The sequence below is a fragment of the Haematobia irritans genome, chromosome 1 (assembly GCF_050003625.1).
Source record: "Haematobia irritans isolate KBUSLIRL chromosome 1, ASM5000362v1, whole genome shotgun sequence".
Lineage (NCBI taxonomy): Eukaryota > Metazoa > Arthropoda > Insecta > Diptera > Muscidae > Haematobia > Haematobia irritans.
The window spans coordinates 241,143,727-241,215,815 of record NC_134397.1 but is presented as its reverse complement, the minus strand read 5'-3'; the positions used below and the strand labels follow the sequence as shown (position 1 = coordinate 241,215,815).

General features: G+C 33.8%; 1 protein-coding gene across 1 annotated transcript; it reads right to left on the bottom strand.

The window, feature by feature from the left end:
- Nucleotides 1-25,938: 25,938 nt before the first annotated feature.
- On the bottom strand, nt 25,939-31,173 carry LOC142235571 (uncharacterized). The gene has a single exon (XM_075306834.1). It carries the CDS (start codon nt 31,171-31,173, stop codon nt 25,939-25,941), a length of 5,235 nt encoding a protein of 1,744 aa, XP_075162949.1.
- Nucleotides 31,174-72,089: the final 40,916 nt, after the last annotated feature.

Below are 72,089 nucleotides of genomic sequence, written 5' to 3'. Positions count from 1 at the left end.
GTAGAAACTTCTACGAAAGACTGTCATCCACAATAGAATTACTTTGGTTGTGGTATCTTAAAACTTCTTAGCACGGTTTTCTAAATTGTGAGTTACTCCATACGTGGTATATATTACACAAAAAATTATGTATAGTTAAGTCTACAAATAATTACAAATCGATATGTACTTTTTGCACGGTACGTAGAGAGAGAGAATTGAAATATGGGGGTCACATATATGGGGGCTATATACAATTATGAACTTGATATGGACCAATTTTTGTGTGATTGGAAATCGATTTATCTGAGGGATATATATAACTATAGACCGATATGGAACTAGTTAGGCATGGTTGTTAACGACCTTATACTAGCACAATGTACCAAATTTCAACTCACTCGGATGAAATTTGCTCCTCCAAGAGGCTCCAAAACCAAATCTCGGGATCGGTTTATATGGGGCTATATATGATTATGGACTGATATGGACCACTTTTGGCATGGTTGTTAAATATCATATACGATCACCACGTACCAAATTTCAAGCAGATAGGATGAATTTTGCTTCTCCAAAAGGCACCGGAGGTCAAATATGGGGATCGGTTTATATGGGAGCTATATATAATTATGGGCTGATAGGAACCAATTCCTGCATGGCAATTGGATACCATATACTAACATCACGTACCAAATTTCAAACGAATGGGAAGAATTTTGCTCTTCCAAGGGGCTCCGGAGGTCAAATCTGGGGAATGGTTTATATGGGGCCTATATATAATTATGGACCGATTTCGACCAATTTTTGCATGGGAGTTTGAGGCCATATATTACCACCACGTACCAAATTTCAACAAGATCGGATGAATTTTGGTCTTCCAAGAGGCTCCGGAGGTCAAATCTGGTGATCGGTTTATATGGGGGCTATATATAATTATGGACCGATGTGGACCAATTTTTGCATGGTTGTTAGAGACCATATACTAACACCATGTACAAAATTTCAACCGGATCGGATGAAATTTGCTTCTCTTAGAAGCCTCGCAAGCCAAATCGGGGGATCGATTTATATGGTGGCTATATATAATTATGGACCGATGTGGACCAATTTTTGCATGGTTGTTAGAGACCATATACTAATACCATGTACCAAATTTCAGCCGGATCGGATGAAATTTGCTTCTATTAGACGCCTCGCAAACCAAATCAGGGGATCGGTTTATATGGGGGCTATATATAATTATGGACCGATGTGAACCAATTTTCGCATGGTTGTTAGAGACCATATACTAACACCATGTACCAAATTTCAGCCGGATCGGATGAAATTTGCTTCTCTTAGAGCAATCGCAAGCCAAATCGGGGGATCGGTTTATATGGGGGCTATATATAATTATGGATCGATATGGACCAACTTTTGAATGGTTGTTAGAGACCATATACTAACACCATGTACCAAATTTCAGCCAGATCGGATGAAATTTGCTTCTCTTAGAGCAATCGCAAGCCAAATTACGTAAAAGTGGACCGCTTGCTTCGTTCGGAAGTTAGCGTGATTTCAACAGACGGACGGACGGACATGCTCAGATCGACTCAGAATTTCACCACGACCCAGAATATATATATACTTTATGGGGTCTTCGAGCAATATTTCGATGTGTTACAAACGGAATGACAAAGTTAATATACCCCCCATCCTATGGTGGAGGGTATAAAAATATTTTTTTATACCCACCACCATAGAATGGTGACGTGGATATAATAAGTTTGTCATTCCGTTTGTAACACATCGAAATATCGATTTCCGATTATATAAAGTATATATATCATTGATCAGGGAGAAATTCTAAGACGATATAACGATGTCCGTCTGAACTTCGTATGTCACTAAAGACATTCTTGCAATTTTGAACTCCAAGTTTTTCCTTCAAACTATAAAATTTTCTTTAACAAGTGAAAAAACTTAGTTATGTCTAATAAATTTTCTTGAATTTGTCGCATAATATTTACTAATTTTTATGACATCAGCGTGATGCCAACGTTTGTAATACTTTTTAGTTAAAATTTTCTACAAATATTAAAAATTTTCTAAAATTAACCGAAAGTTTTCTTCCTGGTGGGTTCACTGTTTTTTCAGTGTACGATTTCACAAAAATAAATAAATATTTTTTTTACAGAATTCAAGGAAATTTATTAGACATAATTAATGTCTTAGACCTGTTAAAGAAAATTTCGTAGTGTGAATGAAAAAATTGGAGTTCAAAATTGTAAAAATGTCTTTAGTGTCATATGAAGTTCAAAATGGACAAATTATTGGTTAAAATTACATATTATAGGAAATTTTGAACTATTTTGTGGAAGACACGAATTTAGTCAAACTTTATGCTTCATTTGTGTTTTTGATCATTTAACTAACGTACACGAAATATTATAATTTTTTGTTTTTAAATTTTCGACTTTGGCCATTTGTTGGACAAATCGGAAAAACATACAGTAAGTCAAAAATGTCTTTTGATATTGTCAAATTGTCAAAACACTTTCTTGACGTACTGTATATAAGGAAGCTATATCGAAGTCTGAAGCGATTTCAACCAAATTTTACATGCATAGTTAAAATTTTAATTACTATGGGAGCTATATCTAAATCTGAACCGATCTCAACCAAAAATGACGTCCATATCAAGAATCCTAATTCTACTTCCGGTGCAAAGTTTCAACTAAATCGGGATAAAACTTTGACCTCTGTGGTCATATGACGGAAAATCGGGCGAAAGATATTTATGGGAGCTATATCTAAATCTGAAACGATTTCAATAAAATTTACCACACTTGACTTCTCTACTAATTGTGCAAATTTCAAACAAATTAGGATAAAACTCTGGCTTCTGGGGCCATATAAGTCCATATCGGGTGAAAGATATATATGGGTGCTATATCTAAATCCGAACCGATATCAATCAAATTTGGCACACATGACTATATTACCAATTGTACTCCTAGTGCAAAATTTCAAAGCTAATCGGGATAAAACTCTGGCTTCTGGGTCCATATAAGTCCATATCGGGCGAAAAATATATATGGAAGCTATATCTAAATCTGAACCGATTTCAATCAAATTTGGCACACATGACTATACTACCAATTGCACTCCTTGTGCAAAATTTCAAAGCTAATCGGGATAAAACTCTGGCTTCTGGGTCCATATAAGTGCATATCGGGCGAAAGATATATATGTTAGCTGTATCTAAATCTGAATCGATTTACAATGCTAAATCTACTCCCTGTGCAAAATTTCAACTACATTGGGCCAAAACTCTGGCTTTTAGGACCATATTAGTCCATATCGGTCGAAAGATATATATGGGAGCTGTATCGCATTCTTTACTACACGACCAAGTGTTATGTTTGTGCAAAATTTCAAGCAAATCAGAATAAAATTCTGGCTTCTGATCCCATATAAGTTCATATCGGGCGAAAGATGTATATGGAAGCTATATTTAAATCTGAATCGTTTTTTTCCAAAATCAATAGAGTTCTATTCTGACCCAAAACAGAAACTTGTGCCAAATTTGAAGTCGATTGAACTAAAACTGCGACCTAGACTTTGATCACAAAAATGTGTTCACAGACAGGCGAACGGACGGACACACGGACATGGCTAGATCGACTCAAGGGCCCACCCTGATTATTATTGCCAAAGACAACATGTGTCTATCTCGTCTGCTTCTGGGTACTGCAAGCATATGCACTAACTTATAATACCATGTTCCACAGTGTGGCACAACAAATAAATAATTTTTTTCCAATAAAAATAAGTTAAATTTAGCGTTAGTTTAACTAGGGATTTTTTTCGGTGTGAGTTAATGTTCAAATAAATTACAAGTCATATATGTCAGCTGCGGTTGAATATTTACATTCCATAAAACTCTTGAATTATTAGTATTTAATAATAGGGCTATGAAATCCGATTAAAAAAATATATTTTCTAAAACTTTTTTCTTTAAATAAACATCTGCCACCACCGGATTTATGGTATTTAAAAAAATCTAAAAAAAAAACTGGACAAAATTTCCCAAACTGTTGTCACTTAATTAGTTAAAATTTTATCACATTTTTATGCTAAATTGACCTATTAAAAAAATCCACTTGCCAACAATCCAAGAAAAAGACAAAAACCCAAAAAGACATTTTCAATTACATTGAACATAATCTGCAGATTTTATGGCAACGAATGGCCTTATCGTAAATCATCTACCAAAGAGAAACGAATACATGAGGCAACGACAACGGGGACGACCACGACAACGACGACGATGATAGCAACAATAAATTATGTTAGATAACATTCCTGTGAGTTATTCACTCTGCTGCTACAAGAAGCAACAGCCTGATTCTAGTCAACAGCATGTGTAGCATGTGACAAAGGGGCAGCTTGCTTAACTGTTGAATATTAAATGTGCAACTGGTGTTAGTGTTACGAAGACCATATTTCTTTTGGGTATGCCTATGAAAGTGGTTATGAATGTAAGGGATGTAGTGGTACCAACAACAACAACAATATGTGGGGGGTTTTGTGGTTATGTTCAAATGGTGAAGAGATGTTGAGGTGGTGGTGTGTTGCTTTGTTGTAAGTAATGATAAAACTTGTGGAGTTTGTTGCCGTATTTTACCCCTGTAAATGCTTAACTGTTATAATTGGATGCTATGTGGGGGAAAAAAAGCTTTTTCTATCCCCTTTTCGAACACATTCGTGTTAATGTTAAACATCAGAATTATGTTAAGGCCAATGTTTATGCTAACAGCATTCGATATTTATGTTGTAACATTTTCAGATAAATTCTACTAACATTTGCTAGCATAGATAAAGAATTCCATGAACTGTAATACACTGTAAACCAGTGCTGCCGCTACTACTTCAATCGAAGTATTTTGCTTAATTTTCACAAAATTTACTTCGTCACTCCTTCTTCCAAAAATCTGCTTCACTTTTTGTTCTGCTTCAAATTTTAAAATTTTTTCCCATATTACCTAATTGTTTTTCCTATTCCTTTAATTGCGATGAACATAGCGGTTTTAATCATTGAATTATTAACCGATGTGGACCTATTTTTGCATAGTTGTTAGAGACCATATACCCTGCCAACATTTTTTGAATTTGGGGCGCTTCTGAGAATCCCCACTACGTCGAAAACAGTCGTATACGATATCCAAAACTCCTCGGAGAAGCGCCGTCACTATTGAGAAGTTGTACCACGCCAAGCTACTACAAAAAAGTATCGCATGAGTGCAATTATTAGAAGCCCTTCTGGATACATTTAAAAGGACGCCAATAAGAGCCCCTTCAAACAATCAGAAAAAGTGCATTTTAAGATAGTTGTAAAAGAATCATTGTGGTCAAGTAAAACACGATTGTTTAGATGTTTATTAATTTTATGAAACATTTATAAATTCTCATAAATATAACATTTATACGACTATCACATCACATTTAACACATTTTTATGCATTAATAAGAGATTGATGTTGAGTTACAAGTTGTAAGTTAAATGTTGTAGCGTCTATCAGCCAGTACTTTTATTTCCAATGGAGGCAGGGTGTCTGGAAAAATATTTGAAAAATTATCACTTTATTCCATTTGGAAAGTCAAAAATTGTTCACCAATTTACTTTTCACAATTTTAACCGTAATAACTATGTTTTCAGCACTTTATTTTCGTTTTCATTGAAATAAATTATAATAAGCCAGTTGCGCTTGGTGTTTCACAAAATATAAAATGGCTCTTGTAACAATAGTGATAGCAAAATACTTTCCTGCGAATAGTGATGGCAAAATACTATCACAGTTGGCAATTGTTGCAGTGTCACTTACGAGTCTGTGGTAGCGATGAGGATGAAATGGAACATTGAAATGCTGGCAGGGTACTTACACCATGTACCGGATCGGATGAAACTTGGTTCTCTTATGCGCTTTACAGATTATCAGTTATTTTGGACGGAATGTCGGTGTTTGTAAATAATCTTACAATATGTCGGATCGATACGACTTGTCGGCGATGACTAAATAATCGGTAAATGTGTTATCGATCCCATAAACATGCAGCAGTATCGATTATACCTTCGGACTTAACTTATATTATGCACAATATATGGGATATGTTCGACACGAGCACTGTCGTCCGGAATAACTGATAGTCTGTAAAGCGCATTAGAGGCTCTGCAAGCCAAATCGGGGGATCAGTTTTTATGGGGGCTATATATAATTTTGGACCGATGCGGACCAATTTTTGCGTGGTTGTTAGAGATCATATGCTGAAACCATGCACCAAATTTCAGCTGGATCGGATGAAATTTGCTTCTCTTAGAGTCCCCACAAGCCAAATTTGGGGGTCCGTTTATATGGGGGCTATACGTAAAAGTGGACCGATATGGCCTATTTGCAATACCATCCGACCTACATCACTAACAACTACTTGTGCCAAGTTTCAAGCCGATAGCTTCTTTCGTTCGGAAGTTAGCGTGATTTCAACAGACGGACGGACGGACATGTTCAGATCGACTCAGAATTTCACCACGACCCAGAATATATATACTTTATGGGGTCTTAGAGTAATATTTCGATGTCTTACAAACGGAATGACAAAGTTAATATACCCCCATCCTACACGCACAGAAAAAACATGTTTGGACATGGTTGCCGCATCCATTTAATGCTTATTTAGAGTATGTAATTGTCGCGAAAACCATGTATTTTGTCTTTGTAAAAATAATTTTCGAGCGGAGAAAAATATATGTTGGCAATAAGCATTTGAATGGTTATCAAATACCGCAAACATGTTCTATCATTTAAATGATAGAATTGGAGACCATTATATGGTCAGGAAAATCATGTACCTGACCATTCAATTTTTTTTACTTTTTTGCAGAGAAAAAAGTATTTTTATAGTTTACGTATAGACATGTATACAACCATTACATGGCCATAAAGACCATGTACATTGTTTTCGTGACCATTTAATTTTTTAATTTTTTTGCAGCGACAAGAATTTTATAAAAACATTGAGCAGACACACACGATTTTCATTTTGCGCGTCAGTCGTGTGTTGATTGTTTCTTGGAATGGACGGAGAATACGGAATTATTGTGTTTTGTGTTAATTTATTTATTCACAAATGGCACGTGGTTTTATGTGAATACAAAAAAGGAAAGTGTAGCTGAAAAAAATGTACCTGGTTTTTGTTCTGCATTTTGATATATGGTATAATTTATTTTTATTTGCAGTTACATGATGTCTGCGTTTGTACATTTGATGGGCACGAAGTAAATATGGAATGATTACTTATTGTTGAAATTGAACCAAACTAGAGTGTGTAAAAATATGTGATGTTTGCTTGCACGACATTATAAATAGAAATAAGCAATGAATTAGTTTATAAATAAATAAAAACAAATAAATAAAGTTGATTTTGTGTTTTCTCAAGTGGCGTCCTTTTTTCGACGACGAAAATAGTTTTTTCATAAAAATCAAAACATTTTAGGTTGTGACCATGTTCTCTTAACTAGAAGAAAAACATTTTTGACGAATAACATAACATTTTAGATCGTGACCATTGTCTTTTAATGGAAACAAAATTCTTTTTATCAATATAATAACATTTTAGATGAGGACAATTGTATTTTTCTTAGAACCATGTTCACTGAGCCAACATGGTTGCAGGTTAAAATGTTACATGGTCGCCGCAAAAATAGTTCCTATCATATTATTTTGCTCTTCGAATATGATTGTGACAATCATGTTTCTTCTCTGCGTGTATGGGGAGGGTATAATAAAATGAATTCTATTGTTTTGTTTTCAAAAATGTATGCTACTTCAATTTTATTCAATCTATTCCACATCTTTCCAAAATCTACTTCACTCAATTTTTCACTAGCGGCAGCACTGCTGTAAACGATGAGTTGAAGTTGTTTCATTTTGTAAATTTAAGACATTATAAAAAAAAAACGAAACAGTACGTTAAAAACGTACTGAAAATACTGTTTTTGGATCCGGAAATGATGCAAAATTGGCCCAGAAGCGACAAATTAAACAGGGGCTTGTCCTAGGACGTATGTCATCCTTTTCAACAGCAGTTGCACTGACTTTACGTGATGTAAATTAAACGTTTTATGATATTTTGCCAAATAAATATTTTTTTAAATATTTTATGATATTGTTTGATATCAAATGAATGAAGATTTAAGATAAATAAACTAATAAATTAAAAAAAAACTTTCTGTGTAGTTAAAATAAAGAACATCATTGGGAAAATATTTTTGTAAGTGCTTTTATAGTTGTACCCTTAGAACAACTTCCAAATATTGTTTGCTGGGAAAAAAGTTGCATGCCTATAGTTGGCGCTAAGGCCATTAGTTTTGTGAATTTATTAAAATTATGAATAAAATATTCCTCGGTCTTCTTGGATCCGGAAGTTTTCTTTAATCCACCGCTGTTTTAATTTTTATGTATTGATAGTTACATATTTAAAGAGATTAGTATTACACCCAAAGAAAAAATACTTTTCTCCGAAATGAAATTTTAGACAAACGAAATTCTCCTTTCTTATACAGGATTTTAGAGCAAATAATTATTTGCTTTTAAACAAAATTTCTTTGTGGCAAAAGAAAACTTTGCTTGTCCAAAATTTCGTTTATCGGAAAAGATGGTTAGGTTAGGTTAAAGTGGCAGCCCGATTAAGATTCAGGCTCACTTAGACTATTCAGTCCATTGTGATACCACCTTAACTAAAGGTACCTATTACATATGGGCACTTCTAGTTTTAACCGCAGAACCTTCTTGATTATTTTTCTTTGTTGAACCAACCAGATTGTTCCAAAAACATTAGCAGACTGCTTAAGTTAACGTTTTTCAGATCCGCCAGTAATCTGAAGCTATATGCTCCTAAAAGTTGCTTGCGCTTTACACAAAATGCAGGACACTCACACAAGAGGTGTTTAATTGATTCTTTTTCCTCCGCATCATGACAGCTCATACAATAGTCATTATACTTCGCGCCAATAGTTTTTGCAAAATCGCCTATCAGGCAGCGACCCGTTATAGCAGATATCAGGAGTGATATCTGATGTCTCGAGAACATTAGCATATCTAGTGTGCGGTTTAAGTTGAAATGGGGCCATATTTGCTTGGTGTCGTTACAACCCTCGCAATTCTCCCATCGAACATTTTCCATCATAACAGCCTTCTCACGCAGCATGAGCTTGCAGGTAGCTAGGGGCATACCAACAAATTCTAGTTCCCCTGGAATATGTAAGGTAGTCCCTAGCCTTGCCAACTCATCCGTTTCGCAGTTCCCCGGTATGTTCCTATGGCCAGGCACCCATATTAGGTGAATATTGTACTGCTCAGCCATCTCATTGAGAGATTTGCGGCAGTCGATGGCCGTTTTCGAGTTGAGGAACACAGAGTCCAAGGATTTTATTGCATGTTGACTGTCTGAATATATATTAATGCCCACATTTTTTGGAACATTACACACAGGGAGTAGAATTAGCATTGTTGCTATGCGTGCCAAATTTGGTTGAAATCGGTTCAGATTTAGATATTGCTCTTATATATATGTTTTTCTGATTTCGACAAAAATGGTCAAAATACCAAAATTTTCCTTGTAAAATCGCCACTGCTTAGTCGAAAAGTTGTAAAAATGACTCTAATTTTCCTAAATTTCTAATACATATATATCGAGCAATAAATCATATATAAACTTTTGCGAAGTTTCCTTAAAATTGCTTCAGATTTAAATATTTCCCAGTTGTGTTCCAACTTAGTGCATTAGCCGACTTAAATTTTGAGACAGAATCTAGCAAATTCTGTCTAGATCGAGTGATATTTAAATGTATGTAGTTGGGACAAACCTTTTTATATGGCCCCCAATACATTTGACGGATGTGGCTTATATAAAACTTAGTTGTTACCAAATTTGCCTGAAATTTTAACGGATATAGTTTTTATCGGTCCATTTGGTAAGGCCTCCATATAGACCGATGTCAGTATAGAAGCAGTGCGCCTGCTTTATGAAAATTGCATGATACTGAAAGCATAATTTCCAGATTTTATATCTTCTAATCATTTGAATAATGGGGGTAAAAATATACGGATTTTGGATTTCAAATCAAGGGGTTAGTTCATCACTTTCTTGCACACCTACACGAGGTGTTTGTGATTCATCTTATTCTCAAATCCAGAATCCAGAATAAATCCAGAATCTGATCTAGTCTTCATAGGTAGAAACTTTAAATTTATTTTCGGAAAGCGTACTGGTTGAACTAGACTGCTTAGGTGAATATCTGTCATAAAACCCCTCTGAAATTTTCAAAGCAAACTATTATATTTGATTCATGGTGGTGGGTATTTAAGATTCGGCCCGGCCGAACTTACTACTGTATATACTTGTTGTTTGTTCAAAAGTCGATAAACTTTTTTGTGAAGTCGTTTTTTCCTTGTGATTTGGTGGTTCGAACTAAAAATGGGTATCTTTATATGTTACAAGAAAAAATTGTAGTGACTTCAATAATTCAGAAAAATTCTTCAAACCTAATAAAATCATCTTTAATTTTTTTCATTTTTTGTTCATGTGCTGCATGAACAAAAAAGTTAAAATATGAATTTAAATAATAAAATTTGTTTCCTGGAATCAAGAACGCAAAACTAAAATTTAAAAGAGAATTTTGTCTTAAATTGTTCCTAACTTCAATTCTTCGCTTCTTTGGCTCGGAATCAATACCACAATCATTACTAACATATACAACAATATCTTTGGAACTAGGCATGCTTTTCACATTTAATTACACTTCAGGTATGAATACGGTCACCTATCAAACACCTTGTGGTCACCCCTTTTTTAATTCATTTCTAATTTTTTTTAATTTCGTTTGCTATTGCATCAAAAGTGGCGTAAACAAAAGCAAATAACAAAAACCTTTCCAACACTCTGAACGACGACATCTTCATTAAGGCTTCTCACATGAGTCAAAGGCAACCAATGGCATGTCAGTGGTTTTAACAGCCAACAACCACATCATCGTCACAAAGAGGAATGAAATCCAATCGATTACCTTATCGTTTCATGTCATCGTCCTGCCATAGTCTTCCCTTTCCTTTGTGAAATCGAATGGGATTACACATGGAGCCATACAATTCGTAAAAAAAAGGGTTGCACAGAGCAAGGCTCTATGACATTGGGTATTAGGATATTGGTGCGGGGTATGGTGGGATTGTCCGGATCAAAATTCAAGTACACGAGCACGCAACAACGTTCATCTAATCCGTATTATGAAATGTCGAACAGACTGGCAACACAGTCATACGGGCGGTTAGAATCTAAACGAAGGGAGTTTCCCAATCCGATATAGAGGAAATATGCATAAAAAGAATATTGAATATTAGCATAATCCAGGTTTAACCTGTCAATCGAATGTTCAAATTTGACTTGTGATGAAAGCAACAAAAATATGCAAAAGACAATTGTTTGTTCGTTTGCTGTAAGGACAAAACATAGCAAGGAATATTCAAGACTATGCTACCCCAAGATTCACCCCCTCTCATTCGTGTAATATTAGTAATCTAAATTGAAAATTGTATCATGTTTTAGTTGGCAGCAAAACATATTCTTCAAAAAAACAGTTTTATTGCCAATTTAAAATAATTGAGATTATCAATTTTCTTCATCATCAATAGCACATCACAAATGTAAAGGATTGAAATTTGGAATTTAATTTCAAATAAGACAAGGAAAAAGTAGGAATGATGACAAGTTCGCCCAATCTGGTGTCTATATTTGCTTCCATAAATATAAGGGAAAGTCAGAAGAACAATAATATTATTTTTATACCCTCCACCATAGGATGGGGGTATATTAACTTTGTCATTCCGTTTGTAACATATCGAAATATTGCTCTAAGACCCCATAAAGTATATATATTCTGGGTCGTGGTGAAATTCTGAGTCGATCCGAGCATGTCCGTCCGTCCGTCTGTTGAAATCACGCTAACTTCCGAACGAAACAAGCTATCGACTTGAAATTTGGCACAAGTAGTGGTTATTGATGTAGGTCGGATGGTATTGCAAATGGACCATATCGGTCCACTTTTACGTATAGCACCCATATAAAAGGACCCCCAAATTTGGCTTGCGAATCCTCTAAGAGAAGCAAATTTCATCCGATCCGGCTGAAATTTGGTACATGGTTTTAGTATATGGTCTCTAACAACCATGCAAAAATTGGTCCACATCGGTCCATAATTATATATATAATTATATAAACCGATCCCCCGATTTGGCTTGCGGAGCCTCTAAGAGAAGCAAATTTCATCCAATCGGGCTAATGCTTGATACATAATGTCAGCATATGATCTCTAACAACCATGCAAAAATTGGTCCACATCGGTTCATAATTATATATAGCCCCCCATAAAAACAGATCCCCCGATTTGGCTTGAGGAGCCTATAAGAGAAGCAAATTGTATCCGATCCGGCTGAAATTTGGTACATGGTGTCAGCATATGATCTCTAACAATCATGCAAAAATTGGTCCACATCGGTCTATAATTATATATAGCCCCCATATAAACCGATCCCCCGATTTGGCTTGCGGAGCCTCTAAGAGAAGCAAATTTCATCCGATCCGGCTGAAATTTGGTTCATGGTGTAAGTGTATGGTTTCAAACAACTAAGCAAAAATTGGTCCACATCGGTCAATAATTATATATAGCCCCCATATAAACCCATCCCCAGATGGCTTGCAGAGCCTCTAAGAGAAGCAAATTTCATCCAATCGGGCTGAAACTTGGTACATGATGTCAGCATACGATCTCTAACAACCATGCAAATTTGGTCCACATCAGTCAATAATTATATATAGCCCCTATTTAAACCGATCCCCGATTTGGCTTCCGGAGCCTCTAAGAGAAGCAAATTTCATTCAATCCGGCTGAAATTTGGCACATGGTGTTAGTATATGGTCTCTAATCACCGTGCAAAAATTGGTCCACATCGGTCCATAATTATATGTAGCCCCCATATAAACCGATCACCGGATTAAACTTTCGGAGCCTCTTGGAAGACCAAAATTCAGCTGATTCAGTTGAAATGTGAAACGTGGTGTTAATATATGGCCTCAAACACCCATGCAAAAATTGGTCGAAATCGGTCCATAATTATATATAACCCCTATATATATATATATATATATATATATATATATATATATATATATATATATATATATATATATATATATATATATATATATATATATATATATATATATATATATATATATATATATATATATATATATATATATATATATATATATATATATATATATATATATATATATATATATATATACCAATCCCCAGACCTCCGGAGCCCCTTGGAAGAGCAAAATCCATCCGATTCGGTTAGTATAGGGTATCCAACAACCATGTAGGAATAGGTTCATATCAGTCCATAATTATATATATCGCCCATATAAACCGATCCCCAGATTTGACCTCCGGTGCCTTTTGGAGAAACACAATTAATCCGATCTGGTTGAAATTTGGTACGTGGTGATAGTATATGTATGATATTTAACAACCATGCCAAAAGTGGTCCATATCAGTCCATAATCATATATAGCTCCCATATAAACCGATCCCGAGATTTGGTTTTGGAGCCTCTTGGAGGAGCAAATTTCATCCGAGTCAGTTGAAATTTGGTACACTGCGCTAGTATATGGCCGTTAACAACCATGCCTAAAGAGGTCCATATCGGTCTATAGTTATATGTAGCCCTCAGATAAATCGATCTCCAATCACACAAAAATTTGTCTATATCAAGTTCATAATTCTATATAGCCCCCATATAAGCGACCCCCATATTTCAATTCTGGCTCTCTACGTACCGTGCAAAACGACCATATCGATTCGTAATTATTTGTAGCCTTACCTGTACATAACTTTTTTGTCTAATATATATCACGTATGGACTAACTCACAATTTAGAAAACGATGTTAAGAAGTTTTATGATACCACAACCAAAGTAATTCGATTGTGGATGACAGTCTTTCGTAGAAGTTTCTACGCAGTCCACGGTGGAGGGTACATAAGATTCGGCCTGGCCGAACTTACGGCCATATATACTTGTTTGTATTTTATTATTTTCTAATTACACAGGAGAACAGTGGTTCTGTTGATTAAGAACTGAATATCGTTTTTAAGGAAATTTGCACTAGAATCGTAAAAAGCTAACTTATTATGTTACATACAAACACTTACCCATTAGAAAATGTTATTTTTGTACGGAAATCGCGATTTATATCAATTCAGTAAATCGTGAACAAAATCAAAAGTTGCACATTAATTGTAATGAAATAAATCTCATTTTATGCGAAATATATTTATCTAACTGTTTCTGGAACAAAACTGTGGTTTTTGTACCATTGTTATTTTTTAGGAATTTTTAAAGATCAATTTTGTTTGTTTGTTAAAAATTCCATTTTTTTTTTTCAAAACTTGAACGATATCTCTAAAACTACTTGGAAAATTGAAAAACAATGTAAAGACGGCTTAAAGGAAATATTGTTAGGGATTTTCTGATTTTTTTTTTAATTTAATATGTTGAACCGTTTCAAGTTATTCCAAAATATGTAGCGGAAGTGCCTTCATTTTGAACATAACGGTATATTTCGAAAGATCGAGCTGATAAAAAAAACCAAGAGCAGATTTAGATTCAGCGACCTCAAATTACTAAAAATTTGCTACAAATTTCAAATCAATAAAAAAAGTTCAATTTTGTTCTCCTGTTTTATATAACATATAAAGTAATTTTATTGAACCATTTAAATTTTAATTGAGATAACGAACACACATTTATTAGGTCAATAAGGCTTTGGTTAATAACAAAAAATGTTTCGTTACTTAGTAAAAATTCGTTACACTGATGAAACATTTTATTATACATAACTGAAGTTAAAAGAATACCAGAATCGTTAGAAACTAAAATAACCCAGCAAAAAAAAGCGTCGCCAAAAAAGTAGTGAAAATGTTTTTTTTTTTTTTTGGGTCCGAAACTGTAGTTAAAAAAACACAAGATTTTAAATTGTTAGAAAATAAAACAACCCAGCAATAACGCTTGTCCGAAACGTTTGAACTAAAATGCATATTTCCAAAAATATGCAAGTTTTATAGAATGGATTTAGCATTTTTTTACAAAATTTGAATAATTTGTATTGTTTTATTAATTCTAAGTCCGTTTTTATCTTATATGAATCAAAAAAAGTTTAAATTACCCATTAAAAATATGAAAAACGAGATTTACAAAAAATTGAATTAAAAGAATTCCTGTGTAGTTACAATGAAGAACATCTTTGGGAGGACATTTTGGGACGTGCTTTTAAAGTCGTGCCTTCGAAGAACTTCCAAATTTTTTTTGCTGGCCAGGCCGAACCTTAAATACCCACCACCATGAATCAAAAATTATAATTGTTTCCTTAGAAATGGACTGAATAGTCTAAGTGAGCCTGAATCTTAATCGGGTTGCCACTTTAACCTAACCTTCCTTAGAAAACTCTTCGTCAGGACAGATACTCTGCCAAGCAAATATATATACCAACATAGAAATCGGGAGACTTAACACATGTGAGCTATATCAAAACATGGACCGATCCACACCATATTCGCTATACGTATTTCCGGACCGAAAATAACGCTAAATTTTGAATTTCCGGTAAATCGGATAAAAATTGCGGTGCCTCGAAGTCAAAACGGTAGATCGGTCTATATTAGGGGTAGAGGTGTACACGTGACACGAAATTGTCGTGAATCACTTAAAATTTCATAATTCACGCTGATGGCAACGGCGTGAGTGTGCCTGAGCGTGATTAACAAACCAAAAGTCGTGCGTGAGCGTGAGTCACGAAAATAATTTCTTCGTGAGTGTGCGTGGGTAACAAATTTCGGAAAAATTCGCTCACGAAAACAGTCCCGCCCACGGACATAAAACGCTTACGAGATGAATTCATTTACAATTATAGGTACACCTGGTACGTTAAGAGTTTAATAACGCTCTCGATTTTAGTTATGTTCAAACACGTCCCTAAGATAAATTAGTCATAAAATTATTCGTGAGTCACGACATTTTTCGTGAGTCACGGCATTTCGTGAGTGAGTACAAATTTTCTTTTCGTGAGTGTGCGTGAGTCCTACTAAAAATTTTCGTGCGTGAGTGTGCGTGAGTAAGATTTTTCCGTCGTGAGTGTGCGTGAGCGTGAGTAAAACATTACTCACATGTACACCTCTAATTAGGGGTATATTAAAATCGATCGATAGGCACCAAAATACCTCTTGATTTTGCATTTCTGGCAAATCGCATAAAAATTGGGCTTTCTATGGTACACACTTTAAAATTCAAATTTGAAGATCGGTTTACATGAGGTAAATACGAATAACATGAACCGATACACATCATATTCGGCGTACTTTTGCGTAGACCCAAAATATCTCCAGATTTTGAATTTCAGGTGCATCGGACAAAAAATTGCGGTGTCTACACACACCGCACAGGTGTGTCGAAATTGGGGTCGTCTCGGTTTAGCCCCCATATAGACTGATCCCTCGACTTTACTTCTTGGGCTTCTAGAATTCGTAGTTTTTACCCAGTTTGTCTGAAATTAGAATTCTAGAGGTATTTGAGAACCATTAAGAGGTGTGTCGAAAATGGTGAGTATCGGTTCATGGTTTGGTATAGCCCCCATATAGACCTACCTCCTGAGTTTATTTCTAGGATTTCTAGAATCCGGCTGACCACAAATAGGTCAGCCGAATATGGTGTGTGTCATGCATAGCATAGACCGACCACATAAACCGATTTTCCGATTTAACTCCTTGGGCTTCCAAAAACCGTCGTGTTTATCCGATTTGCCCAAAAATGTAAATATATTGCTACTTTAGACCCTCAAAAATCTGTATAGAATTTATTTTTACCGGTCCATTTGGGAAGGCATCGATATAGACCGATTTAACTTCTAAAGGGTACACCCTAAGAAGAAATATTTTCCTCCGGATTGAAATGTTAGACAAACGAAATTCCCCTTTCGTATAAAGTATTTTCGTTTAGAGCAAACTAATCCGAATTTTTGTGTCAATTGTGCTTATCTAAAATTTCGTTCCTCAGAAAAGAAAAATCTTCTTTCATGGCTCTTTGCAACATTTCGGTGCACGCTCACAAAAAATCGCTTCTGTAACATATACTCCCAAACATATTTTGCTTCAAGCATATACATTTTTGGGTATTGCCCAAACATTTATATGTTTGATCTCTTCCAATATATAATATGTTTGAAAGCATATTGGTCTAAACAATATATGTTTGGGTAGTCGAAGTTCCAAACATTTTGTATTTTTGCATCCAAATTCAATAATGTTGTCTTCCAAAAAACAATATGTTATGTGAACATATAATATGTTTGGAAGCATTTTGCACCCAAAAATATTATATGCTTAAAAAAAATTCTCCTAAACAATATTGTGCTCAAAATTTTATTTATTTATTTATTTATATATGTACAATCATAATGAATTATGAAAATAAACAGGTAATATAGGTGCTAACAACATAGGTTTTCGACCTGAATGCTCAAAATTTTGTTTCTGCCCAATTGTATATTCCCCCACATCTTTCTCACTTCCACGAGATTTTTTAGTTCTTAGCACCTTTTTCTGTAATACAAACATTGTAGAAGAAACTATTCAATTGTATGATTTTTATACCCTCCATCATAGAATGGGGGTATATTAACTTTGTCATTCCGTTTGTAACACATCGAAATATTGCTCTAAGACCCCATAAAGTATATATATTCTGGGTCGTGGTGAAATTTTGAGTCGATCTAAGCATGTCCGTCCGTCCGTCTGTTGAAATCACGCTAACTTCCGAACGAAACAAGCTATCGACTTGAAACTTGGCACAAGTAGTTGTTATCGATGTAGGTCGGATGGTATTGAAAATGGGCCATATCGGTCCACTTTTACGTATAGCCCCCATATAAAGGGACCCTCAGATTTGGCTTGTGGAGCCTCTAACAGAAGCATATTTCATCCGATCGGGCTGAAATTTGGTATATGGTGCTGGTATATGGTCTCTAACAACCATGCAAAAATTGGTCCACATCGGTCCATAAGTATATATAGCCCCCATATAAACCGATCCCCAGATTTGGCTTGTGGAGCCTCTAAGAGAAGCAAATTTCATCCAATCCGGTTGTAATTTTGAACATGGTGTTAGTATATGATCTTTAACAACCGTGCCAGAATTGGTCCATATGGGTCCATAATTATATATAGCCCCCATATAAAACGTTCTCCAGATTTGACCTCCGGAGCCTCTTGGAGGAGCAAAATTCATCCGATCCGGTTCAAATTAGGAACGTGGTGTTAGTATATAGTCGCTAACAACCATACAACAATTGGTCCAATCACACAAAAATTGGTCCATATCGGTTCATAATCATGGTTGCCACTAGAAACAAAAACAATCTACCAAAATTTTATTTCTATAGAATATTTTGTCAAAATTTTATTTCTATAGAAAATTTTGTCAAAATTTTATTCGGTTCATAATGAAATATTCATCATCGTCAAAATTTTATTTCTATAGAAAATTTTGTCAAAATTTTATTTTTATAGAAAATTTTGTTTAAATTTTATTCGGTTCATAATCATGGTTGCCGCTCGAGCCAAAAATAATCTACCAAGATTTTATTTCTATAGAAAATTTTGTCAAAAGTTTATTTCTATAGAAAATTTTGTTACAATTTTATTGCTGTAGAAATTTTTGTCAAAATTTTCTTTCTATAGAAAATTTTGTGAAAATTTTTATTTCTATAGAAAATTTTGTGAAAATTTTATTTCTATAGAAAATTTTATTTCTGTTGAAATTTTTGTCAAAATTTTCTTTCTATAGAAAATTTTGTCAAAATTTTTATTTCTATAGAAAATTTTGTGAAAATTTTATTTCTATAGAAAATTTTGTTAAAATTTTATTTCTGTAGAAAATGTTGTCAAAATTTTATGTCTACTTTATCAAACTGAATTATATACGTATTGGATCGTATGTGTTAGTAAAAACATATGGGAAACATTTAAATCTGAAGCAATTTTAAGGAAACTTCGCAAAAGTTTATTTATGATTTATCGCTCGATATATATGTATTAGAAGTTTAGGAAAATTATAGTCATTTTTACAACTTTTCGACCAAGCAGTGGCGATTTAACAAGGAAAATGTTGGTATTTTGACCATTTTTGTCGAAATCAGAAAAACATATATATGGGAGCTATATTTAAATATGAACCGATTTCAATCAAATTTGGCACACATGACTATATTACTAATTGTACTCCTAGCGCAAAATTTCAACCAAATTGGGCCAAAACTCTGGCTTCTGGGGCCATATAAGTCCATATCGGGCGAAAGATATATATGGGAGCTATATCTAAATCTGAACCCATTTCATCCAAAATCAATAGGGTTCTATTCTGACCCAAATTAGGAACATGTGCCAAATTTGAAGGCGATTGGACTTAAATTGCGGCCTAGACTTTGATCACAAAAATGTGTTCACAGACGGACAGACGGACATGGCTATATCGACTCAAGAGCCCACCCTGAGCATTTTTGCCAAAGACACCATGTGTCTATCTCGTTTCCTTCTGGGTGTTGCAAACATAGGCACTAACTTATAATACCCTGTTCCACAGTGTGGCGCAGGGTATAAAAATCCAAATTATAATGGATACTTCAAAGTAAAAAATGTTTTCTTAATTCCAAAAAAAAAAAAAAAAACTTAAACCAAAGACTCTAAATCCTCAAAATAAGTCTTAGATTATATTTGAAGCGTTTTTATCTTAAATCTAAAGTTTCAATATTTCAGTTAATTTAAGGACAATTTCTTTAAATCAAAAATGTGTTTCTTTACTTTAAGGAAAATAAGGCTTAGTTAAAAGACATGCCACTTTAAGGGAGAGACGCAAATTTGTGTCCTAAATTTAATGAGAAAAATTTTTGAAGCAAAACTTATAAACTTTATTTTAATTAAAATTTCATTATTTTAAAGAAATTTGTCCTAAATATTTTTTACATTTTGCATCCTAAAATTTAAGTTGGGTAATCTTTAATATTACGTAAATATTTTTTTCAGTGTAGCTTTTGCAATGCTTCTGGTTGATCTTCGAGAATTCTGGTTATTTACCCATTGAGCCAAAAATTGAACTAAAAATAAGCTTCGTCGCTGAATAAAATTTTCCGTGAAAAAATAGCGGGTCTTCGGTCAACTGAATATTATAGCGGTTTAGGGTATTTTATAATTAGCCCCAGAGAGAATAGTCTAATTGAGCCTGAAATATCGGGCTGCCACTATTCCTAACCTAACCTATTTAGCCCCAACTGATTTCAAACTTTCCTCTTACTCTTTGTTAGTATTTAAATAACTATATTATATCTAAATATGTTTCGCCTTCCGTCACAATCTCTGAGTCGTAAATCCATTATCCTTGAAAGGATAAACAGCATCAGACATTAGTTATAAAAGATTTTAGTTAGTCTACCCCAAAAACATTAAAACTTTCTTTGTGGACATGACAAAACACCAACATTGAAATATGCGGTATCCCATCTCCAGCGTTACGGCAATTCTAACTTCTAACTTTTACCGAGTAAAGGTAATGAAGGTAGACGTGTTACAGGGATAATTATCCTGCCAGTGTATTTATGTATTTATACACATGATGGTCGTTGCATCTTCATAATCTAAAACTTTTACGAAATTATTTTAAGAGTGCGAGTAAGTACGAAAAATAGTCATATTTCCCGGTGTATGCTTGCCATAATTCGGTTAATGTCATTTGTGATATTTTTATGGATTTCGAAGACTTGACGTGCTCAAGCCTCCGCAAGTACTTTAAAGCGGTTACATTGAGTTAATGACTCACTGCCTCTCTGCCAACCCCAAAGACCATTAAATGGCATATGGACAGATGTGAAGATGATGGACCCATTCGTACGTAGTGTATTTTATGTCAATAAAATTTTTCGTCCAAGATTTGCATTTCTTATACAATCGTTGTTATTGTTGTTGTTGTTGTTGAAGTTATTATTGTTATTACTTTGTCATTCTTGTGTGGTGTGGAAATCTTTCCAAAATGAAAGGACATTAAAAAGATGAAAGTGCACGCGTAGAGGACCTTACTGCTTAATGTAGGGTTGAGACAGTTTGTCTGTGTGTACTTCGGAGAGTACAGTGGTTTACCAAAAAACTAGCTAAACATATCCGATTTTTAACTAAGTTGCATATTAAATTTCGTTTTTATTTTTTATTTTTACGCAATGGACAGTGAAAACGCAACAGCTGAAACAAGAGTTAAAATTTTCCTAAAAACGTCATATAGAAAAATATCAACGTATCTTAAGTTATATCGAACTTCTATTTGCAGTTTTGAAATGCATAAGAAGATATACACGGTCGCTAATATGTAATGTTTCTTTATTGTTTTCTTTTTTTTCAATTTTATTGTTCAAAAGCAAGAAATGTCAGAAATAACATTATATTTTAGAATTATATTAGATCTATTCGATTTTTTTTAGATCTAAATGTTGGATAGCTTGAACTGTAGCCATTTGTGTTTTTTCAGCCTAAGCAATCACAATATCACGCTTGCACTCCAGCACAAATAATTCTATTGCTGACGGCAATAGATCACAATGTTTTTTTTTTTTGACTTGTAAATAATAAAATGATAATAAATGTAATTGGTTGCAATACATATCACTCACAGAAAAATATCAAAGTATCTTAAGTTACATCGAACTTCTATTTGGAGTACCAAAAAATATCATCTAGAAAACTTGACTCTAAATGGACAACCTGGGTCTTTCTTTCAGACCCAGTTCTTGTAGATATTAGTGTGGTAACACATATTCCCAGCTAGCATTTGGGTGATTGTTTTGACAAAAATCATCTAAATGAGTCATATTCGAGTACTTTAGGAGATCAAAAACTGCTATGTCAGTTATGTGATTATAATACGATACGAAAATGACTCGCGCTAATGGGCGTAAAATGAGTTCGTTATAAAATACAACAAAAAATTATAAAAATCTAACAAAAACCGTCTAGAAGAGTCATCTTCGAGTACTTTTGGTGATCAAAAACGGCTTAAACAGTTACGGGACCAAAAAATGGCACGAAAATGACTCGCGCTAATGGGCATAAAATGTGTTCGATTTAAAATCGTCCAAAGGAGTCATCTCCGAGTACTTTTGGTGATCAAATAGTGATCTTACAGAGTTATTGCAAGTGTTTTTTATTTAACTTACAATTTTAACGGAGCAATCTCTATAATATTGTCAGAAAATTAAAAAAAAAAAAAGCAAACAAACATATTTAATAAATTTAACTAAAAAACGCAATGTCGTCTATACCTAAAAATGCCAGAATGGAAAGAGCCCAAATAAAAAGATTGGCAAAAAAAGAGGCAACTAATTTAATTTCATAAAAAAAAAAATAAATCTGAAAAAAGACAGTGATTATTGAAGATAACATTCAAGAGTCTGAAGAGATTAGTGAACATGAGAATAAAACAAGTGTTGATAGCGACAGTTTTGACAGTGGCAGTGACAGTGACAGTGAAAGTGAAAAAAAGTAAATTTATGTGATGGACTAGCTAAGTGGGCAATTGAATTTAACGTGAGCTTTGTTGCAATTAATGCTCTATTATTATTACTAAAATGTAACATGAAAGTTCCAAAGGACGCAAGGACACTTTTAAAAACGCCAAGTTTTACAGAGAAGAGAAAAGGGTGAAGAGAAAGGAGAAAGGGGAAGGAACATACATTCACTATGGATTAAAAAATGGATTAACCGATTATTATTATTATTTTTTTTGCATTTAAAATTATGAATAACTCTTATGAATTTGTTCATCGAATGTAATTTTATATCCATATAAAAAAAAAATATTTATAATTTTGTTATTAAATACTAAGTATTAAAAATAATTATAATACAAATATTAATATTAAATATTTATATTAATAAAAAACCACGTATTATTAATTAAAGGGAAATGGTTCAGAAAACCGACTCAAAAATGCACTTAGAAGAGTCATTTGCAATTAGAAATATGACTATTAAATGACTCATAAATAGAGTAATATGTGATCCATTAAAGACTCGTAAGGGATTATAATCATAATTGAAAAACGACTCGAAAAAGAATCGCAGATGAGGTATATTAAGACTAAAACTGATCAAAAAACGATTCAAAAAAGACTTTAATACTACTAGAAAATGAGTCAAAAAAGACTCTAAAATAATATGGAAGAAGACTCACAAATGATTTATAAAGAAGAGTCGCGGGTAGTCACGTTTTTCTCCCGACAAAAGAGTCTTTTATGTTCATAAAATGAGCTATGAGCTCATTTTATGCCTTTTTAATCGCCAAGTAGACTCGAAAAAGACTCGAAAGTGCTTAAAAAAAGACAAAAATGCTAGCTGGGTTGAAGGTCTCTCAATATTTTCAACAAAAAAACTGTATGAATGTATGTGTGGAGACTATATCACATTCTAAATTTATAAGAAAAAATTTTGATTGAATTTTAGAAGAATTGTAAACTTCTCTCTAGTTGTGCAAATAAATTCGATGAAATAACTCCTTTGCAAATCGGATAAACATTGCGGTATCCAGAAGCACAAAAAGTTAAATCGGGAGATCGGTCTATAAGGGAGGCCATACCATCGAACTTGACCTGCTCACAGACAAAAAACTAAATTTTCAAACTGCGTTGTTTAAAATACGGAAAAAGCAATGGCCTGCTACACTTTTTAACTCAAACAAGTATATACGGCCGTAAGTTCGGCCAGGCCGAATCTTATGTACCCTCCACAATGGATTGCGTAGAAACTTCTACGAAAGACTGTCATCCACAATCGAATTACTTGGGTTGTGGTATCTTAAGTTTTCTAAATTGTGAGTTAGTCCATACGTGGTATATATTAGACAAAAAGGCTATGTATAGGTAACTCTACAAATATTTACGAATCGATATGGACTTTTGAACGGTACGTAGGGAGCCAGAATCGTTTATATGGGGGCTATATACAATTATGAACTTGATATGGACCAATTTTTGTGTGATTGGGGATCGATTTATCTGAGGGTTATATATACCTATAGACCGATATGGACCTAGTTAGGCATGGTTGTTAACGGCCATATATTACCACAATGTACCAAATTTCAACTGACTCGGATGAAATTTGCTCCTCCAAGAGTCTCCAAAACCAAATCTCGGGATCGGTTTATATGGAGGCTATATATGATTATGGACTGATATGGACCACTTTTGGCATGGCACCGGAGGTCAAATCTGGGGAGCGGTTTATATGGGTGCTATATAAAGGGTGGTTAAATTGTAAGGGCCGATGTTGAATGTGAACCACACCTAAAAGCTACACCCAGAAAAAAGTGACCCCTTTGTACACTTCTCGGAGATGTATTCTAGCTTCGAATGGACTGTATAATGTGAAGATGATTCACTCCCAGAAGTGTAAACGAGAAAATCCCAGAAGTGACAAATATGGAAATAAAACAGATCGAATCTTCAATTTTGATGCAGGTTTTATTTGGGTTGGTGCTGCTTACCGCTCTAGTGCTAATACACAAGTAATTCTCTTAAACCAAACCATTTAGGATCTAACCAATTTCAATATGTAGTTTTAAAAAATTGTAGTTTTAGGTTGAAATAGGACAAAGATATTTGTTCTTCAAAAAAGCTTTTGTTAACTATATAGAGTTACCATATGGTTGAGAACTTCAATATGAGATGATCTTATACAACTACGTTACAACTAGCTAATATTTAAATAATTCATTAATTAATAAATTCAGAATATTCAGAAAATTCAATGACAGCAAGAAAAGAAAACAATGAATGTTGAACTGGATTCAACATGCCGCCGGGCTTGCAGTATTGCAATGTTAGAAGTGGCAGCCTCCGGAGATTGTCCAGCCGAAAATGGTGCTCTGGGCTAGTGGCATACTGGAGGACGTTTGGATGAGTCCAGCACGCAATATTTTGGGCAGCTGGTCGTTTCCCATGAGAATTTCAACATTGGTTGGGTCCCAGAAATGTGGGTCAGCCAAATCGGTCAAGTGGTTGTATATGGTTCTTAGTTTTGGTTCATCGGTCCTTTTTGGAAGCTTAGTAGGAATAACAGATTTCACAACACCAACAATTTGAATTTTCACTAGTGGATCATAGTATGATTCCAAATTTAGAGTGCAATATTCCTTGCCATCCCTCTTTGTAGTACGGGTATGTAAGCGTTCAACCAAAGAGCGTAATATGACCGTCTGTACTTCACCGGTACTTAGGAGTAATCTTGATTTGGTGGGTCCGTTTGGAGTTAAAACACGTGCAAGAGCAGTTGGAAGAAAGACGTGCGTCCTGGGCCGTTGGCTTAGACGTTCGCACAGATACGATTGGGAACGTGCAATTCGTTTGGATTCCCCTCCACTGGAGTGATTTCTGGCTATACGGGCCCTTCGGCTTGGCGATGATATATTACGAGATCGATGGTTGCCTGGATACTCGTCCATATGAATAAGAGTGTGATGGTTGCGTTGACACACGACACATGTATTTCTCGACGGACACCAGCTTCGAGTGTGAGATGTACATAGGCAGTTATAGCAAAATCCTTTTGCTCTTATTATCTCCCTTCGCTCAGACACGGTGAGTCGTTGGAACGTAGGACAATGTTTTAGGAAGTGTCTCCCTTGACAGATACGACACTTCGGTAGGCTTCGTGCACGGCTGAAAAGGTAAAGTTTATTTGATGTGTGAACAGAATGTTACAATCACTACTATTACGCATTGGGAAGGATGCACAATTTAACAAGAGGGCGAGTGATTACCCCGTTTCGTGTTCGTACTTCCGCAACACGAACTCTAGAATCCTTGCCATAGAATACTTTTACAACTCTTCCAAGACACCATTCGGTGGGTGGAAGGTTGTCCTCTTTAACAATTACAAATTCTTCCCCCTTCAAATCCCTCTGGGTCGATTTCCACTTATATCTTCTTTGTAGTTCGGAAACATATTCATTTTTCCATCGCCTTGCGAATATGATTTGCAATGATTTTAGCTTCTGCCATCGATTCATCAAAGAAAGATTTTCAGAGTACTCCTCAGGAATTGCCATCAATGGTGCTCCTCGGAGCAAATGGCCAGGTGTCAGTGCAATTAAGTCCGATGGGTTCTCACTGATGGGCGACAATGGCCTGGAATTCAATACACTTTCTATGCGAACCAGCAACGTAGAGAATTCTTCAAAGGTAAATTTTGTATTCCCTGCAACTTTCCTTAAATGGGACTTCATGCTCTTGACAGCTGCTTCCCACAACCCTCCCATGTGTGGTGCATGAGGAGGAATAAAGTGCCAAGAGAAACCATGCATCCCATACTTTTCGATTACAGACTTTTCGCTACACGTTAGAAAATTCTTATACTCTTCCTTTAAAGCTCTATTAGCACCTACGAAATTCGTCCCATTATCCGAGAAAACCTTTTTAGGGAATCCCCTGCGTCCCACAAACCGATTAAATGTTGCAAGAAATGCCTCAGAAGTTAGCTCAGAACAAGCTTCTAAGTGAACTGCTCTGGTAGACAGACAAACAAATATTGTCGCGTAGCCTCTTTGAAGCCTGGCGTTTCGAAGCCTCGAAGTTTTTATTTCAAACGGCCCCGCAAAGTCTATTCCCGTATGAGTGAATGGTAGCGAAAAAGTGCATCTCTCAGGAGGGAGAGCCGCCATTATCTGGTTTCGAATCCTATTTTTGTAAATGGCGCAAATTTTACAGCTATGGATACATTTCCGGATGGCATTCTTTAAACGAATGACATAGAACTCCTGTCGGATTGCTCGCAGCATCGTTTGATGCTCTGCATGAAGAAGTATCTTGTGGGTATATTCAATGAAAAGTTTACAAAACCGAGAATTTTCTGGCACAATGATAGGAAATCGTTCATTATAGCTCATATCAGAATTTGCTAAACGTCCGTTGACTCGGAGCAATTTGTTTTCATCTATGAAAGGATTCAGAGTTATCAGCCTGCTTTTTGAGTGTATGCCTTGATGTGATGCAAGAGCTTTATATTCATCAGGAAAATGAGAAATTTGAGCAATATGTATTAAGCGAAACTTGACGAATTGTATTTCCTGTGCTGTTATATATAGTTTCTGCAATTCTACGGAATGTTTCTTTTGGCATTTTCTAATGAATCGAAACATATAACATACAACACGAAATGCACGATCGATTGAAGAAAATCTTTCCAAGATATCTTCCAATTCGATTTGAACATGAAACGTTTTAACTTTCTTTTCTAGAGAGACTTCCTTTCGAGGAGGCTGATCGGGCCAAAATTCTGGGGGTCGAACTAACCAGTGCGGACCTCTCCACCAAAGTGAACTTCCCTTTAATTCCAATGGAGAACAACCTCGAGTTCCCAAATCTGCCGGGTTTTCGTGTGTTGGCACATGCCGCCAATTGGCGTTACCTACGTTATCCAGTATCTCCGAAACTTTATTTGCCACAAAGGTCTTCCAATGAAAAGGGGGTTTCTCCAGCCATGACAGTGTTATTGTAGAATCTGACCACAGATTGATTTTAGAACCATTCAAATTTAAATGTTGGCAAATCGCTTTCAATAACCTGGACAATAAAGCTGCGCCGCACAACTCCAACCTAGGCAGACTAATAGTTTTCAGTGGCGCAACTTTACTCTTTGAAACTAACAAGTGGCAGGAAGTAATATTGTGGGCGGATCTTGAAAGAACGTATACACACGCGCAATATGCTTTCTCCGATGCATCACAGAAACCATGAAGTTCAAGCTTACTATCGGGAGAGTAATTAATCCAACGAGGAATGTGAATTTTTTCAATATCAGAGAAATTGGCAATAAACGAATTCCATTTTTCAAGTGAAAGTGGTTTTACTTCTTGGTCCCAATCTGTGCCATCCATCCACAGTTGTTGCATGAGAATTTTCGCTAAAACTATGATAGGCGACAGCCAGCCAGCAGGGTCAAATAACTTGGCCACAATCGATAAAATTTTCCGTTTTGTAATTGGAGAACAAGGAATAGAAATATTGGAAATTTTGTAAAAAAATTGGTCAGTTACAGCATTCCATCGTATTCCCAACGTTTTGGTATCGCTAGTCTCTTCAAATTTTAAGAACTCCTCATCCAAGAGATCCTCTGAGGGCAAGTCTTGAAGTATAGACGAATGATTTGCTGTTAACTTTTTTAAAGGGAAACCAGCAGTACTCAATAAATCGATTAGTTCCCGAAGATATGACTGTGCTTCCTGTATAGTATGTCCACCAGAAAGGATATCATCTACGTAGATTTGATTTTTAAGAATGGAAGCAGCAACGGGATGAGTGGCTTTCCCGTCTTCACTCAACTGTAGCAGAGTCCTTATTGCCAGATATGGGGCACAATTTACCCCAAACGTAACAGTCTTCAAGTAGAAATCCTGGATTGGTTCGGTTCGAAATTCACGAAACAGTATTTTTTGAAACGGCCTATCAATTTCATGAACGTAGATTTGTCGATACATCTTCTCGATATCTCCATTAAATACAAATTTAAAGAATCTCCATCTTAGAATGACATTTATCAAGTCGTTTTGAAGTGTTGGGCCAGTATGGAGAATATCATTTAACGAGATACCGGTGGACGTTTTCTTAGAAGCGTTGAAAACTACTCTTACTTTGGTTGAAGAGCTCTCCGGCCGAATCACCGCATGATGTGGTAAATAGAATGAACGATAACAACAATCTTCAACAATTTCATTTGGTGGAGCCCACTCCATATGGTCGAGTGTAAGATATTCAGACAAAACTCTCGAATACTCAGCCCCAAGCTCTGGAGACTTTTCCAAAGTCTTTTCCATCCGTAGAAACTGACCCATAGCAGCAGGACGTGAAGATCCGAGTGCAAAGTCGGGAGGAAGAAGCTGTCGAAATGGCAACCTGACCATATATCGGCCATTGGGCATACGTTTCGTGGTGTTTTGGAAAAAATTTTCACACCAGGAATCATTTTCAGACTGCGGTTTCGATTTTGGGACTTCTTCTAACTCCCAAAATTTCCGTATGTCGTCATTTATCGAGTCATCATATGCTACAAATGATGAGAATGTAGTTATATTTCGAGGTCTCGGTGGACCACTTATTAGCCATCCAAATTCAGACTCTTGCGCCAAAAGACTGCCGAAAACGTTTCTCTGAATCCCAACCTTTATTATCGAAGGGAAAACATCGCTGCCCAATAGCATATCTATTGGACCAGGTCGGAAAAAATGTGGATCGGCTAAATCGATTTCATTAAACCCTGACCAATTAGTAAGCTGAGTGGGGGCAGAAGGCATCAAATTTTTCAAGTTCGAAACAACCAAGGCCGAAGTACGAATTTTGAAATTTGATTTGCGCGATTTCAGTGTGATGTAGCACATCCTTGATGAATTTTCCAGAATTGTCCCTCCGAGTCCTGAAATCCTCGTGAAGGATTTTGTTGTCGGAATTGAAAATTTATTTACGATTCTATTCGATATAAAGGACTCTTGAGAACCCTGGTCTATGAAAATTCTAACCGTGAATAAAGTTCCCAAATGTTCTAGCTCAGCTAAAGCTGTGGGCAAAACTGTTCCTTCACCAGAATCGGCGAAATGGGATTGAACATTGTACGTGGTACTATGGGGGGGTTCATCCGAAGTTGCTGCATGCTCATCGGATTGAGCGTCAACATGGAAAGAGCCTGCCTGATATGATTGGTTTCCTTGTGAACCTGCGGCTCTCTGGTACGCGGTTCTTGAATTTCCACTACGATTTCCAGTATTATTACTATCAGGATGCAACGTGGAATGATGTTTTTGCTGACACTTCTGGCACACATATTCACTCTGGCAATCTTGGATCAAATGTCCGTATGAAAGGCAATTTTCACATATGTTATTGGTTGACACGAAATTTTGTTTTCGACTAAGGGGCCAAGATTTGAATTTGGGGCAGAATCTTAAGGCATGATTTTTCTTACAAGCCTTACAGGGACGAAAATTGCTCTCATTGGCGGCATAAAAGTTCTGCGATTTGTTACTGGACGGCTGAGAATTGGAAGGTTTCCGCATGTCAGAAAGCGATTCAATCATATTTAATCTTTTCGAAATAAACTCATCTAATTGGGACCAACTGGGCATCTGCTTGTGATCGATAATTGAGTTTTCCCATGCACTCAAAGTCTCGTCTGGCAACTTAGAAGAAACCCAAAAAACAAGAAACGGATCCCAGGATATAACAGAAATATTGTACGTTTTCAATACCGAAAGAGCGTTATTAATAGTATACTGTAGGTTTCTTAGACTTTTCCCTCTTTCTGAATTTACACTATCCATCTCAAAAATCCTACGTAATTGATGATTTATGAGAATACGCTGATTCTCGTATCTCTGCTTCAAGGCATCCCACGCTAATATAAAATTGTCGTCCGTTAAGGCGAATTGCTTTACAATTTGATTTGCCTCCCCACGAGTTTTTCCCCTCAAATGGAAAAGCTTTTGGGCGGGAGACAATTTTGGGTGATTTACATAAATGGCCGTAAACATATCCCGAAAGCTCGGCCATTTATCATATCCACCGGAAAACATTTCCGTATCGCATGGTGGAACTTTAAGAGAACCTCCGGTATCTTCCACAATCTTCACATTTTCGACTTTTGTTTGAACAGTGGACCTATCCATTTTCACCTGCTCAATTTCCATTAAGTCCAATATTGAAGCCTTGCATGTCTTGTATGACTTCAATGTGTCCGAAAACTTTCCACTCATCAATTCCTGAATATCCTTTGTAATCTGAGGATCTGAGGATGTCATATTAGTTTCATAAATTAGGACGAATTGACGCCACCGGCGCTCCAAATCATCAAGTTCCACTTTCAAACGCGATAATGTATGTGTGGAAATGTCGACTTTTTCAAAATCCGCACAATACGTAACCACTTCGTCCGAAAAAAACGTAAACTTTTGGGAAGTCATGTCGTCTTACTTAAAAAAAGAGAATGGATGGAACAAAACAGAAAACCTGTATCGACTGAAACACTTTATTCCCAATACTATTGAATATATCTTCCAATCCAATCAGTCTTTTGGTATAAAAAATTCGTGCGTATTAAATATCCAGAATGTGAGCCTGTGTTAAGTAGAACCCGACTGAAAGTTCAAGCAAAACAAAAAAATATGAATTTACAAGTTAAACGCAAGTTCGAAATTATTTCACAGCTTTTCAGGATACGTATCTTCGACTTTTTTCAGCAAAAGACTATGGACAATTCCAACCTCAAGAAGGCGTCTCATGCCCAGATATGAAAATGTACGAAACAGATTCAATAAATCAAGCACTCTACCGTCAAGCCAGTGTAAGTGAGTCTCAGCAAATATCCACTAAATCATGCACGCCGAAATGACAAAATAAGTAGACATTACCCAACAAATTAAAATCAATGCAATAGACATACTTAATATTTCCACTTTTTTTATTGTAAACGTATTTAACACCATGAGAAATTTATAACGTGTGAAAGTTTTGAAAATATAAATTTCTCTAAACCATTAGTTAATTTAAGTAACGTGTTCAAATCCATCAAGGTAGACGAAAGTTTATCCTTTTTTTTTAATGAAGATAAGATAAAGTTAAACCGGCTATAGTGCCCCCTTTTCAGAGTGCAGATATTCAGAATTTAATAAAACGAACACAATAGAAACTCAATCGAAAAACGCAATGTAGTTTCTTCCTTCTTTAAATACTTGGGTGAATCAGTAGGAGAATCCATGCAATGATTTGAAAACGTTGCTATTATTTTACGCTGAAAGATAACTCGCTCTCATTTCACCAACAGCAGTGTTACCATTTGCCTACTTAAGAAAACTGTTGTCCCGATAAAGATACTTTTCCCTTTTTCAAAACTTAACTTCATTTATCACACTGCTTTAAGTGATCAATGAATAAAATGAACAAAACAAAAAAAAAAAAAAAATAACATATAACACAACATAGCAATTTCTCAGAAAATGTCGATCACACGATGAATTAAGTCCTTCGTTCTTGAAGGTGCGTATTAATATGTATAAACTCCAACAAAGTCGGAATTCTCTTATGATGTGGCACAAAGTATGATGTAGTGTAGATTCCGGGAGTACTTTTCTCTTTCGAATCGGGTAACCTTGCAAACTAATATGATCGCTCCCGACAATGTGAATCAATATCACTGCAGCGATTTCCCAGAAAATTTGGCGTCCCTAAATTAGGGCCTCTTACCATTTCCTGGGACACGAAGGAAAAAATGTGTATAACTCTCCTTCTAACTAGATCGGAGTGGATAAACAATGGTAAATGAAGATAATTATCTCCATTCCGTATTAAACGCAAACTTTTCTTCTAAATATTTATGACGAAACTATAGCCAATAAATAAAGATTATCAACGTGGTAGACTGATGACACAAATCTCCGTGAGTATTAGCATGTATATAACATCAAATATTTTTATCTGATATCGACTAATGTTTAATTAAATTTATTTCAGTGTTCGAAATATATATGATATGAAAATTTGGGATGGCAACAATGAATATAAAAAGACTCACTCTTATAACTGCTGTAATCGATCCGCCAAATTGCCTAGGCCTCATGTAATCATGTAAACTAGCATATGACATAATTCTCGCTATGAATCCATGTGACATTAACTTTCCGCAATAGCCAAATTATTGTCACCACAATTCACTACCAGCTTAATCTTCCACATTATATTCATACAGAAAAAAAATTTTAGTGACTTGAAGAATAATTCTTCTTCCAACTTTGTCGTGTATTTAGATAGTTTTCTCTTGCACTGTTTCTGTCACTTCACTGATATAATTTAATCTTCATAATTATCGACCGTAACAACCTTTTCATAAGCACTTTCCACAATGCATGCACATATATCTCTTTCTTGTTTCTCACTAAATTATCTTTTCTTTCCATACATTAATCAGACCGTTCTGTTTCAACATACACCTCAACTCGAATATTCTTCTTCTTCATCCAAATTTTGACAGACCAATCTCAGTAATCACCACTGGCAGTGCAAATTTTCAAGAATGTATGCGTAATAGTGACCCAAAGGTGAAAAGAGAATATCTGAACATTAAGAGAGACGTGGTGAGTATTACTCCAAGAGTAACCACTGTGAGTTTGTTGTAGCGATTCCCTGTCCTGAATTACAGGCGCTCTACTCACTCAATGTTAAGTGAGTTTATAGTTATTAATCAACGTGAGTGTCTCTAATGTTAATTTATTAATTTACCACATTTTTTCGTAACTGAGAACACTGTTGGGCCTATATACATCAAAAGAGTCATGTAAAAAGAAACAGGTAAATTTCGCCGAAGATCTGTCTTCACCCTCTTTCTTTCCTAGAGATTGCGAACAAAACTGCCTACTTGGCGAACACGTGAGAGCCCTTATGTCACCAAAATGAATCAGGTGTAAAAAGGAAATAAAAATGTAAGGTTGTACTGTGACTTTTATGACGTATAGTCTGAATTTACTTCAATATTACTCGAAAAACGATGCTCGTGAAGCATAAAGTCCACTCGATATGTTGGTCAAGAGATTGCGAACAGCTTTTGTGGAAAGGTCTCTTTTAGGAGTAGTGTAAACTGTAGATCTTGTGTCCGAGAGGTGAAGATGGGACATTAAAGCAACCACTTCTCTAGCCGTAACATTAACTACACATCCACCTACATATATGCCCAAATATTTTCTGAGGTATAGTCGTAATCGCCTTTGCTGCCAACATTTGCCGTATACATAGCACCTCAATTTATTCGTTCACACATCAATTAAACTTTACATACCTGCTTTCCATAATTTTTCGTAAGATGTCACTGGGAAGTTTCAATATAAGATGAATATTACTGGACGTGATCCTTTGCAAATATTTCGTTCTTTCTGGTTTCTTTAGAAGGTTCGATGGACCATGTACACTTCTCGGAGATGTATTCTAGCTTCGAATGGACTGTATAATGTGAAGATGATTCACTCCCAGAAGTGTAAACGAGAAAATCCCAGAAGTGACAAATATGGAAATAAAACAGATCGAATCTTCAATTTTGATGCAGGTTTTATTTGGGTTGGTGCTGCTTACCGCTCTAGTGCTAATACACAAGTAATTCTCTTAAACCAAACCATTTAGGATCTAACCAATTTCAATATGTAGTTTTAAAAAATTGTAGTTTTAGGTTGAAATAGGACAAAGATATTTGTTCTTCAAAAAAGCTTTTGTTAACTATATAGAGTTACCATATGGTTGAGAACTTCAATATGAGATGATCTTATACAACTACGTTACAACTAGCTAATATTTAAATAATTCATTAATTAATAAATTCAGAATATTCAGAAAATTCAATGACAGCAAGAAAAGAAAACAATGATTGTTGAACTGGATTCAACACCCTTCTTTAAGTTAAAATGAACTCATTGTGAAGAAAGTTGAACTTCGTATAGCGCCAAAGACATTTTTATTTGTTTGAACGATGTGATTTTCGTAGAAATTAGGAATAATGCATTCCATATATTAGTTAACATTTTCCTATATTTATATACCACTATACTACAGAATGAAAAAATTTAACTAATTTTAATTCATATATGGAATGATTTTATTGAAATTTTTTCATTCGTTTCGACAAATCTTACACATTTGTGGTAAAACGTTTACTTCATAATTAGAACTGCTTACCTTCGTTTTTAAATACAATTTTATTTATTTCTATAAGCTATTTTATCTTCAATAAAAGACATGTTTTATTAATATATTGAATATATTTATTAAGAATCAACAGCATCGAATCTCTTTGAAATATTAGTTTATTATTCCACTATTTCCAATTTCCGTGTGATATTATCAACTTTAAAACGCACTTTTTCTTCTTCTTGTACTTTTCAATTTTAATAAGTTGCTGCCTAACGATTTTGTCCTCCTTTTACAATGTCAATACCTACAAATATAAAAAATCATAAAACATTTTTGTTGCAAAAGGTTAGCGTCACTGAATATTACCTGATAATTGAAGATTCCAAAATGAAGACAAATGAAAGGGTTGTTATTCTGCTGGTGTTTTCTTTCTTTATACACCATCACGAACATTGATAGATTTATTTTCAAAAAACGAACATTTTTCTCACTAATTTAAAATAATAATTATTTTATATATTTTATTTGTTACTTATTATATTATTTTACCATATTATTTTTTAACAATCTCTCCGTATACCACAACAACGCGATTCCAACTAAAAAAACAACCCACGCGCAAATATATCGATTACACCCACGCGCAAACACATCGATTTCGATGACAGGTATCGATTACAGGTAGACAATAGAAATTTAGGAAAATTTCCTATATTCTAACAAGTGTGTTTCCTTAAGTTTTGAAAGGATTGCATACTTCTTAGTACGAATGAACTAAAATATTTTTCTATGCCAAGTGTTGTTCGTATGTATGAAAAACTTTCTATTATAAAGGAAGTCGCAATTATCATTTTATAAGAAATTTTACTAATTTTGAGGAAACTTGGTTTTAGTTCGGTTTTTGTTTATTTTTACGAATGCTTTGTTATCGGTGAATAAAATTTTCTTTTTCAGTAGTAAATTCTTATACCCAGCGAAGAAAATAGTATGAGTAAAATTCCATGCCTTATTCTAGTTAATGAACTATTCCTAACTGATTAAAGTTTAGGATTTTTTTACTGAAACGAGTAAATTTTATTATTTTTTACAAAAATTTACCTTAATGGAAATAAAATGGATAAACTATATTGATGAAAATTTTTTCCTTTAGTTTCAAAGGCACTTTTTTCTGGGTGTACGTATTTTCCGAATTTTATTTGACATTTTTCTATTTCAGACTTACTCAATTTGAACCGTGGAGAGATACACAATCCAACAACGTCTTAAATGGTTCCAAGAAATGGCAACATTGGATGATCAATTTTCGAAGAAAATCATCTTCAGTGATGAGGCACATTTTCACCTCAGTGGATTCGTCAATAAACAGAATTGCCGCATTTGGGCGAATGAGAATCCAAGATTGATTGTCGAAAAACCAATGCACCCACAAAGAGTGACTGTTTGGTGCGGTTTATGGGCTGGCGGCATCATCGGGCCTCATCCAAAATGAGGCCGGTCAGGCAGTTACTGTGAATGGTGTTCGCTATCGTGAGATGATAACGAACTTTTTATGGCCCGAATTGGAAGATATGGATGTGGACGATATGTGGTTTCAGCAGGACGGTGCCACTTGCCACACAGCTAACGAAACAATGGCTCTTTTGCGCAACAAATTCAATGGCCGTGTTATCTCACGTAATGACGATGTCAATTGGCCGACAAGATCACGTGATTTGACACCGTTGGACTTTTTTCTTTGGGGTTATTTTAAAGAAAAGGTGTACGTCGATAAGCCAGGATAAATTCATGAGCTAAAGGATGAGATAATTCGGCACATTAACGGCCTAGAACCTCCATAATGCCTCAGCGTCATCGAAAATTTGGACCATCGGATGAAGGTGTGCCACCGAGGTCGCGGCGCCCATTTGGCCGATATTTTGTTCCATACATGATTGAGTAATACCAATATATCATACTAAAATAAAATTACAATAATTTCCTAAATAGTTTGTGTTTTATTCAAAATCAACATCGGCACTTGAAATTTTAACCACCCTATATAATTATGGACTGATATGATCCAATTTCTGCATAGTTGTTGGATACCATATACTAACATCACGTACCAAATATCAACTGAATCAGATGAATTTTGGTCTTCCAAGAGGCTCCGTAGGTCAAATCTGGTGATCGGTTTATATGGGGGCTATATATAATTATGCACTGATGTGGACCAATTTTTGCATGGTCGTTAGAAACCATATACTAACACCATGTACAAAATTTCAGCCGGATCGGATGAAATTTGCTTCTCTTAGAGGGTCTATAAGCCAAATCGGGGGATCGGTTCATATGGGGGCTATATATAATTATGGACCGATGTTGACGAATTTTCGCGTGGTTGTTAGAGACCATATACTAACACAACGTACCAAATTTCAGCCGGATCGGATGAAATTTGCTTCTCTTAGAGGGTATGTAAGCCTAATTTTTACGTAAAAGTGGACAGATATGGCCCATTTGCGATACCATCCGACCTACATCAATAACAACTACTTGTGCCAAGTTTCAAGGCGATAGCTTGTTTCGTTCGGAAGTTAGCGTGATTTCAACAGACGGACGGAAGGACGGACGGACATAAAAACGTTTGTTTTGAGTTAGGCTTTATTAATTTTTTTTAACATCCTCTAAAAGAGTCAACGTTTATCACCAAATGTCTAAATATTTTTCCAAACAAACTTTCTTACAGCGAAAAGAAAATGGAGAATGATGGTTCCCACCAAAAAATGGAGCACTATTTTTTTAAGCAGTATTGTAAGGGAGAGATGCAGTACCAACCAGGGATCCGGAGCGGAGCGGAGCGGAGCAAGCCCTTTTTTTGCCGGAGCGGGAGCGGAGCGGGAGCGGCATTTCTAAAATCCGGAGCGGAGCGGGAGCGGAGCGGTTTCCAAATGAAAAACCGCTCCGCTCCGAATAAAATATTACTTGAATGAAATGTGTAACTTTGAAATTACACTTTGTAGGTAATTTCAAATTTAGCTAGCACTTAGCGTAGTGTGAGTAAACGTTTAAAATGTACGATATGTATTTTTGTACGTACGTACATTGGGGAAAACACAACGTGTTTTTTAGTAATTGTTTTCAAAAACGGCAAATGTCAAAATATATATCTAGTATGTGTTGTAAAAGTAACAACAGTACTTTCGATCAATTTCATCCCGTATTACTACAAAGATGTTTGTAATGAACGTCAAATAAATGCAATTAAACGATCTTATTTATATTTAATTTTTTAGTTTTCTACACTGAAAAAAATATTGTCGTGAAGTCAAAGATTCCATGACCTTAGAATAAGAATGCAAATTTGCTTAACATGGAAGACGCATTTCTCTAAAATAAAGTTTTTTTCTTGTCCAAAAGGCAATAAATTTTTGAATGAAGTTGTAATGTCCTTATAATTAAGTGATTTTACTTAAATATGTGTATCATAACATGAAAGATAAAATTTTTGAGGTAAGGTCAACGTGACTTTAATAATTAAGAAAAATTCTTTAAAATTAATAAAATTTTCTTTAAATTTGTTTCCTTTTTGCATCTTGCCTACAAAGCAAAAAATCGTTAAAAAATAAGACATGTTTTTCAACACTTTATTTTAAATACGCTTTTTACTTGAAACATAGCATAATTTCTACTGGAAGTCGAGTCTTAATATGAAAAAAAAAATAACTCGTTAACTCGTTTTTAAAGGATTTTGATAACAACTGACAAAAAAAAATCTAAAAAAATCAAAAATTAACATTTGCTTCCTAGAAGCAAGTACATAACCCCCAAATTTAGAAGAGAATTACGTCTGTAAAGTATCCTTACTTGTATTCTCCGCTTCTTTGGCTCGGAATTAATACCCAAAAGTAAAGACAAAATCTTTGGAACCGGGCATGCTTTTTTTCATTCACATTTGCTTTACTATTGTACTATATCCTAGCATTCTCTTATTTCTGATATTAGTTCTCGAAAATTTAATTAAAATTATGGATAGTTTCAATTTTGGTTGAAAAATGTGCGCATATACATTTATTATACAATAAAGGGGAAAAAAGCGAAATTAGGTAACACTAGATCTGAGTAAGAATATTCGTAGGTATACCACGGACTGATGTCGATGGAGGTTGTTGCAAACATAAACATACACACACACATTACAAATATAACAAAACCTCTTCTCTACGTCTGTTGCAAAACAAAAAAAAACTTTCGGAGAGTAGTTACTTCTACTCTGTGTATAGACTTTCAATTCCAATCAGCGTTGCCGTTTTGGTCCGATCGGACCAAAATTGGTCCAAAAGATTTCTAATTTTTAAATTTGGTCCGATGGTCAGACCAAACAGAATTTGGTCCATTTTGGTCCATTTTCATAAATTTGGTTTCTATCACATATTAAATAGTAGATGGTGCACCGCAAAGAATATTGTCGGAAGGCCAAATATTTCACATGCTTAAAATACGAATACGAATTTTTCTTAGAATAGAAGACGTATTTCTCTGAAAAAAAGTTTTTCCTTGTCTAAAAGTCTCTAAACTTTTCAATGAAGTCTGTTTGTCCTTATAGCTAAGTGATTCGACATGAAAATGTGTATCCTAACATGAATGCAAATTTCGTTTTAATGAAGTCAAAATGGATTTAATATTTCTGAAAAAATCTTCAAAATTAATAAAATATTTCAACACATTGTTTTAAAGTCATTATACCCTAAACCACATAGTGGTTAGGGTATAATAAGTTTGATCTGCCAAAAAATGTGCCTACAAGAAATATTGATTTTAGACCCCATAAAATATATACCGATCGACTCAGAATCACCTCCTGAGTCGATCTAGCGCTTGGCGTCCGTCCGTCCATCCGTCCGTCTGTCCATGTATTTGTTGTTCACAGGATTTCGGTCGCAATTATTAACCGATTTTGATAAAATTTGGTACAGGGAGTTTTTTTGGGCACAAGGACGAACGTTATTGAATTTGGAAGATCAAATTTAGATATAGCTCCCATATATATGTATTGCCCGATTTCGACGAATGGGGTCACGTTGCACTTTTTTTACTAACCGATCGTCGTCAAATTTAGCACAAAATAATCTTCTGTATCACCCTTTAAGTCTGAAAATTTCATCGAAATCGGTTCAGATTTAGATATAGGTCCCATATATATGTATCGCCCGATTTTGTCAAATTAGGTCATAAAACCCTTATTTATCAACCGATATTACTCAAAGTTGGCGAAATGTTATCTTCTATAGCACTAACTATATGTGCAAAAAATCATCGAAATCGGTTCAGATTTAGCTATAGCTCCCATATATGTACCGCCCGATTTTTCTAAATAAAATAAAACTCAATTGAACAAATAATACAATGTTTGTACTATAATTTTCTCGAAGAGGAGCGGAGCGGAGCGTGGAGCGGAGCGGAGCGATTTTTTTTTTCTCGGAGCGGAGCGAGGAGCGGAGCGGTTTTTTTTTCTCCGGAGCGGGAGCGGAGCGGAGCGAAAAAATGGACCGCTCCGGATCCCTGGTACCAACTGCTTACAAAACAACCGAATCAACGCTGATTTTTGTGGGCGATATCCCGATTTAGAGCAGCTTCTGATATAATTGCTCATTGTAATAGAAATATTGCTCAGAAGTGATATATAATCTTGAGTATAGCATTGTTGGCGTGAAGGAAAACAGCACTACTTTTCATGCATCTATACTGCATTAATTGGTTGCAATAACGTAAACGAATGATTATAAACTAGTTTGATTACCCGTTTACGTTATTGCCACCGATTCATGCAGTGTGGATGCATTGCCTACTTTTTTGTATACCAAAAAGCGCATCCAAACTGTTACTGCTGAAGTATTTTTTGCTAAGAATGTACCAAACGGCATGCAATAACATACTATAACACTATTACAGAAAAAATTGTAATCAAATATATTTACAGAAGTCAAAGCCTTTGGCGGTATTGCTAGAATCTAAGGTGTCTTTACAAAGAGACAATTACTCCATCCCTGATTAGTGTGGGTTGTTAATTGTGATTTTGGCAGGCACATTTTTTGAGAGATCAAGGTTATTATGCCCTGAACACTATGTGGTTTTTAAAATTTTGCAAGACATTTTTTCCCAGCCCAAAGAATTTTTCGTTACTCCAAGTATGTCTCCAAAAATGTATGAACAAATAAGTTCAATTAAGCAGAAGAAATTTTTCATACACTTCTCAAAAATAATAAGACTGAACTACAGCGTGGTTAAAGTGATAATGGTCTATCGCATAAGATTTTTCTTTATTTTTAGTTCATTTTTTTAACGAAATCATTTATGAAATGCAGTAAATGATTTCGGTAATTAAATTAATCTCAAAATTTGGAATAGAATTTAATTAAATTTTTCCAAAAAACAACTTTACTTTTTTTTCTATGTTATGTATCCTTAATAAAGTATTATTTCATTTATTAATAATATTCATAACACTGTGCAATGATTTAATATGGGTTGACATGTGCGTAATTATGCATACGTTTTCGGTTCGCTATGTCATCACTCCATTTGGTTTATGAGGCAATTTCAGAGGTCTATGGAGATTTGTATTGAATTTTCTTGTAAGTCATTGCAGTCGTAGTCTTGTACGTGTCGATTATAATGTGTGATTGCTCACTTCAATATACGTATGCATACAAAAAACACATCCACGCACATACACTCGCAAAACCATACGTACCCCCATGGTGGTACAAGCAAAACGAAAGGATTGTCCTAGCATGAAAATCATACAAATAGTAACAGACACGGTTGCCACTCGTGCAAAAAATAATTTACCAAAATTTTAAGAAAATTTTACCAAAAATCTACCAAATTTAAAGGCTCTTATTTTACAGGAAATTCATTTCTATAAAAACTTTGTCAAAATGTTATTTCTTTACAAAGTTTTTTTATTTTATTTCTATAGAAAATTTTGTCAAAATTTTATTTCTATAGAAATTTTTTTCAAAATTTTATTTCTATAGAAAATTTTTTTCAAAATTTTATTTCTATAGAAAATTTTTTTTCAAAATTTTATTTCTATAGAAATTTTTTCTCTAAAGTTTATTTCTATAGAAAGTTTTTTTTTAATTTTATTTCTATAGAAGATTTTGTCAAAATTTTATTTCTATAGAAAATTTTTTAAAAATTTTATTGCTATCGTAAGTCAACATTTTATTTCTATAGAAAATTTTGTCAAAATTTTATTTCTATAGAACATTTTTTTCAAAATTTTCTTTCTATAGAAAATTTTTTCAAAATTTTATTTCTATAGACAATTTTGTCAAAATTTTATTTCTATAGAAAATTTTATTGAAATTTAATTTCTAAAGACAATTTTGTCAAAATTTTATTTCTATAGAAATTTTTTCCCAAAATTTTATTTCTATAGAAACTTTTTTTTTTTTTAAATTTTATTTCTATATAAAATTTTGTCAAAATTTTATTCCTATAGAAAATTTTGTCAAAAATTTATTTGTATAGAAATTTTTTTCACAATTTTATTTCTATCGAATATTTTTTTCAAATTTTTTTTCTATAGAAAATTTTGTCAAAATTTTATTTCTATAGAAAATTCTTTCAAACTTTTATTCCTATAGAATATTTTTTTCAAAATTTTATTTCTATTGAAAATTTTTTTTTTTTTCAATTTTATTTCTATAGACAATTTTGTCAAAATTTTATTTTTATAGAAAATTTTGTCACAATTTTTATTTCTATAGAAAATTGTGTCAAAATTTTATTTCTAAAGACAATTTTGTCAACATTTTGTTTCTATAGAAAGTTTTTTTTTTAATTTTATTTCTATATACAATTTTGTCAAAATTTTATTCCTATAGAAAATTTTGTCAAAAATTTAGTTCTATAGAAAATTTTTTCACAATTTTATTTCTATAGAATATTTTTTTCAAAATTTTATTTCTATAGAAAGTTTTTTTTTTTTTTAATTTTATTTCTATATACAAATTTGCCAAAATTTTATTTCTATATAAAATTTTGTCAAAATTTAATTTCTATGTACAATTTTGTCAATTTTTTTTTTAGAAAATTTTGTAAAAAATTTATTTCTATAGAAATTTTTGTCAAAATTTTATTTCTATAGAAATTTTTTCTCAAAATTTTATTTCTGTAGAAAGTTTGTTTTTTTCGAATTTTATTTATAGAAAATTTTCTCAAAATTTTATTTCTATAGATTTTTTGTTAGTTTTATTTCTATAGAAAATTTGTTCAAAATTTTATTTCTATAGAAAATTTTTTCAAAATTTTATTTCTATAGAAAATTTTTTCAAAATTTTATTTCTATAGAAAATTTTTTCAAAATTTTATTTCTATAGAAAATTTTGTAAAAATTTTATTCCTATCGAAAGTTTTTTTTTTTATTTTATTTCTATAGAAAATTGTGTCAAAATTTTATTTGTATAGAAAATTTTTTCAAAATTTTATTTCTATAGAAAGTTTTTTTTTTTTAATTTTATGTGTATAGAAAATTTTGTCAAAATTTTATTTCTATAGAAAATTTTGTCAAAATTTTATTTCTATAGAAATTTTTTTCAAAATTTTATTTCTATAGAAAATATTTTTAAAATTTTATTTCTATAGAATTTTTTCTCTAAATTTTATTTCTATAGAAAGTTTTTTTTCTAATTTTATTTCTATAGACGATTTTGTCAAAATTTTATTTCTATAGAATTTTTTTTTTCAATTTTATTTCTATAGAAAGTTTTTTTTTTCAATTTTATTTCTATAGACAATTTTGTCAAAATTTTATTTCTATAGAAAATTTTGTCAAAATTTTTATTTCTATAGAAAATTTTGTCAAAATTTTATTTCTAAAGACAATTTTGTCAACATTTTATTTCTATAGAAAGTTTTTTTTTTTAATTTTATTTCTATATACAATTTTGTCAAAATTTTATTCCTATAGAAAATTTTGTCAAAAATTTAGTTCTATAGAAAATTTTTTCACAATTTTATTTGTATAGAATATTTTTTTCAAAATTTTATTTCTATAGAAAGTTTTTATTTTTTTAATTTTATTTCTATATACAATTTTGTCAAAATTTTATTCCTATAGAAAATTTTGTAAAAAATTTATTTCTATAGAAATTTTTGTCAAAATTTTATTTCTATAGAAAATTTTTCTCAAAATTTTATTTCTGTAGAAAGTTTGTTTTTTTTTGAATTTTATTTATAGAAAATTTTATTTCTATAGATTTTTTTTTTTAGTTTTATTTCTATAGAAAATTTGTTCAAAATTTTATTTCTATAGAAAATTTTTTCAAAATTTTATTTCTATAGAAAATTTTTTCAAAATTTTATTTCTATAGAAAATTTTGTCAAAATTTTATTCCTATCGAAATTTTTTTTTTTAATTTTATTTCTATAGAAAATTGTGTCAAAATTTTATTTGTATAGAAAATTTTTTCAAAATTTTCTTTCTATAGAAAGTTTTTTTTTAATTTTATTTGTATAGAAAATTTTGTCAAAATTTTATTTCTATAGAAAATTTTGTCAAACATTTATTTCTATAGATATTTTTCTTTTTTAAATTTTATTTCTATAGAAAATTTTGTCAAAATTTTATTTCTATTGAAAATTTTGTCAAAATTTTTATTTCTATAGAAAATTGTGTCAAAATTTTTATTTCTATAGAAATTGTTTCTCAAAATTTTATTTCTATAGAAATTTTTTCTCAAAATTTAATTTCTATAGAGATTTTTTCTCAAAATTTTATTTCTATAGAAAATTTTGTCGAAATTATTTACGTAGAAAATTCTGTCAAAATTTTATTTCTATAGAAAATTTTGTCAAAATTTTATTTTTATAGGAAATTTTATAAAAATTTTATATCTATCGACAATTTGGTCAAAATTTTATTTCTATAGAAAATTTTAGAATTTTTTTCTATAAAAATTTTATCAAAATATTATTTGTTAGTTGGAGAAACATTTAACAAAATCTACAAGAATATCAAAAATTCTATCAATCTACCAAACAGTAAAAAAATCTACCATTTTTGGTAGAATTCTACCAACTGTGGCAACCGTGGTAGCAAAATCCTCACTTCCATTTCAACAATACTCACAAATGAAAGTAGGCGTAGGTAGGTATTCACAAGGTACTGCTGCTAACGCCTTTGACTATTAACATTAATTTGTGGGGAAGTACAGAGCAGTCATTCATTCAGTGATATTGAGGACAAATGTAGTTTGTCACTTACACACCATAAGGTAACAACATTAGGTCTAATTCAAAAGAATGAAAAGCAAACGAGAAAAAAATACAGCCAACCCTTTGCTATAGCGTAACCCCTTTCCTTGAAATTTCCATTCTATTACAATCGTAAGGCTCATTGTTCCTTGCAGATGTTGGGAAAATTTTTATTGTAATATTTCCACATTTTCATTTGCGCTTATTATCATTGCTTTTTTTGTGAGTTTTTTTCTGGTTTGGCGCGGGCGTTTTTTTTTTAATTGGCACCAACCCTTTTTTCATTACTCTGCTGCTTAGAGAGAGAGAGAGTGAGTGGGTCTATATTTTAGCCGCTAAATAAATTTTATTTTTATTTACATTGTTGATTGTCGGCATCAATTATTTAAGCTTATTCTTTTTCGCTTCTTTTTTTTCGTATTGTTAAAATGCCATTGCCATCAGTGCGTAGAATTTACTTTTTGGCTATTGTCGATGAAATGACATGAAAACTTAAATCTAAATGAGTCCAACGACTACATTATACACTACTGTCAAAAAATATTGATCTAATATGGACGATTCTACAACCTTAATTTTAGGACAAGCAATTTATACAATATTTGTTTGAATTACTCGTTGAGGGAATGTTCTACCCTATTCTTTACATATTTTCTTTCAGTGTTGTTTTTCGACTAGAGCTATATGGCTATTTCAAATTCTGACGTCGAATTTATTAATTATTAGCGATTGGCTTTCTCCAAGGTTTCTGTCTTTTCTACTATATTTTTAGAAGTCACCACTACTGTGGTACAGGGTATAATAACTTGAGCATTTGTATGTAACGCCAAGAATGACCAGTCTGAGACCCATCTTTTGGTATACCGACCGTCTTGAAATTAAATTCTGAATCGCTTTAGCAATGTCTGTCTGCCTGTCTCTCTGTCTGACTGTCTGTCTATATCAGGGCTGCCAATTTTGCCGATTTATCGGCATTTTGACGATTTTTTACTCACAAAATGGACAACTCCGATTTTTTTCCGATTTTAACGATATTAGGCACATAGTTTATGGTGTTTAAGTTTTTACATTTTGAAGAAATTTTTGAAAATATTAAAATAAATTTGAAAAATGTTGGGGAAAAATTCGGAAACAGAACGTGGAGTACTTTGTCTTTTCAAGTTTTGTCAAAATTCGTACAAATAATCATGATTCTTCCAAACTCCACAGCAAACGTAGACATTTTTAAGCAAAAAACTAAAATTAAATAATAGCTGGAGAATAATTCATTGGATGGAATATTCTGTTTAAAAAACAACCTAAAATGAAATAACTCAAATTGTTTTAATACCAAAAATGATAATGATTTATACAGAATGTGCAAAAAAATCACATATTTTGGAAAACATGGGACTTTTTCTTTAGTTTCAAAATATATAATTAAAAATGTTACTCAATTAATAACAATATTTTAGAAAAATAGATTTTTTATACAAAAATTATGAAATTTTTTTGTTTAACAAAAAATGATTTTTATGGTAATGTTATTTGTATAAAAAACTGATTTCTTTATTTACTTTGTTTTTAGTTTAACCAAAAAATACGTTTAATTTTAATATAATTTATATTGCCGATTTTTTGATGATTTTTAAAATGCAAGTGCCGATTATGACGATTTTTATCGAAAAAAGTGACGATTTTTCTTGAAATTTTATTGGCAGTCCTGGTCTATATATATATTTTTGTTTGCAAAGTATAGTTCGCAGTTTAAGTCCGATCGACCCAGTGTTGTCAGGGAAAATTTTCGGTTTACCTTACAAGGACAAAAAAATGTTCCCTTAAAATATAAAATAAAAATAGAATTTTGGAAAAGGTTTCTATATAAAACAAGTATATACGGCCGTAAGTTAGGCCAGGCCGAAACTTATGTACCCTCCACCATAGATTGCGTAGAAACTTCTACTAAAGACTGTCATCCACTTGGGTTACTTGGGTTGCGGTAACACTTGCCGACGACAAGATATATTAAAACATCCTAACACCGTCTTTTAAATTGTATATATTAAACTAAAAAAATGGCCGATTAAATACATATATAATTCAGTTAGACAAAATTTTCTATAGAAATAAAATTTTGACAAAATTTTCTATAGAAATAAAATTTTGACAAAATTTTCTATAGAAATAAAATTTTGAAAAAATATTCTATAGAAATAAAATTCTGCAAAAAATATTCTATAGAAATAAAATTTTGACAAAATTTTCTATAGAAATAAAATTTTTGACGAAATTTTCTGTAGTAATAAAATTGTTCTATAGAAATAAAATTTTGACAAAATTTTTTGTAGTAATAGCATTTTGATGTACTAGCCGATCGTATTTATACGTACTTGTAGCTCTTACATAAGAATATTGCTCGATTTTTCCAAATTTGGATTTATTACCCACACTAATTGAACGATTTTCTCTTTTTATACCCACCACCATAGAATGGTGACGGGGGTATAATAAGTTTGTCATTCCGTTTGTAACGCATCGAAATATCGATTTCCGACTATATAAAGTATATATATTCTTGATCAGGGAGAAATTCTAAGACGATATAACGATGTCCGTCTGTCCGTCTGTCTGTCTGTCTGTCTGTTGTAATCACGCTACAGACTTCAATAATGAAGCAATCGTGCTGAAATTTTGCACAAGCTCGTCTTTTGTCTGCAGGCAGGTCAAGTTCGAAGATGGGCTATATCGGTCCAGGTTTTGATATAGTCCCCATATAATCCGACCTCCCGATTTGGGGTCTTGGGCTTATAGAAATCGTAGTTTTTATCCAATTTGCCTGAAATTTGAAATCTGGAGGTATTTTATAACCATAAAGAGATGTGCCAAAAATGGTGAGTATCGGTCCACGTTTTAGTATAGCCCCCATATAGACCGATCTCCCGATTTTACTTCTTGGGCTTATAGAAAGCTCAGTTTTAATTCAATTTACCTGAAATTTGAAATCTAGAGGTATTGTAGGACCACAAATACGTGTGCCAAAAATTGTGAGTATCGGTCCATATTTTGGTATAGCCCCCATATAGACCGATCTCCCGATTTTATTTCTTGGGCTTATAGAAACCGCAGTTTTTATTCAATTTACCTGAAATTGGAAATCTAGAGGTATTGTAGGACCATAAATATGTGTGCCAAAAATTGTGAGTATCGGTCCATATTTTGGTATAGCCCCCATATAGACCGATCTCCCGATTTTACTTCTTGGGCTTATAGAAACCGCAGTTTTTATTCAATTTACCTGAAATTGGAAATCTAGAGGTATTGTAGGACCACAAGTACGTGTGCCAAAAATTGTGAGTATCGGTCCATATTATGGTATAGCCCCCATATAGACCGATCTCCCGATTTGGGGTCTTGGGCTTATAGAAACCGCAGTTTTTATTCAATTTATCTGAAATTGGAAATCTAGAGGTATTGTAGGACCACAAATATGTGTGCCAAAAATTGTGAGTATCGGTCCATATTTTGGTATAGCCCCCATATAGACCGATCTCCCGATTTTACTTCTTGGGCTTATAGAAACCGCAGTTTTTATTCAATTTACCTGAAATTGGAAATCTAGAGGTATTGTAGGACCACAAATACGTGTGCCAAAAATTGTGAGTATCGGTCCATATTATGGTATAGCCCCCATATAGACCGATCTCCCGATTTGGGGTCTTGGGCTTATAGAAACCGTAGTTTTTATCCAATTTGTCTGAAATTGGAAATCTAGAGGTATTTTAGGACCATAAAGAGGTGTGCCGAAAATGGTGAGTATCGATCCATATTTTGGTATAGCCCCCATATAGACCGATTCCCCAATTTTACTTCTTGGGCTTCTAGAATCCGAAGTTTTTATCCTATTTGCCTGAAATTGGAAATCTAGAGGTATTTTCGGGTCACAAAGAGGTGTGCCGAAAATGGCGAGTATCGGTCCATATTTTAGTATAGCCCCCATAAGAACGATCTCCCGATTTAACTCCTTGGGTTTCTAGAAACCGTAGTTTTTATCTGATATGCCTGAAATTGTAAATATTCTGGTATTTTAGGCTCACAAAAACGTGTATCGGATTAAGTTTTTATCGGTCCACTTGGTAATGCCTCCATATAGACCGACTTCACTTCTTGAGGGTGTAGAAGGCGCACTGATCATGAAAATTGCTTGAAACTCAATGTAAAAGTTCCAGATTTTACTTCTACAGATTTAAGATTTCAAATCAAGACGTTATTTTATAATTTTCTTGCACACTTACAAGAGATGTTAATGATTCCTCTAAACCTCGAACAAAAATGGTTCTTATAAATCCAGAATCTGATATAGTCCTCATAGGTGAAATCTTTAAATTTACTTCGGGTTGTGTCCTCAAGTCCTCAAGCCCTCCTGAAATTTCAAAGGAAACCCTAATATTTGGTTCATGGTGGTGGGTATTTAAGATTCGGCCCGGCCGAACTTACTGCTGTATATACTTGTTTAATAATGGTCTCAATATTAGTGGCATACTAACTCCGTAGGTGCACACAGCCAGTGTTGCTAGAAGTAGGGGCTATTCCCTCTAAGTAGGGTTTTTCTAATATTTAGCGTCTTGTAGGACGTAGGGCCACAATGTAGGCACATTTTCACTCAACACAATTCGTAATAATTTTTACATTTTGGTGGCTCTAGAGCAGGAAATTAGAAGCCGGCAAGGCTTGATCTTTAACAATGTGTATTATTACCACACATTGTTAAAGAACAAGTTACCAAAAAAAAAATCTAACAAAATTTGAAATCTAACAAAATCTAACAAAATTTCTAAGTAATTAAAATTTTGACAAAGTTTTCTATAGAAATAAAATTTTGACAAAATTTTCTATAGAAATAAAATTTTGACAAAATTTTTTATAGAAATAAAATTTTGACAAAATTTTCTAAGTAATTAAATTTTTGACGAAATTTTCTGTAGTAATAAAATTGTTCTATAGAAATAAAATTTTGACAAAATTTTTTGTAGTAATAACATTTTGATGTATTAGCCGATCGTATTTATACGTACTTGTAGCTCTTACATAAGAATATTGCTCGATTTTTACAAATTTGGATTTACTACCCACACTAATTGAACGATTTTCTATTTTTTTAATAATGGGCTCATTATTAGTGGCATACTAACTCCGTAGGTGCACATAGCCAGTGTTGCTAGAAGTAGGGGCTATTCCCTCTAAGTAGGGTTTTTCTAATATTTAGCGTCTTGTAGGACGTAGGGCCACAATGTAGGCACATTTTCACTCAACACAATTTGTAATAATTTTTACATTTTGGTGGCTCTAGAGCTGGAAATTAGAAGCCGGCAAGGCTTGATCTTTAACAATGTGTATTATTACCACACATTGTTAAAGAACAAGTTACCAAAAAAAAAATCTAACAAAATTTGAAGATTACCACAAAGAAACACCAAAACAAATATTTCTATACAAATTTTTGTCAAAACTTTATTCCTGTAGAAAATTTTGCCAGCATTTTATTTCTAAAGAAAATTTTGTCAAAATTGTTTTTCTATAGACTTTTTTTTTTTCAAAATATTATTTCTATAAAAATTTTTCTCAAAATGTCATTTCTATGGAATTTTTTCTCAAAATTTTATTTCTATAGAATTTATTATCAAAATTTTATTTCTATAGAAAAATTTCTCAAAAAAATTTGTTTATAGAAACTTTTTCCAAAATATTTAACAAAAAAAATTTTGGTTGAATTCTGCCAACTGTGTCAACCGTGGTGGTTGCATTTTTATGTTTTAAGATAATAAAGTACTTAGAACCATTTTTGTTTTGTAAAATTTGTTTAAATTTAACGAAAAATATTGTAGGGGAAATTGTTTGGGAATGTATGGGAAAGCAAGGAACTTTTTTATCTTTGTAGGGTAAACCGAACATTTTCCCTGGCAATACTGACTATGAGCTATAGTTAGATTGAGACAAAGCATCCATAAACTTGTACCCCTTAATTTTCTTAAATATGCAACTGCGGTTTATCTCCCAGACCTATATCAATGTTACCCCACAAATGCTAATGATTACTAATTCAGTAAGGGTGGTTTAGGGTATGATATATTCGGCCCCGCTCGACTTTCTACTTTACTTACTTGTTTTTTATTCGGATTGATGTGAATAGCATCCTGTCAAAAGTTCGAATTTATTGGACACTTCTATCAAAAGTTATGGTTACTAAGTTATGGTTACTGTGACTAAAGTTTTAAAAATGTCCAACCCAAAAAATGCAAAAAGCTTTGTTCGGTCTAAAGAGGTCTATGTCATTTTTAGCCATTTTCTATTATCACTATTTTGAATTTGTAAATACTAAAAAAATACAATAAACAAGATTTTAAGACCGAAGAAAAATCATGTTTACGGTTTTTGAGAAATTCAAAAAAAATTGAACTTGTTTCCTGTAAAATTCACTTTTTAGACTTAGCGTACTTTGGAATGGAGACATCGATATATATTTTTTTTTGCCCGATATACACACATATGACTTCAGACGCCAGAGTTTCACATTAATCTGCTTCAAATTTTGCTCAAAGACTACAATTGATGGTATCGTCCCATTACCCATTAAAAATATGAAAATAGCGAGTTATAAAAAAAATTATTTAAAAGAAATTCCTGTGTAGTTAAAATAAAGAACATCTTTGGGAGGACATTTTGGAAGTGTTTTTGGAACAACTTCCAATTTTTTTGGTGGGTAAATGTATGTTCCAATTTAGAGCTTTACACATCTCCCCCGGCCCCGCTTAACTTTAAGATGTGCGAATCGTAACGTACCTGTGCCCAAAATTCAAGAGCTTGACTTGCTTGACATATGGTGTCAATCAAACATTTGTTTGAGTTATAGAGGATTGTAAAATTGTTTCCTATGACTTTAAATCTAATTTCTAAATTAATCGACTCTAAATTTTCCAATTAATTGAATACGCACGAGAAATAAAATTGGGATATCCATCTATAGGCAGCCATACTAAACCATGGATCTTTATATACCAAATTCTACACAGGTCTTTGTGAACCTAAAATGTCTGTAATTGTCACCAATTGCAGTAAATAGGATAAAAATTGCGGAGCTCAAGTAATCAAATCTGGAGATCGGTCTATAGAGGGCTATACCAAAGCATGAACCGATACGCACCAAATTCGCTACATTTAGGTTTGCAATCTAAGGAAAATTAAATACAAATTATATAATTTGAGGGTCACAAAAATGTTCGCGATTGCCAATATCAGCAACTCGGAGCACAAATGCGTTGTCTAGAAGCTGAAGCAAATGGGAAATGAATTTATATTGGGATAATACAAAAACATGGTTCGATAAATTATATCGAAACAGACTTTGTGGACCTAAAAACTGCTATATTTCCAATTTCAAATTTGAGGTATTTATAAGCACTAGAAGTTAAATCGAAAGATGAGTGTATTAAAGATCTATTCACGGAAATTGCGTTGTCTAGATGCTCAATTGTGGGATTGGTTTATATCTGGACTGTATCAAAACCTGGAGCGACATAGACCATTTTCGAATATATTGTAGAACGATAGCTCCGTTATTGATCGACGAAAGTCTTTGAATCGTTTTAGAATTTCTTCATGATCAAGAATATATATACTTTTTATATTCGGACATCCATTAGTAAGTTTATTATACCCCCATCACCATCCCATGGTATTGGGTAGAAAAATATATTAAATTAATATACAAAAATTCTCTGATACGATTTTCATAGAAATTTGTTGATGTAGCAAACGTAACGATGAACCAAGAATAAATACCCAAATTATTTTTTGTCAAATAACACAAATAAAAGAAATAAACTTATCACGCCTGAATTTGTCAATAGGCCGTTTCAAAACCGAATGTAGAAATTCTTTTATTTTTCTCCGTTTATTTTTTAATTTTATTCATTTTTTCCCAACGTTTTTTCTTTCCCTTACAAATGTTGACAGACAATAGGCAACAATTGCCTATTAAGAAGATGACAGAACACCCCAATCCCAATTCATCACCACAACCATCGCTCTTTCTCTCTTTCTCCATTTGTGATGCATTTTCAACTAAATTCACTTTTGCACCTCACCTTACAGCATTCGTTAGGAATTGTCAGTAGTCAATGGTGTACTGTCCTCCTCAACCCTTCTCTTAACAGCCGTTTTCATTTAAACTTTGGATTTTCTCGAGTACATTTATGGATTCTTTGGTATGTGTGAGGTATATTCGTGGGTGTAGCGTGGGTGAGAGCGTTTGAGTGCGTATGGGTATGACTATTGTTGTCTACTTGTCGTTGCTTTTCTGTTGCCCAGATGATAAATGCAAAATACTTTGCATACTTTCGGGGTTTTCGCTTACCAAGTGTTGTTAGTATTGCCTCTAGTGTTTACGCGCGTATGAGTGTGTATATTAATAGAAGAAAGGGTATTAATCGAACAGTGGGTTTAGAGGCGGCCAAACGGCATACCTCTTTATGGCCCGGAAATACCTCTAGATTTCCAATTTCAGGCAAAATGGATAAAAACTTTGGATTCTAGAAGCCCAAGAAGTAAAATCGGGAAATCGGTCTATATGGGGGCTATACCAAAATATGGACCGATACTCATCATTTCCGGCACACCTATTTATGGTCCTAAAATACATCTAGATTTCCAATTTCAGGCAAATTGGATAAAAACTACGGTTTCTATAAGCCCAAGAAGTAAAATCGGGAGATCGGTCTATATGGGGGCTATACCAAAGTATGGATCGATACTCACAATTTTTGGCACACGTATTTGTGGCCCTACAATACCTCTAGATTTCCAATTTCAGGCAAATTGGATATAAGCTACGATTTCTATAAGCCCAAGACCCCAAATCGGGAGGTCGGTTTATATGGGGACTATATCAAAACCTGGACCGATATAGCCCATCTTCGAACTTGACCTGCCTGCAGACAAAAGACGAGTTTGTGCAAAATTTCAGCACGATTGCTTCATTATTGAAGATTGAAGTGATTACAACAGACAGACGGACATCGTTATATCGTCTTAGAATTTCTCCCTGATCAAGAATATATATACTTTATATAGTCGGAAATCGATATTTCGATGTGTTACAAACGGAATGACAAACCTATTATACCCCCGTCTATGGTGGTGGGTATAAAAACTGCTAAGGACGAGCAGCAGTTCAAGGCAAACTGGCTTTCTGCGCGAAGAAGGTGGACAAGGTGGCTGTAGAAAATCTGATGGCAGGTGTCAAGCGTGAGGCCCGGCAATTCGGATTTGGAAAAACGAAAGTCTAACTGAATACTTTTCTTGAATTTTATACTAATTGAACTTGAAAAAGAAATTTAATTTGATTTTTTAAATAAACGATTTCACCGATTTACACGCGTTTTCCCTTGACCAAATTTTGACCGTATCACCCTTTACATCTGAAACAATTTCGTTGAAATTTTGCACATATCGTTAGAGGGCTGGACCTAGCCAACTTTGAGTAAAATCGGTTCATAAATAAGGGTTTAATTGTCAAATTTTCGAAAATTGGGCTATACATAAATATATATGGGAGCTATATCTAAATCTGAATCGATTTCGATGAAATTTTGCAGACTTGAAGGGCGATGAAAAAAGATTACTTTTTGTCAAATTTTGTGACGATCCGTTTGTAAAAAACCGCAACGTGACCCCATTTGTCGAAATCGGGTGATACATATATATGGGAGCTATATCTAAATTTAATCCGATTTCTTTCAATAGTGTTCGTCCTTGTGCCCAAGAAACTCCCTGTACCAAATTTCATAAAAATCGGTTAATAATTGCGACCGGAATCGTGTGAACAACAAATACATGGACAGAGGGACACCAAGCGCTAGATTAACTCAGGAGGTGATTCTGAGTCGATCAGTATATATTTTCTAAAGCCAATATTTCTGGTAGGCAAATTTTTTGGCAGATCATAGTTATTATACTCTGACCACTCAATGGTTTAGGGCATAAAAAATAAATTAATTAATAAAATAAAATAAACCAAAGATGCAAAATCCTCAAAAATATTATTTTTCGGATAAATTCGATAAGTCAAGTTGAGAAATAAGCCATTTCTTTCAAAAAGATATCTTTCTTTTTTGAAGGCTAAGTATATATGAAGCCACCGCTGGACATTTTTGTGAATGACTACCATACAATGGATCTCCTCCGAAATAACAGGTTGGCTGATAAGTCCCCGGTCTGACACATAGATGGCGTCGCTAGTATTATTATTTTTATATAGTACCAACCTTCAAATTATTCGTGTCAAAATTTGACGTCTGTAAGTTTGTGAAGCAAATTTTGTTATTGTGAAAAAAATGGAAAAAAAGGAATTTCGTGTTTTGATAAAATACTGTTTTCTGAAGGGAAAAAATACGGTGGAAGCAAAAACTTGGCTTGATAATGAGTTTCCGGACTCTGTCCCAGGGAAATCAACAATAATTGATTGGTATGCAAAATTCAAGCGTGGTGAAATGAGCTCGGAGGACGGTGAACGCACAAAATAATTTTGAATGACCGTAAAATGAAGTTGATCGAAATAGCAGAGGCCTTAAAGATATCAAAGGAACGTGTTGGTCATATCATTCATCAATATTTGGATATGCGGAAGCTCTGTGCAAAATGGGTGCCGCGCGAGCTCACATTTGACCAAAAACAACAACGTGTTGATGATTCTGAGCGGTGTTTGCAGCTGTTAACTCGTAATACACCCGAGTTTTTCCGTCTATATGTGACAATGGATGAAACATGGCTCCATCACTATACTCCTGAGAGCAATCGACAGTCGGTTGAGTGGACAGCGAGCGGTGAACCGTCTCCGAAGCGTGGAAAGACTCAAAAGTCCGCTGGCAAAGTAATGGCCTCTGTTTTTTGAGATGCGCATGGAATAATTTTTATCGATTATCTTGAGAAGGGAAAAACCATCAATAGTGACTATTATATGGCGTTATTGGAGCGTTTGAATGAAGTAGAAGAAAGTGTTGTTCCACCAAGACAACGCACCGTGCCACAAGTCATTGAGAACGATGGCAAAAATTCATGAATTGGGCTTCGAACTGCTTCCCACCCACTGTATTCTCCAGATCTGGCCCCCAGCGACTGTTTTTTTTATTCTCAGACCTCAAAAGGGTGCTCGCAGGGAAAAAATTTGGCTGCAATGAAGAGGTGATCGCCGAAACTGAGGCCTATTTTGAGGCAAAACCGAAGGAGTACTACCAAAATGGTATGTTATCAAAAAATTGGAAGGTCGTTATAATCGTTGTATAGCTCTTGAAGGGAACTATGTTGAATAATAAAAACTAATTTTGACAAAAAAATGTGTTTTTCTTTGTTAGACCGGGGACTTATCAGCCAACCTGTTACCATCAATTGTGTTTTAACCCACTGTGTATCTGGTAGATGATAAAGCATCCAACGAAGCCACAAAAAAACTGTTGCTGCAGAACCACTTAAGACAAATTGCGGGTAACAAGCACCATTCAACACGCAAAGAAAAAAAATTGGAAAATATTTTCTAAATCCTTCAACAACAGCAACAAGGCAGAAAAAAAAAAATAATGGGAAAGAAAAACTCACCAAGAAAAAAAGATAAAAATGTGAACACAAAAAAAACACACGCATACACCAATACCAACAACAACATCACAGAAATGGGGTAAGTAAACGAAAGGATTTTCCTGTTGTTACCAAAGAATGAAATGAAAAATCTGCATATATTTACCAACTTTTCTTGCTTAATTTTATTGTTGTTGTTGTTGTTGTTTGCAGTGTTTTGTTTGTTGCTTTGTTCACTCCTCATTTTCGTTTAAATGATTGAGTGTAAACGGCGTATGCCAAATCAACAACAATAGCAACCCAGCATCGAAGAAGTTGAGGCAACTTTTTTCTTTCTTTTTTTTTTATTGTATTCCTCTACTGGTTGCATGGATGTGTTTCCAAAACGAGAGATGGAGAATGAGTCTAGCAACAACAGATCGCCAACCGCCGGTCCTGACACCTCATCCATTTCTCCTTCCCATTCCCAGAACCCGTTAACAAGCCCATTAAACAATTGGCAAGAGTGAAGCGTAAGACCGAAAAAAAAACTTTCCAATTTCTTTTGCGGTACTTTAGCGCTACTTATGGCTCAAGTGTGCCATGTTGGTGAAGAGTTTTCTTTGATTTTTCATGAAGAAAACTCTTCAAAAACCTCAATGTATTCACAGCTTTTCACTTGTTGTCATATGAATTGTAATGACTTGCTGAATGGGTGACATAAATGTTATCCTCAAATGGGGGGGAGATCAATCAGCAAAACCGGGGATAATGTTAAAGGTTAAACTGTGTGTGTGTGTTTTTTTTTTATTTCCAAAAATTTTGTAGATTCCTATGAATCTGAATTTTTATTCAATTCGCATACTTTAAATTTCACATTCAAAAGGCAATTTAAAATAAATTTTTATTTGAATACAAAACAAATATACTCGATTTTTTTGCAGAATAAAGAGTCGAAAAGAACTAAAAGTGGGATGGGCCAAACATATATTAGTAAAGGGTGATACGGTCAAAATTTGGTCAATATAAACTTGACGTATTTCTTTCAATTTTGCATTTAAAAAACCTGAACACCTCTCATTTTGAAGGTGTGTGTGTGTAGAATGTTGCTCCTATTTTGATTTTGGAATTCACTCTTCAGTTGTCAAAATGCCGTCCAAGCAAGAAGAGCAGCGTATCAAAATTTTGCTCGCGCATCGCGAAAATCCGAGCTACTCGCACGCAAAGCTGGCTAAATCGCTAAAAGTTGCCAAATCAACCGTTACGAATGTAATTAAAGTGTTTGGGGAACGTTTGTCGGCAGCCAGGAAGTCTGGATCGGGGGGAAATCGAAAACCGGAAGCGGCTGAGACGACAAAGAGAGTTGCCGGTAGTTTCAAGCGAAACCCTAACCTCTCTCTCCGAGATGCCGCAAATAAGCTGGGTGTATCGTCTACAACCGTGCATCGAGCCAAAAAACGAGCCGGACTATCGACTTACAAGAAAGTAGTGACTCCAAATCGCGATGATAAACAAAATACGACGGCCAAAGCGCGATCCGGGAGGCTGTACACGACGATGCTGACGAAGTTTGACTGCGTGGTAATGGACGACGAAACCTACGTCAAAGCCGACTACAAGCAGCTTCCGGGACAGGAGTTTTACTCCGTGGTAATGGACGACGAAACCTACGTCAAAGCCGACTACAAGCAGCTTCCGGGACAGGAGTTTTATACGGCAATAAGAAGGGGAAAGGTAGCAGATATTTTCAACCACATAAAACTGTCAAAGTTCGCAAAGAAATATCTGGTTTGGCAAGCCATCTCTACCTGTGGCTTGAAAAGCAGCATTTTCATAGCTTCCGGGACTGTCAACCAAGAAATTTACGTGAAAGATTGTTTGAATAAACGTCTGCTGCCTTTCCTGAAGAAACACGGTTGTTCCGTACTGTTTTGGCTGGATTTGGCATCTTGACATTACGGTAAAAAGGCCATGGAGTGATACGCCGCCAACAACGTGCAGGTGGTTCCCAAGGACAAGAACCCTCCCAACACGCCAGAGCTCCGCCCAATTGAGAAATACTGGGCTATTGTCAAGCGGAACCTAAGGAAGACCAAAAAAACTGCTAAGGACGAGCAGCAGTTCAAGGCAAACTGGCTTTCTGCGGCGAAGAAGGTGGACAAGGTGGCTGTACAAAATCTGATTGCAGGTGTCAAGCGTGAGGCCCGGCAATTCGGATTTGGAAAAGCGAAAGCCTAACTGAATATTTTTCCTGAATTTTATACTAATTGAATTTGAAAAAGAAATTTAATTTGATTTTTTAAATAAACGATTTCACCGATTGACACGCGTTTTCCCTTGACCAAATTTTGACCGTATCACCCTTTAGAAAAAAAATTCTTTTTTGTTTTTCTAATCAAATTTCAACTAATTTTTATACCGCCCGCCATAGCTTAAGGTTATATTAGGTCAGGCGGCAGCCCGATGTATCAGGTTCATTTAGACTATTCAGTCCATTGTGATACCACAATGGTGATCTTCTCTCTTATCATTGAGTGCTGGCCGATTCCATGTTAAGCTCTATGACAAGGGACCTCCATTTTATAGCCGAGTTCGAACGGCGTTCCACATTGCAGAGAAGCTTTGAAACCCTCAGAAATGTCACCAGCATTACTGAGGTGGGATAATCCACCGCTGAAAAACTTTTAGGTGTTCGGTCGATATACGACATTTGAAAGTTTGCACATGGAGTGGAATTAACATACTTACTAGACATGCCGAATTTGGTTGAAATCGCTTCAGATTGATATATAACTCCCACATATATTTTTCGACCGATAGGTACTTATATGCCCAGCAAAAGAATCGTCGCCAAAAAGTAGTAAAAATGCTATTTTTGGAAGTGGTGCATAATTGGCGCAAAAGCTGTAAATTTAACATAGGCTTGTCACACACTAAAAAAAATATATATTAAAGATTACGCAACCTCAATTTTAGGATGCGCAATTTACAAACTATTAAGGACAAATTTCTTTAAAATAATTAAATTTTAATTAAAAGATAGTTTATATTCTTTGCTTCAAAAATTTTTTTTTCATTAAATATAGGACACACATTTTGAAAATTTGCGTCCCTTCGTTAAAGTTGCATGACTTCAAACTAAGGCAAATTTTCGTTAAAGTAAAGAAACATATTTTTGATTTAAAGAAATCGTCCTTAAATTAACTGAAATATTGAATCTTTAGACTTAAGATAAAAACGTTTCAAATATAGGCTAAGACTTATTTTGAGGATTCAGCATCTTTGGTTTAAAGTTATTTTTGGAATTAATAAAATATTTTTTTACCTCGAAACATCCGTCATAATTCGGATTTGTGAACTGGCATTTGTTTATACGTGAATAGCTTTATTAATATATGTTACTGGAAAAAAAGAATGAAAATTCAATAAATGAGATCTGCATCCTAATTTTAATTTTATAGATCCTAGATTTAAAGCCATATAGGTCGCAAAATTTTTTTTTTTTTAAAGAACCCGCATCTTTGGCTCGGAATCAATACCAAAATCCTTAAAGGAAGGTCAAATTCTTTGGATCTAAGTAAACTTTTTTTTTTGAGTGTAGGACGGATGTCCACCAAGTCAACATTCGTTGTACTGAATTTGCAACACTTCTTAAGGTATGATCCGAACACAGTGTTTTGGATGTGAATTAAAATAATTTGTGATATTTTGTCAAATAAATAACTTTTATATTTCTTTTACGATTTTTGATGCATCACTTGCAACGCTTGTCTGAAACGTTCAAATTCAAATATTTTCAAAAATTCGTAATTTTTTAGAATTTTTTTTCGAAAAAATTTGAATAACTTGTACCATTTTTATACCCTCCACCATAGATACCCCCCATTCCGTCATTCCGTTTGTACCACATCGAAATATTACGTTACGTTAGGTTAGGTGGCAGCCAGATGTATCAGGTTCACTTAGACTATTCAGTCCATTGTGATACCACAGTGGTGAACTTCTCTCTTATCACTGAGTGCTGCCCGACTCTATGTTAAGCTCAATGAAAAGGGACCTCCTTTTTATAGCAGAGCCCTAGCGGCCTTCCACATTGCAGTGAAACTACTTAAGAGAAGCTTTAAACCCTCAGAAATGTCACCAGCATTACTGAGGAGGGATAATCCACTATTGAAAAATGTTTTGGTGTTCGGTCGAAGCAGGAGTAGAACCCACGACCTTGTGTATGCAAGGCGGACATGCTAACCATTGCACCACGGTGGCTCCCAATAAAAACTTTACTTACTTTCTTTTTGCTAACACTGTGCTCCGTCCCAGGGCTTTAGCCGATTTAAATTTTAAATCTACACAGAAACTTTTATAGCAAGAATGAACTGTGTCGCGCGAAAATTGAACTAAATTATACTCCACATTTTTGGATTTCCAGAAAACGTTATTAAAAGCAGGAAATTCAATGTCCTTGTCTACTTTTTAACTACCACTTACGAAATTGCACCCTCTCATAGAAAAACTTAAAGTAGCGAAAAAACGTACTGTAATTCATTCTTAATATTTTTGGGAATCGTATGAAAATTGTCTTTTGCTTTAGTTCATATTGAACTTATGTGTACGATCATTGAACTTTATATCCACGTTTAGTTCTTAAAATTTTTAAGACATACTGAGCTAAGAAAAATTTCATTGGGCTGTGGAAAATTTCGAAAAATAATAAAATTTTGCTAGAAACAAATATTGTTTTTTTACAATCAATATAAGTTTAATTTAGAATTTTTTCCGGTTTCGAATTCGATTTTGTCCAAATCGTTTTACATTTAAATCTATGTATATGGGAAGATAAATCTTTATACACTTAAAAAAAATTTACTTGGATCCAAAGATTTTGACTTTCCTTTAAGGATTTTGGTATTGATTCCGAGCCAAAGATGCGGTCTCTTTAAAATAGGGAAATTTTTTGCGACCTATCTGGCTTTTAATCTAGGATCTATAAAATTAAAATCAGGATATAGATCTCATTTATCGAATCTTCATTTTTTTCCGGTATATTAATAAAGCTATTTACGTACAAACAAATGCCAGTTTAAAAATCCACATAAATCGGACTACAAATTTGATCTCTGTACACAGAAAAAAATTTCACGAAAAATTTTCCAATTAAAATTTTAATTGAGTTTTAAAAAATATTCAATTAAAAATTTAATTGATTCAACAAATTTTTTAATTGAAACAAAAATCAATCACAAAAATTAACAGTATCAATTAATTTTTTAATTGGATCAATTAATTTTTTAATTGGCCTTCAATTAATTTTTTAATTGATACTATCATTTCTGTGATTGAAGACATTTCAATTAAAAAATTAATTGGATCAATTAATTTCGTTATTGAACCAGAAAAAAAATTTTTTGTGTGTAGTCATATGACGGAAAATCGTGCGAAAGATATATATGGGAGCTATATCTAAATCTGAACCGATTTCAATAAAATTAAGCACACTTGACTACACTACTAATTGTACTCATAGTGCAAAATTTCAAGGAAGTTGGGCTAAAACTCTGGCTTCTAGGGCCATATAAGTCCATATCGGGCGAAAGATATATATGAGAGCTATATCTCAATCTGAACCGATTTCAACCAAATTTGACACACCTGATTATAGTACTTATTGTTCTGCTGGTGCAAAATTTTAAGCAAATTAAGGTAAAACTCTGGCTTCTGGGGCCATATAGGTCCATATCGGGCGAAAGATATATATGGGAGCTATATCTAAATCTGAACCGATTTCAATCAAATTTTGCACACTTGACTATACGACCAAGTTTTATTTTTTTTTTTTTTGCAAAATTTTTAACAAAATAGGGTAAAGCTCTGGCTTCTGGGTCCATATAAGTATATATCGGGCGAAAGATATATATGGGAGCTATATCTAAATCTGAACTGATTTCTTCTAAAATCAATAGGGTTCTATTCTGTCCCAAAACAGGAACTTGTGCCACATTTGAAGGCGATTGGACTTAAACTGCGACCTAGACTTTGATCACAAAAATGTATTCACAGACAGACGGACGGACGGACAGACGGTCATTGCTACATCGACTCAGGAGCCCACCCTGAGCATTTTTGCCAAAGACATCATGTGTCTATCTCGTCTCCTTCTGGGTGTTGCAAACATATGCACTAACTTATAATACCCTGTTCTACAGTGTGGCGCAGGGTATAAAAAGTTACTGGAAATAGTTAAGTTTTAAATTAAAAAAAAAAAAAAATATTGAGTTTTGCAGACAACAACATCAATTAAAGTTGCTCATGAAATTTATAGTTAAAATTATTGTATTATTATTTTGGCTATATGATAATTTTTTTATGACAGTTGCTAGTTAATTTTCATTAAAAACGGACGTAATCTCTCTCTATACTTTTTGTTTATTTGTTAAAAAGTTTTAATATCCCCGTCGAAGACTAAGTCGAAATATCGGATAATAAATTTTAAATTTAATCAAAAATCATAAAAAACGAATTTTTATTAAAAGAACCTCAAGCCGAAATAAAAATATAAAAAAATTATAATTATATTAAAACTGTGATTGATACTATGATTGAAGACATTTCAATGAAAAAATTAATTGGAGCTACTAATTTCGTGATTGAATCAGAAAAAAGAAAATTATGTGAAAGGTATCCCTACTCCAATTCTGCGCTTCTTTGGCTCGGAATTAATACCAACACCACTTGTGTAAAGACAAAATCTTTGGAACCTAGCATGTGTTTTTTCAGTGCATGTAGGTTAAATAATCATATGAATATAATATAAAGTTAATATAAAGTTACAGATATTCAATTGATATGTTGTTTTGTAGCTTACAACTTCCAGAAACCACTTTAAAATATCTTAATGGTTTTATGGAATCTATGAAATCAACTCTACTCACTCTCTACCTCTCTACGTATATACTGTCTACATTGTCTTGCCGAGACAACTCATCTGAGTTCATCACATTTGCATTTTGATCATCACTTATGCATGAAAGTGAAATTGCAAATCTACCCGTGTCCTATTTATATTCATTTCACAAAAATTATTTCAATGTTGTGTTAAATTTAAGTGAATGGGAGATTTCAATTTCTTGGCCCGCTTTTTGCCTTCTTTGCCATATTATTATTTTTTTTTTTGCTTATCTCTTGAAGACATCAGAAATTAGTATCAATGTCACATCAACACCATCTCCAACCAGCCACAGCAATAACTGAGGTGAGCAATGAAGAGAAGAAAAAACGAAAACGTAGAGAAACACCCTAATGGTTGATGTTTGTTGGATGATATGCCAACACAACCACCAACCTCCCCAGTTTACTATGATATCCAACTGTGTGTGAGGTGGCAATCCCGCTGATAGTGTGATTGACAGTAGCGCATTATATGGCAGGGTGAAAAGTTTGACACCTTGTGTCCTTGTATCCTCTGGAGGAAATTGATTAAAGCGACATGTATTCTGCAATTTCTTTTCTTCTCTGTTTTTTTTTTCTTTTTTTTTGTCATATCAGATATTTTAGCTGTAATCTGGATTACATTATATTTTACAAAGGCAAATGATGGGCTATATTTATTTGTAGCTTCTATAAGCAAACCAAACAAAACCAAAATGGAAGGTGCTATGCATTTTTTTGATGTCAATGATTTAAAGTAAAGTAAAGAAAAAAAAAACAACAACTGTCATATCTGATTAAACATGCAAATGAGAAAAGGATACATTACACATTGTCTATCTTAAATTTAAAAATCTTGTATTTTCTTATAGGGAATCCATAATTTAATGGCAAGAAAATATATTTGAAGCAAAACAGCATTGAGCAACAAAGTTTCCATTTCGTATATGAGCCAAGTACTTTATTTATAGAAAAAGGACATTGCAGCCAAGGGACAAAATACGATTAAACCGATTTTCTTCGGAAGCCACCGTGGTGCAATAGTTAGCATGCCTTGCATACACAAGGTCGTGGGTTCGATTCCTGCTACAACCGAATACCAAACAAGTTTTTCAGCGGTGGATTATCCCACCTCAGTAATGCTGGTGACATTTCTGAGGGTTTCAAAGCTTCTCTAAGCGGTTTCAATGGAATGTGGAACGCCGTTCGGACTCGGCTATAAAAAGCAGGTCCCTTATCATTGAGCTTAACATGGAATCGGGCAGCACTCAGTGATAAGAGAGAAGTTCACCACTGTGGTATCACAATGGACTGAATAGTCTAAGTGAGCCTGATACATCGGGCTGCCACATAACCTAACCTAACCTAAACCGATTTTCTTGAATGATTGTGGGAATGTAAACAAATAAAGTGTGAACATAGGAAACTTTTTCTCATACTTTTCAGAAAAATGCATTAAATCTTTATTTGAGTTGATAGTGCGGGTTCATATAATTTTAAGTTTGAAGATTATTTCATGTAAATATTGAACGAGTCAACGCCTCAAATGGTCCATCATCTTAGTTAAATTTGTAAAATGTTTACGGAAGACGCCTCTCAATAACTCCATTGTTACGCGGTTAACACTCATGCCAAAAATAATTTATCAAAACTTGAAGAAAATTTTACCAAATTTAAAAAATCTTATTTTGAAGTTTTTGATAAAATTTTTGATTTTTTTTTCTTTAAAAGAAATGTTTTATTATTTTATGTTAGAAGTTTTTTTTTGAGTATTTGCAATATTATATATTATGATCTCTCCTATTAGCGAATATTTTTTGAGCGTGCAAATATCCCTTGAATTGTAAATGTATAGAATTTTAAATGGTTTAACGGGTTAGCTTGTACAAGAACGAAAAGACTGTTTTGGAATAAACATTATATATTTGGAACTCACTTTCAATAATTTTTTGGTTGATTCAGTTAAAAATTTAATTGATCTTGGTCGCAAAACTTACTCAATTTTCCTATAATAGTTTGATTTTTATACCCACCTCCATAGAATGATGACGGGGGTTTAATAAGTTTGTCATTCCGTTTGTAACACATCGAAATATCGATTTCCGACTATATAAAGTATATATATTCTTGATCAGGGAGAAATTCTAAGACGATATAACCATGTCCGTCTGTCTGTTGTAATCACGCTACAGTCTTCAATAATGAATCAATCGTGCTGACAATTTGTATAAACTCGTTTTTTGCCTGCAGGCAGGTCAAGTTTGAAGATGGCTATATCGGTCCAGGTTTCGATATAGTCCCCGACCTTCCGCTTTGAGGTCTAGGACTTATAGAAACCCTAGTTTTTATCCAATATGCCTGAAATTCGAAAGCTAGAGGTATTGTAGGACCATAAAGAGGTGTGTCAAAAATTGTGAGTATCGGTCCATGTTTCGGTACAGCCCCCATGTAGACCGATCTCCCGATTTTACTTCTTGGGCTTATAGAAACCGTAGTTTTTATCCAATATGCCTGAAATTGGAAGTCTAGAGGTATTGTAAGACCATAAAGAGGTGTGCCTGCAGGCAGGTCAAGTTTGAAGATGGCTATATCGGTTCAGGTTTCGATATAGTCCCCGACCTTCCGCTTTGAGGTCTAGGACTTATAGAAACTCTAGTTTTTATCCAATATGCCTGAAATTCGAAAGCTAGAGGTATTGTAGGACCATAAAGAGGTGTGTCAACAATGGTGAGTATAGGTCCATGGTTTGGTATGGCCCCCATATAGACCGATCTCCCGAGTTAACTTCTTGTGCTTATAGAAACCGAAGTTTTTATCTAATTTGCCTGAAATTGGAAGTCTAGAGGTATTGTAGGACTACAAATACGTGTTCCGAAAATAAAATCTCCCGATTTTACCTTTTGTGCTTGTAGAAACCAGGGCTGTGGAGTCGAGTCAATTTTGCTCGACTCCGGCACCGACTCCAGCTTATTTCTTATTAACCTCGACTCCGACTCCGGAATCGACTCCAGGTGGTGTACCTAAATCTCATTTTAAGAGTATTCCAATTATAATTTTAAGGTGTAGTGTTCCAAAAATAGACCGATATAAGTATTCTATTTTGCCATAGGTGTTTATATGTCCTAAAGAACCCTAATTTTAAATTTTAATACGACTCGGCGACAAATCTCAGCAATTTAGGGATGTAAAGAACTCTACATTTTAATGTCAGGCCAATACATTAAAATACGACACAAGACTATATAGAGATCACATCAAAATATGTGTAGATAACAAGAATCTCCAGAATATGTATTTATAAAAACAAAAAATAATTAGTCTTCTAGATGTTTAAGAAGTAAAGTCCTGGTATTAATCTATATAGGCATTTTATAAAAAATAAAAACAGATGACAGGAATAGCTGGACAGTTACGAATATTGTTTCTGTAGAAATAAAATGGTGAAATATCGATTCCTGCAGACAAGCAAGTTTTATGCTTCGCGGGACTAATGTATACATTTTTTTATTGTAATATTGTAAAAAAAAAAAAAAAAAAAAAATGGTCTATGAGTTATGGACATTAGAGGTCATTAATTTAATGTAAAGAATTTCGAGTGGCTTTGATGAAGCAAACATTTTCCCAATAGACCGGCTCAGATGGCACGTTGGCAGAGGTTTCATTTAAAATTGCAGCTTCTAAGGACATATATAATGAAGCAATCGTGCTGACAATTACAGCTTCTGAGGACATATGGAGATTTTTCAAGTAATTATCTCCATATACGCTTTTATTTATGGATCTCAAATAACTCTAAATTCAAAATTTCTGACAAATCTTAGACTGGGGAAAATTTCTTCAAACAAATCGATGGATGGGTTTATATGTACACTCTTACAAAAAATCGCTTCTGTAACATATACTCCCAAACATATTTTGCTTCAAGCATATACATTTTTGGGTATTGCCCAAACATTTATATGTTTGATCTCTTCCAATATATAATATGTTTGAAAGCATATTGGTCTAAACAATATATGTTTGGGTAGTCTAAATTCCAAACATTTTGTATTTTTGCATCCAAATTCAATAATGTTGTCTTCCAAAAAACAATATGTTATTATGTGAACATATAATATGTTTGGAAGCATTTTGCACCCAAAAATATTATATGCTTAAAAAAATTCTCCCAAACAATATTTTGCTCAAAATTTTATTTATTTATTTATATATTTACAATCATAATGAAGTATGAAAATAAACAGGTAATATAGGTGCTAACATGTTGTTACATTGGTTTTCGACCTGAATGCTCAAAATGTTGTTTCTGCCTAATTGTATATTCCCTCACATCTTTCTCACTTCCACGAGATTTTTTAGTTCTTAGCACCTTTTTCTGTAATACAAACATTGTAGAAGAAATTATTCAATTTTATGTTTTTTTTTTATTTTAATTTTACCTTTTGCCGGACGGAGATTCGAACAGCGGACCACACAGTTTGTAAGGATCAAAGAAGTAGCTGATCAATTGCCCAAGGGAAAATAAAATGTTAATTTTGTAATAACAAGCAACAGCCACCAACTTAATTCAATATCGCTCCCTGTTAAATAGCGCTCCAAGCTACTAAACACATATATGTTTATAGGCTATTACTAAATTAATATATGTTTGCATCCAAGCATATTATATTTACAAACATTTTATGTCCCAAACATAATATGTTCTAACATATTAACATATATGTCCCAAACATGTTATGCTAGTTTATGAACATTATATGCTTGCACTCACAAATATTGTGTTTAAAAATTTGTGTTCCAAACATATAATGTTTATAGCCAAACATATGAAAAACAGTCTTTTTCATCCGTGTAGGTACTATATCACAAAATTGTCCGGTATGACCCATCTTCGAACTCAACATGCCTGCCAAAAAAAATTTAGAACGTTAGGCTCTACTGCTATATTACCTTAAAATTGTACTTTTATCAAGAGTACATATAGAGTCAAAAATCGGTATTTTAATATGTTAAAAATGGACAATACAAATGAATAATTCATCCCATATTCTAGTAAACCTACTTTTTATATCACCGTGAAATTTCACCATATAAATACACTTTGAATGGCCTGAAATCCATTAATCTTTGTTCGATTAAAAACCCTAATGGAATCTAATTTGTCGAAATATTTCTTTAGTTGCAAAGATAGGAAGTGTTTTTCAAAGTTTGTTTCGCAGGAGTCGGAGTCGAGCAAAATTAGTGCTTAGTTTAGTATACTTGTTTTATTGAAGCTATGAAGAGATACATACATACTCTTCATAGTTTCAATAGAATCTAATTATCCCCGCAATAATTTATTTAATTTTTTAATTTTATTGCGTTAAAATATAGTTGGTTTTGTTTAGTTTAATTTTATTAAAAAGTTTCATTTTTATATCCTGCGCCAGATTGTGGAACAGCGTATAATAAATTAGTGCATATGTTTGCAACACCCAGAAGGAGGCGAGATAGACACATGGTGTCTTTGGCAATATTGCTCAGGATCGGTTCGTGAGTCGATATAGCCATGTCCGACTCTCCGTCCGTCTGTCTGTGAACACATTTTTATACCCTTCACCACTACTGTGGTACAGGGTATAATAAGTTTGTGCATTTGTATGTAACGCCAAGAAATAGTGGTCATAGACCCATCTTTTAGTATACCGATCGGCTTAGAATTGAATTCTGAGTCGATTTAGGTTTTGGAAAAAATCGGTTCAGATTTAGATATAGCTGCGATATATTTTTATCCCCGATTTGGTCATAGTTAGCGTCTTTATCAATCGATTTTCTTAAAATACCGTACATTCAAATATTTTATGAATCTCGAAAGTCTTGCAAAATATCAGCCAAATCGCTTCAGATTTAGATATAGCTCCCATATATATCTTTCGTCCGATTTAGACTCATATGACCACAGAGGCCAAAGTTTACTACCGATCTTTGTGAAATTTTGTACAGAGTGTAGAATTGACATTCTACCAATGCTTGGTAAGTTTGATTGAAATCGGTTCAAATTTAGATATAGCTCCCATATATATATTTCGTCCGATTTGAACTTATATGGCCACAAAAGCCAGAGTTTTGCCGTGATTTGCTTCAAATTTTGCACAAGGGGTACGTTTAATAGTATCGTTAAGTGTATCAAATTTTGTTGAAATCGGTTCAGATTTAGATATAGCTCACATATATATCTTTCGCCCGATTTGGACTTATATGGTCTCAAAAGCCAGAGTTTTGCCCTGACTTACTTCAAATTTTGCACAAACGGTTGTTTTAACGATACTATTGTATGTGCCAAATATGGTCAAAATCGATTCAGATTTAGATATAGCTCCCATATATATCTTTCTTCCGATTTGAACTTATATGGCCTCAAAATCCAGGGTTTTGCCGTGATTTGCTTCAAATTTCGCACAAGGAGTACGTTTAGTAGTATCGGTAATTGGGCCAAATTTGGTTGAAATCGGTTCAGGTTTAGATATGGCTCCCATATATATCTTCCGTCCGATTTAGACTCATATGACCAGGGGGGCCAAAGTTATACTCCCATTTACGTGAAATTTCGCATAGATAGCAGAATTATTATTCTAACTATACATGTCAAATTTAGTCAAAATCGGTTAAGATTATATATAGCTCCCATATATACGTACACCAGAGTTGGGGAAATATGGTAGACTGTTACACATTTTAGATCCATTTTCAATGGAAGTTTCTTCCAATTAAGTGGATAGCGTTAGCCGATTTAAATTTTAATTCTAGAGATTTTGTAGTAGTAGAAAAATATTCTCCTTTATATAGCTTCCAGCAAATGTGAAGTAGTTGAGATGGTAACACATATTTTGGCCTACATAGTGGTGAAGGGTATAATATAGTCGGTCCCGTCCGACTTTAGAGTTTACTTACTTGTTGTAACTAAATGTGTTCACAGACAGGTCGCAGTTTTAGTCCAATCGATTTCCAATTTTGGCACAAGTTTCTGCTTTGGGTCAGAATAGAACTCGAAAATGAGGATCTACAAAGTAGTGCACACATGCTTCATCTGGCGTGGGGAGTTGTCCGATTTTGAGTCTTATATGCTAATTTCTTATGAACTTTCTTTTAAAAATTACGTGCCCTTAAATTTATGTTGCATAACCTTTCATAGTAGATCAATGAATTGGAATGTATGGGCGTTTCAAGCCAAATCCAAAAAAAATTTCTCCCGACGAAGCCCTTCCACGTGGGGGGGAATTTAAAATTTGGGCTGCCGTGCTTGCGCCATATATACTTCTTCGCCTTTTGAAAAGAACATGTTTGAGTCTTCATAAAAATACCTGATTAATACAGATCGATGATAACTATAAGGTGGCAATAAGTCAATGTTGCCAGATTGGAATTTTTCATAATTTGGAAAGCCATTTTGTACTTATTGACAGAAATTTTTTTTGTGGTTTTTGAAAAAATTGCAGACTAATTTGGTTCTTTTTTTCTTAAGATTTTTTTGTCTTATTCTTTATTAAAAAAAAAAAGATTCTCACCATAATTTAACCTTAAATCTACACGCAAAAAAATAATTCATTCCTCCCAAACGAAATTTTAGACAAACAAAGTTCGTTTCTCATTTGCTTTTCGTTGAAACGAAGTGTATTCGGAAAAAAAGTATATACTTTTTGTGATAAACGTTTATTCTTTTCCAGGATGTAATAACAATTTCATAAAGACTAACTCAAAAAAAATTTTCTGGCGAATTGCATTTTCCCTCACATCTTTTTTGCTTCCACGAAGTTTTTTATTTCTTACCACCTTTTTCTGTAATACAAACAATGTAGAAGAAATTATACGATTTTATAAATTTTTACATTTTTTACCTTTCGCCTGGACGGAGTATCGAACCGCGGACCATGCAATTTGTAAGGCAACACACTATCCACTGAGCTATGTAGCCGTTATTGTCATCAATAGACAATTACCCATATAAGTTATTTTTGTTGTTAAATTTTTTGGTACGACCTTCTTATTCTTTATTTTTGGTTACTTTTAGATCTGTTCTAAAATGGGCTTTCAAGGTCTCTCAATATGCAAATAAAAATACATTATTTCATATTTACATCCGATGTTTCGTTGGTGATTTCCAACTTCTTCTGGGATGAATTTTTTATTGAAATCGGGCAACCATATTGTAAACAGAAAAGAAAAAAATTTATATAGCATAGCTTGTGGCGCCCACGAGCCGATTAAACAAAGTTTATTTAACAGAAAAATACATTTAGTTGGGCAGCGTGGAGTAGTGGTTGCTACGGCCGACTTGCATGCCAAGCGTCGTGGGTTCGATCCCTGCTTCGACCAAAGTTTTTTTTTACATATATTCCAGATATGGTCGGAAGATTCCGAAAAAATTATCCAACATTACATTCTACTATATTAAATTTTTACTATGAACTTTAAAATGTGTCTT

Bases quoted from the DNA above. Each gene is read 5' to 3' on its own strand.
- LOC142235571 (XM_075306834.1), bottom strand. From the start codon at position 31,173: ATGACTTCCCAAAAGTTTACGTTTTTTTCGGACGAAGTGGTTACGTAT.